This window comes from Triticum dicoccoides, chromosome 2B (genome assembly GCF_002162155.2).
Source record: "Triticum dicoccoides isolate Atlit2015 ecotype Zavitan chromosome 2B, WEW_v2.0, whole genome shotgun sequence".
Taxonomy (NCBI): domain Eukaryota; kingdom Viridiplantae; phylum Streptophyta; class Magnoliopsida; order Poales; family Poaceae; genus Triticum; species Triticum dicoccoides.
Genome location: NC_041383.1, coordinates 68,866,667 through 68,938,755, shown reverse-complemented (window position 1 = coordinate 68,938,755; position 72,089 = coordinate 68,866,667). Strand labels below are relative to the sequence as shown.

At 45.4% G+C, this 72,089-nt stretch overlaps 2 protein-coding genes and 3 pseudogenes across 3 annotated transcripts; 2 read left to right on the top strand and 3 right to left on the bottom strand.

Moving 5' to 3' along the window:
• Positions 1–26,129: 26,129 nt before the first annotated feature.
• On the bottom strand, positions 26,130–27,458 carry LOC119367168 (annotated as a pseudogene).
• Positions 27,459–37,296: 9,838 nt separating this feature from the next.
• Positions 37,297–37,457, top strand: LOC119266140 (annotated as a pseudogene).
• Positions 37,458–37,521: 64 nt separating this feature from the next.
• On the bottom strand, positions 37,522–41,351 carry LOC119362195 (phosphoinositide phospholipase C 2-like). Of its 2 annotated transcripts, none has more exons than XM_037627398.1 (8): positions 40,665–41,206; positions 40,175–40,310; positions 39,833–40,084; positions 39,500–39,744; positions 39,276–39,393; positions 38,473–38,619; positions 38,306–38,392; positions 37,522–38,050 (listed from the first exon to the last, which is right to left on the bottom strand). In XM_037627398.1, the coding sequence occupies exons 1-8, from the start codon at positions 41,204–41,206 to the stop codon at positions 37,757–37,759; spliced, it is 1,821 nt and encodes a 606-aa protein (XP_037483295.1). In that variant the 3' UTR covers positions 37,522–37,756. The 2 variants fall into 2 exon arrangements, with proteins under 2 accessions (XP_037483295.1, XP_037483296.1); XM_037627399.1 differs by having other exon boundaries at positions 37,757–38,050; positions 39,500–39,741; positions 40,665–41,351.
• Positions 41,352–50,823: 9,472 nt separating this feature from the next.
• Positions 50,824–52,116, top strand: LOC119367167 (peroxidase 21-like). The gene is made up of 2 exons (XM_037632765.1): positions 50,824–50,947; positions 51,063–52,116. Exons 1-2 carry the CDS (start codon positions 50,881–50,883, stop codon positions 52,010–52,012), a joined length of 1,017 nt encoding a protein of 338 aa, XP_037488662.1. The 5' UTR covers positions 50,824–50,880; the 3' UTR covers positions 52,013–52,116.
• A 17,396-nt stretch (positions 52,117–69,512) lies between these two features.
• LOC119266141 lies at positions 69,513–69,673 on the bottom strand (annotated as a pseudogene).
• Positions 69,674–72,089: the final 2,416 nt, after the last annotated feature.

Sequence of the window (72,089 nt, the reverse complement as noted above, 5' to 3'; positions counted from 1 at the left end):
GTAGTAATCATGTTTTATAGCTTTTTTCAATAAAGTGCCAAGTAAGACCTTTAGGATAGCTTACGGTGATAGTTGTGTTGATCCTGCTGAAAATCAGAAACTTTTGCACCCAGTAAATTAGTTTTCATAATTCACCGAAACGTGATTTTGATCTGATTCTTTTTGCGATGGATTGGTACATAAATTTCTCAGGTTTTCCTAATTTTGTAGAAGTTTTGGAGTTCTATAAGTATACGTTTGATACATATTACTACAGACTATTCTGTTTTTGACAGATTCTGTTTTCTATGTGTTGTTTGCTTATTTTGATGAATCTATGAGTAGTATCGGAGGGTATGAACCATAGAAAAGTTGGAATACAGTAGATATTACACCAATATGAATTTAGAATGAGTTCACAACAGTACCTAAGTGGTGATTTATTTTCTTATACTAACGGAGCTTACGAGTTTTCTGTTGAGTTTTGTGTTGTGAAGTTCTCAAGTTTTGGGTAAAGATTCGATGGACTATGGAATAAGGAGTGGCAAGAGCCTAAGATTGGGGATGCCCAAGGCAGCCCGAGGTAATATTGAAGGACAACTAAAATCCTAAGCTTGGGGATGCCCCAGATGGCATCCCCTCTTTCGTCTTCGTCCATCGGTAACTTTACTTGGAGCTATATTTTTATTCACCACATGATATGTGTTTTGCTTGGAGCATCATTTTGTTTTATTTTGTTTTGCTTGCTGTTTGAATAAAATACATTAGATCTGAAATTCTTAAATGAGAGAGAGTCTTCACATAGCTACATAATTATTTAACTACTCATTGATCTTCACTTATATCTTTTTGGAGTAGTTTGTCATTTACTCATGTGCTTCACTTATATCCTATGAGTAAATGTTTAAATGAGTTGAATGTCATAAATCTGAAATTATATATGTTTCATTTTCTTATCCCATGGGGAGTAATGACTTCACATCTAAGAAGTAGAGGTAGTAAATTTATTGAAGGTTAGCAAGCATTGTATTGGTCACTTGAACAATTCATGAAAGAATATTGAAGGAAGAGAGATTTCACATATAAATATACTATATTAGACATCTTCTATGATTGTGAGCCCCATTAATTATTTTCAAACCTGAGCAAATTAGTTGAAGTTGGACAAGGAAGACAACGTAATGAGTGATGCTTGGGTGTATTTGTATAGAAGTTATATTGTTATAGATCCTATAACATGTGGTGCTTGCTTTTTAGAATCCTTTGCTAGCCAAAATATCTGTACTAAGAGGGAATACTGCTTGTGCATCCAAATCCCTTGAACCAAGTTTCTTCCATGAGTGTCCACCATAGCTACCTATATGCGGTATTTACCTGCCGTTCCAAGTAAATTTGCATGTGCCAAACTCTAAACCTTCAAATAATAATCTGTTTTGTATGCCCAAATCACTCATGTAGCGACTAGGGGCTGTCAGTATCTTCCATGCTAGGTGGGTTATTCTCAAGATGAGTGGACTACGCTCATCATTCACGAGAAAAATGGCTGATAACTGGGATGCCTAGTCCCATGATCAAAAGATCAAAATCAAATCAAAAATAATTGCAAACAAAACTCCCCCAGGATTGATGTTAGTTGGAGGCACCCGTTGTTTCGGGCAAGCCATGGATTGATGATTGTTGGTGGAGGGGGAGTAAAAGCTTTACCATTCTGTTTGGGAACCGCCTATAATGTATGTAGTATGGAAGATATTGGGAACTCTTGGTTATTATGTTGACAATGAAAGCTTACCTCTCAAAATTATTTTCATCTCTATTTCAAAATCAAGCTCTGGCACCTCTGCAAATGCATGCATCCCTCTGCGAAGGGCCTATCTTTTACTTTTATGCAAGAGTCAGTAGTATTCCTTCTCATTCCTACCTACTCTTTAGTTGGCAAGCATCATGTGATGGGGAAAGATCTAAGCATATATGGCCATTCAAATATATATGATAAGTAAGTTGGGAGGCGAAACACTAAGCCCCTATCTTTCTCTGTGTTTGATGGATGCTATTTGTTCTAAGAATATGCTTTGAGTGGTAGCAATCATGGAAGACTATATGATGTTTGAGTATGTGGAGTTTGCTAAATCAAAGCTCTGACATAGACCCTTCCTGAAAATAGGATGAATTGTAATTGTTTGATGATTGAGAATGAAGTTTGCTAGTTTTCAAGAAAGTTTATGGTCTATGCTTTAACATGTGAATAGCTTGTTACTTGATCTTGAGAAGTTTTATGAGATGAACTACTGTTATGACATGTAATCATGCTAGAAAAGGTGATTGAAATTATCATTGATCAAACTTGTGCACCTGCTCGCATTCACACTTCATAAATTCTTTCTTTTATCATTTACCTACTCGAGGACGAGCAGGAATTAAGCTTGGGGATGCTGATACGTCTCCAATGTATCTATAATTTATGAAGCATTCATGCTATAATATTATCTATTTTGGATGTATATGGGCTTTACTAAGCACTTTTATATTATTTTTGGGACTAACCTATTAACCGGAGGCCCAACCCAAATTGTTGTTTTCTTGCCTATTTCAGTGTTTCAAAGAAAAGGAATATCAAACGGAGTCCAAACGGAATGAAACCTTCGGGAAAGTTATTTTTGGAATGGAAGCAATCCAACGGACTTGTAGTGCATGTAAGGGAAGCTTCGAGGTGGCCATGAGGCAGGGAGGCATGCCCACCTCCCCTGGGCACGCCCCAACCCTCACAGGCCCCTCATGGCTCCCCTGACCGACTTCTTTTGCCTATATATCTCCATATACCCTAAAAACATCGGGGAGCAGAATAGATCGGGAGTTCCGCCGCTGCAATCCTTTGTAGCCACCAAAAACCTCTTGGGAGCCCGTTCCGGCACCCTGCCGGAGGGGGAATCCATCACCGGTGTCCATCTTCATCATCCTGGCGCTCTCCATGACGAGGAGGGAGTAGTTCACCCTCGGGGCTGAGGGTATGTACCAGTAGCTATGTGTTTGATCTCTCTCTCTCTCATGTTCTTGAGGTGATACGATCTTGATGTATCGTGAGCTTTGCTATTATAGTTGGATCTTATGATTTTTCTCCCCCTCTACTCTCTTGTGATGAATTGAGTTTTCCCTTTGAAGTTATCTTATTGGATTGAGTCTTTAAGGATTTGAGAACAATTGATGTATGTCTTGCCGTGCTTATCTGTGGTGACAATGGGATATTCACGTGATCTACTTGATGTATGTTTTGGTGATCAACTTGCGGGTTCAATGAACTTATGCATAGGGGTTGGCACACGTTTTCGTCTTGACTCTCCGGTAGAAACTTTGGGGCACTCTTTGAAGTTCTTTGTGTTGGTTGAATAGATGAATCTGAGATTGTGTGATGCATATCGTATAATCATGCCCACGGATACCTGAGGTAACATTTGAGTATCTAGGTGACATTAGGGTTTTGGTTGATTTGTGTCTTAAGGTGTTATTCTAGTACAAACTCTATGATAGATCGAACGGAAAGGATAGCTTCGTGTTATTTTACTACGGACTCTTGAATAGATCGAGCAGAAAGGATAACTTTGAGGTGGTTTCGTACCCTACCATAATCTCTTCGTTTGTTCTCCGCTATTAGTGACTTTGAAGTGACTCTTTGTTGCATGTTGAGGGATAGTTATATGATCCAAGTATGTTATTATTGTTGGGAGGACTTGCACTAGTGAAAGTATGAACCTTAGGCCTTGTTTCCTACCATTGCAATACCATTTACGCTCACTTTTTATCATTAGTTACCTTGCTGTTTTTATATTTTCAGATTACAAAAACCTATATCTACCATCCATATTGCACTTGTATCACCATCTCTTCGCCGAACTAGTGCACCTATACAATTCACCATTGTATTGGGTGTGTTGGGGACACAAGATACTCTCTGTTATTTGGTTGCAGGGTTGCTTGAGAGAGACCATCTTCATCCTACGCCTCCCACGGATTGATAAACCTTAGGTCATCCACTTGAGGGAAATTTGCTACTGTCCTACAAACCTCTGCACTTGGATGCCAAACAACGTCTACAAGAAGAAGGTTGTGTAGTAGACATCAGGTTCTCTCGCTACAAGAATTTGATTTGCATATTATTGATAGAAAGGGAGCTGAGAACCCCGTTGTAGACAACTTGTCTAGGTTAGAGAATGTTCTTGATGACCCACTACCTATTGATGATAGCTTCCTTGATGTACAATTAGCTGTCATAAATGCTTCTCGTACTGCTCCATGGTATGCTGATTATGCTAATTACATTATTGCTAAATTTATACCACCTAGTTTCACATACCAGCAAAAGAAAAAGATTTTCTATGATTTAAGACATTAATTCTGGGATGACCCGCACCTTTATAAAGAAGGAGTAGATGGTGTTATTATACGTTGTATACCTGAGCATGAACATGAACAGATCCTACACAAGTGTCACTCTAAGGCTTATGGAGGACACCACGCTGGAGATAGAACTGCACATAAGGTATTGCAATCCGGTTTTTATTGGCCTACTCTCTTTAAGGATGCTCGTAAGTTTATCTTGTCTTGTGATGAATGTCAAAGAATTGGTAATATCAGTAGACATCAAGAAATGCCTATGAATTATTCACTTGTTATTGAACCATTTGATGTTTGGGGCTTTGATTATATGGGACAGTTTCCTTCCTCTAATGGGTATACACATATTTTAGTTGTTGTTGATTACGTTACTAAGTGGGTAGAAGCTATTCCAACTAGTAGTGCTGATCATAACACCTCTATTAAGATGCTTAAAGAAGTTATTTTTCCGAGGTTTGGAGTCCCTAGATATTTAATGACTAATGGTGGTTCACATTTTATTCATGGTGCTTTTCGTAAAATGCTTGCCAAGTATGATGTTAATCATAGAATTGCATCTCCATATCACCCACAGTCCAGTGGTCAAGTAGAATTGAGTAATAGAGAGCTCAAATTAATTTTGCAAAAGACTGTTAATAGATCTAGAAAGAATTGGTCCAAGAAACTTGATGATGCATTATGGGCCTATAGAATTGCAATGAAAAATCATATGGGTATGTCTCCATATAAGATGGTTTATGGAAAAGCATGTCACTTACCTCTCGAACTAGAACATAAGGCATATTGGGCTATTAAAGAACTCAATTATGATTTCAAACTTGCCGGTGAGAAGAGGCTATTTGACATAAACTCACTTGATGAATGGAGAACCCCAGCCTATGAGAATGCCAAATTGTTTAAGGAAAAGGTTAAAAGATGGCATGACAAAAGGATACAAAAGCATGAGTTTAATTTAGGTGATTATGTGTTGCTATTCAACTCTTGTTTAAGATTTTTTGCAGGAAAACTTCTCTCTAAATGGGAAGGTCCTTATGTTATCGAGGAGGCCTATCGTTCCGGTGCCATAAAAATCAACAACTTCGAAGGCACAAATCCGAAGGTGGTAAACGGTCAAAGAATCAAACATTATATCTCAGGTAATCCCATAAATGTTGAAACTAATGTTATTGAAACAGTAACCCCGGAGGAATACATAAGGGACACTTTCCAGAACGTTTCAGACTCCGAAAAGGAATAGGTACGTGGTACGGTAAGTAAACCGACTCCAAAACAGTTCTAATGGCATTTTTCTCCATTTTGGAATATTTAAGAAAATAGGAAAATAAGAAGTAGTCCGGGAAGGACACGAGGCTTCCACAAGGGTGGGAGGCACGCCCTACCCCCTGGGTGCGCCCCCTTCCTTGTGGGCACCTCGTGTGCTCTTCGTTCTCCGTTTTCTTGCACGATACTTCTTTTGGTCGGTAAAAATTCATTATATAATCTCCCAAAGGTTTTGACCACCGTACCACGCAAATATCCTCTGTTTTTGTTTCGAGCTGTTTTTCTGACAGATCAAGGTCACCATGACGTATCCAAACGCCCCCAAGGACAAGTTCTTCGAGAAGGTCATCAACCCCTACTCGCAGAGGTGTTGCAAGACCCTCAAACCATTGAGATGCGTGATGGGTTGCTGCATATCCGTGATGTTGAGGGACCGAGAAGGACCGGAAGCGTGGAGACGAGGCTCGAAACAATGGAGCAACAAGTTTTCAAGTGCCAGGGGATGGTGGAACGAGGAGTCAATGCCAACCACATGATGATCGCGGAGTTCACCAGCAACCACAAGCTTGATGCCAAGAACATTGGGGAGACCATCTTCAAGCTTCACGAGAAGATCGAGCATATCTAAGCCCAAATCTATGACCTGCAAAACCAAAACTGTGAGTATGAATATAGATTCAAGAGGATGAGTTTGGCTGCAGATTTGAGGATCCCGGAGACTCGATCATCCTTCTATGATGGTGAGCCTATGCCTTGGAAGATGGACGGCAAGCCCACATCATCAACAACTCCATCATCACCACCTCCGAAGAAAGAGATATAATCACATGGGTATGGGCACTCCCCTTGGCAACTGCCAAGCTTGGGGGAGGTGCCCCGGTATCGTATCACCATCACACTCCTATCTTTACCGTTTTTCTTAGTTCAATCCTTTTAGTAGTATCTTGATCTAGTAGAATATGTTTAGTATGATCTAGTTGTGAGTTTTGCTTTATGATCCCTCTGTGTAACCGAGTCTGTGAGCTATATAATAAAGATTAGTGTTGAGTCAAGGGCTTGATTATCTTGCTATGATCTTGAGTGAATAAAAGATAAAGAAAGAATAAAAAGAAATAAAGAGATCATATTGATCTTATGAAGAGTAATGACTTCACATATAAAGAGTATGATGCATAAAAGTCGTTGAAAGTTGACAAACATAGCTTTGCTCATCGTTGCAATTAATAGGAAGTAATAAAGAAAGAGAGGTTCCACATATAAATATACTATCCTGGACATCTTTTATGATTGTGAGCACTCATTAAAATATGACATGCTAAAGAGTTGATGTTGGACAAGGAAGACAACGTAATGGGTTATGTTTTCTTATATCCGAGATAAAGTATATTGTCATGGATCATCCAACATGTTGAGCTTGCCTTTTCCTCTCATGCTAGCCAAATTCTTTGCACCAAGTAGAGATACTACTTGTGCTTCCGAATATCCTTAAACCCAGTTTTTCCATGAGAGTCCACCATACCTACCTATGGATTGAGTAAGATCTTTCAAGTAAGTTGTCATCGTTGCATGCAATAAAATTGCTCTCCTAAATATGTATGACTTATTAGTGTGGAGAAAATAAGCTTTATACGATCTTGTGATGTGGAAGGAATAAAAGCAACGGACTGCATAATAAAGGTCCATATCACAAGTGGAAATATAAAGTGACGTGCTTTCGCATTAAGATTTTGTGCATCCAACCATAAAAGCACATGACAACCTCTGCTTCCCTCCGCGAAGGGCCTATCTTTCACTTTTATCCTCTACCTTATGCAAGAGTCATGGTGATCTTCACCTTTCCTTTTTACATTTTATCCTTTGGCAAGCACCTTGTGTTGGAAAGATCCTGATATATATATCCAATTGGATGTAAGTTAGCATGAATTATTATTATTTACACTACCCTTGAGGTAAAGGTTGGGAGGCAACACTATAAGCCCCTATCTTTCTCTTTGTCCAATTAAAACTCCATAACCATAAGTATTGCATGAGTGTTAGCAATTGTGAAAGACTAAATGATAGTTGAGTATGTGGACTTGCTGAAAAGCTCTTATATTGACTCTTTCCGATGTTATGATAAATTGCAATTGCTTCAATGACTGAGATTATAGTTTGTTGGTTTTCAATGAAGTTTCTGATTCATACTTGACATTGTGAATAGATTATTACTTGAGCATAAGAAGTCATATGACAATATCCATATATGTTGCTGTTATAAGAATGATCATGATGCCTTCATGTCCGTATTTTTATTTTATCGACACCTATATCTCTAAACATGTGGACATATTTATCGTTATCGGCTTCCGCTTGAGGACAAGCGAGGTCTAAGCTTGGGGGAGTTGATACGTCCATTTTGCATCATGCTTTTATATCGATATTTATAGCATTATGGGCTATTATTACACATTATGTTACAATGTTTATGCATATTCTCTCTTATTTTACAAGGTTTACACGAAGAGGGAGAATGCCGACAGCTGGAATTCTTGGCTGGAAAAGGAGCAATTATTAGAGACCTATTCTGCACAACTCCAAAAGTCCTGAAACTCCATGGAAGTCATTTTTGGAATTAATAAAAAATATTGAGTGAAGAAAATACCAGAGGGGGCTCACACCCTGGCCACGAGGGTGGGGGCGCGCGCCCTACCCCCCTGGGCATGCCCCCCTACCTCGTGGTCCACTTCGGTGCCCATCTTTGACTATATGGTGTCTTCTACCCTGGAAAAAATCAGAAGCAAGCTTTCAGGAAGAAACTCCGCCGCCACGAGGTGGAACCTTGACGGAACCAATCTAGGGCTCCAGCAGAGCTGTTCTGTCGGGGGAACTTCCCTCCAGGAGGGGGAAATCATCGCCATCATCATCATCAATGATCCTCTCATCGGGAGGGGGTCAATCTCCATCAACATCTTCACCAGCACCATCTCCTCCAAAACCCTAGTTCATCTCTTGTATCCAATCTTTGTCCCAAAGCCTCAAATTGGTACCTGTGGGTTGCTAGTAGTGTTGATTACTCCTTGTAGTTGATGCTAGTTGGTTTATTTGGTGGAAGATCATATGTTCAGATCCATTATGCATATTAATACCCCTATGATTATGAACATGAATATGCTTTGTGAGTAGTTATGTTTGTTCCTGAGGACATGGGAGAAGTCTTGCTATAAGTAGTCATGTGAATTTGGTATTCGTTCGATATTTTGATGAGATGTATGTTGTCTTTCCTCTAGTGGTGTTATGTGAACGTCGACTACATGACACTTCACCATTATTTGGGCCTAGGGGAAGGCATTGGGAAGTAATAAGTAGATGATGGGTTGCTAGAGTGACAGAAGCTTAAACCCTAGTTTATGTTTGCTTCGTAAGGGGCTGATTTGGATCCATATGTCTCATGTTGTGGTTAGGTTTACCTTAATACTTCTTCTGTAGTTGCGTATGCTTGCAATAGGAGTTAATCATAAGTGGGATACTTGTCCAAGTAAGGACAACACCCAAGCACCGGTCCACGCACATACCAAATTATCAAAGTAACGAACGCGAATCATATGAGCGTGATGAAAACTAGCTTGACGATAATTCCCATGTGTCCTCGGGAGTGCTTTCCTTTATATAAGAGTTTGTCCAGGCTTGTCCTTTGTTACAAAAAGGATTGGGCCATCTTGTTGCACCTTATTTAATTTCATTACTTCTTACCCGTTACAAATTACCTTATCACAAAACTATCTGTTACCGATAATTTCAGTGCTTGCAGAGAATACTTTAGTGAAAACTGCTTATCATTTCCTTCTGCTCCTCGTAGGGTTCGACACTCTTACTTATCGAAAGGAATACGATAGATCCCCTACACTTGTTGGTCATCAATGAGAGATGAAGGTAAATGGCCGCAGGAATAAAAGGGGGCCGGGCGGCGTGGATTCTCGGCGCGTCCGCATGGCAGTTTTTGCAGCGGGTAACTGCATCATCCCGCCGCGCCCGGCACAACTGCTTGCACACGAACGTGCATGATTGTGCACCGGCCCAAAACACTGGTAGCGCCCGTGGAGGGACGAGGGCAGAGCACGTGGAGGGACGTGAGAGCAGAGCACACGAGGAGGGACGCGAGAGCAGAGCGCACGCGGCGGGACGCGAGCAGCGCGCGCCGCGACCACCTAAACCGCAAGCAACCACACACATAGAGCAGTTGAACACACAGGAAATGGTTGCCTACAAGCTAGCCGACAGTTGCATCGCTGTGTAGAGAGCGGTCGTGTGGTACCACCTTCTTCTAGTCTATAGTCTCCTTTATATTCCGTGCCATACTTTGCCCTCAAATTTAACCAACAAAATGTTAATGCATGTTTTAAAAATTATATAATTGGAAACTATGTTCAAATACAAATCCAACTATATAATCTTAGGCGACATGCATTTGTATTTTATTAGTTAAATCATACTTATAAACCAGGACGGTGATATAGTAGGTAATTAAATCGCAAACATTTTTTTATTAACCGTATGTGTACGTGGCCTTTCGTCCTCCTCTCGCATGTCTTGTCATCCTGCTGCCGCAGACGGCTTACAGCGCAAGCTTGCGCAGCGCGCGGGGGCGTTCTTTTTGCCAAACGGTGGCGCCAATGAATCGTCGGTGAGCCCGTTCCCGCGCAACCTCGCAGGTTCCCGCGCAAGCTTCCCGCCCGACTCGATGAAATCCCCAAAACCCCAATGCATACCGGCCTGCTATAAAAACCCTCACGGCCGGCGAGTCCTGCGTCGCATTTTCCCCTCCATCCATGTAGCTTATATTGTCTGCTTCTCCCACATTCGCCAATGGCACTGGTCCATCGTCATCGCTCAGCCACTCTGCCGTCATCAGAGGACAGCTCCAGCTGGAAGGCTACACCGTGGCGGCGGCGCAGTCCCCGGTGTAGTGTAGTGCGCGTGGCGTCCCTGTTGGGTGTGCGCGGAACACCCACCACACGCTCCGTCGCCGCTTTCCGTCGGCAGCTGTTGCAAGCCGTCGTTGCCGCCACACCACCGTCGAAAGCCAGGGCCATCGCCCACTCCGCCACCGCGGCCCGAAGGCAGGAGATGGTCGTCGTGGCCGCCACCCCACTACTGCTTATTGTGGCCATCAACCGCTCCGCCACCACGGCCCGAAGGCGGGAGGTGGTGGTCCTGGCCGCCACCCCTTCATTGGCCGCCGTGGCCGCCAGCCCACCGTTGACCACCGGGGTCATCACCCGCTCTGCCACCGCCGCCCGAAGGCGGGTGGCGGAGGTGGATGCCCGCACGTGCGACAGCGACCTTGCGCGCTACACCGAGTTCCTGCGGGAGAAGGAGGAGCGCCTCGTCGAGCATGCAAAGAGCCTTACCGTCGTAGTGGCCGCGGCACACGCTGCCTCAGAGGCAAGGAATCAGGAGATCTACGAGGAGAACCACCGCTTCGGTAGGGGTCGTCTAGAGCGATAGAGGGCGTTCGAGGCGAGCGTCGCTGAAGCTGCATTACCTGCAGGCACCGCATTGCGGTTGCCCAGCTCGTCGGTAGGCTCCTCCTCCTCCGCCTCTTACTGAGCGCGCTCGGTAGAGGAGAGGCAGCCGGAAGTAGTACAAAGCCCCTCCGCAGTAGTACTAGTATTTACGGGCTATTTTGTTCAATTCATCTGACTATAGATGTGGTGAAACTGTACAATGTACTTAAAATTAGCTAGTATATATAGTTGAACTAGCTATTTCAGTACATGGTTGGAAACAATTGGGGGAAAGTTTGGTCAGTTCAGTTGTCGAGTTGAACTTTTTGTATAAATTAAGAACGACTGCTTAATCTATGAATGAAATCTATGCTTAATTACTGAATTTTAGTTGCAAAAATTAGATACTGCTGGTGATTTTTAGCTTCATATTTTGACAAATTGCAGTGTTACAAGGATTGACAAATCTTACCAAATTGTTTGTACGTGGTTGCACACGGGTCATCCAAAACAACCGTTTGCGTTGAAGGGATGCACAAATCCTGCGCTACTCTCACTTTGCATACGGGTGTTCTATCTAAAATGTTTGCGATCAAGAGCTGCAGAAATCCTGCTTGGCACATTTTCTCTTGGCTTCCTGGGGAAGCTATCGGTTTGCATACGGGTGTTCTAACTAAAACATTTGCGATGGGTGTTTTATATTTAAAAAGAGAATTAAACTGCAGCTTGGGCGCCATTAATGGAGAGGATGCGAGCAAGGCGGGCGGCCATGGAAGTCAAAGGGCTTGCTTCCCAGTGAGCCTGCGCAGCATACAGCTTGCACGCTTCCCGGTGAGCCTGCGCACTGAAGGACAACTTGCACGCCTCTCGGTCAGCCTGCACATCGGACGGTGCTCGCACGCCTCCTGTTCAGTCAAGGTCAAGCAGCTGTCCGCACGACACCTCCTACAGCCATTAAAACCAAGACACGTGGCGTCACGTGAATGGTTAACGGAATTTTGGATTTACTAGAATTTAAAAACCAGGCATCTCAATGTTTTGCTGGCAATCAACAGTGCCCTGGTGTTTGAAATTCATTCCTATTTCTTGCATGGGACCTAAGCATGCACCCAAGGACACATATTTGATTTTTCAACCAATTTATATGCACTGGAGCATGTGCATGTAGTTCAAATTTGAATTATGCACATAAATGCACTGAAAACTCAGTTAATGCATAACATGTCCAAAGGAACCCCAAAAAATCACAAAAATTCACACAACACTCCTGTTGTTCTATGTTGACATGAGAAAAAGAAATTGAAAGCAATAAGAGGCAATGGATATCGTTTCGTCCCCAAAGGTGGGACGTTTCCCTATCAAAAACCATCATGCTTGTTGTGAGAAGCTCCGGTTTGTGAGAAGCATATACCCAAACCTGCCCCAAATGGGACCAGATTCGTACCACGACATGTTGATGCCGCTCCATGATAGCATGCCAAGTTTCATGAATTTCATACGAGTTTGGATTTACTAGAATTTAAAAACCAGGCATCGCAATGTTTTGCCGGCAATTAACGGTGCCCTGGTGTTTAAAATTCATTCCCATTTCTTGCATGGGACCTAAGCATGCACCCAAGGACACATATTTGTTTTTTCAACCAATTTATATGCACTGGAGCATGTTCATGTAGTTCAGATTTGAATTATGCACATAAATGCATTGAAAACTCAGTTAATGCATAAAAATGTCCAAACAAACCCCGGAAAATCACAAAAAATCACACAACACTCCTGTTGTTCTATGTTGACATGAGAAAAAAAATTGAAAGCAATGAGAGGCAATGGATATCATTTCGTCCCCAAAGGTGGGACATTTCCCTACCGAAAACCATCATGCTTATTGTGAGAAGCTCCGGTTTGTGAGAAGCATATACACAAACCTGCCCCAAATGGGACAAAATTTGTACCACGGCATGTTGATGCCGCTCCATGATAGCATGCCAACTTTCATGAATTTCAGACGAGTTTTGGATTTACTGGAATTTAAAAACCAGGCATCTTAATGTTTTGCCTGTAATCAACGGTGCCCCGGTGTTTGAAATTCATTCCCATTTCTTGCATTGGACCTAAGCATGCACCCAAGGACACAGATTTGATTTTTTAACCAATTTATATGCATTGGAGCATGTGCATGTAGTTCGAATTTGAATTATGCACATAAAATGCATTGAAAACTCAGTTAATATATAAAAATGTCCAAATGAACCCCAAAAATCACAAAAAATCACACAACACTCCTGTTGTTCTATGTTGACATGAGAAAAAAAATTGAAAGCAATAAGAGGCAATGAATATCGTTTCGTCCCCAAAGGTGGGACGTTCCCTACCGAAAACCATCATGCTTGTTGTGAGAAGCTCTGGTTTGTGAGAAGTATATACCCAAACCTGCCCCAAATGGGACAAAATTTGTACCACGACATGTTGATGCCGCTCCATGATAGCATGCCAAGTTTCATGAATTTCAGACAAGTTTTGGATTTGCTGGAATTTAAAAACCAGACATCTTAATGTTTTGCCGGTAATCAACGGTGCGCTGGTGTTTGAAATTCATTCTCATTTCTTGCATGGGACCTAAGCATGCATCCAAGGACACATATTTGTTTTTTCAACCAATTTATATGCACCGGAGCATGTGCATGTATTTCAAATTTGAATTGTTCACCTGAAATGGCTAGAAAACCAATTCAATGTATAAAATGTTCAAACGAACCCTGAATAATTCCAATTCTTTTACGACACACATATAGTTGCATGCTCACACCAGATAAAAGGTCTAGCAATTCAAACACCGTCCATTGCCGCTGTGACCCCATTATGTAATTCAAATCAAGATGAAAAATCAAGTAGATCACACACAGTTTACTATCAGCAACCGTGTGAGATGTAGTACAAAATATCTTGGAGCATCGTTGGTGTATAGTACACCTATGGCTTACACGAGAAGGTGCGTCGGCTACAATCCACAGCCGGCGTCTTAGGCACACTAGCTCGCTCCCCGAATATCATTTCACTGTTTAATCGGCGCCGGTGAAAGATGGGCACATGGACCCGCGTCGTGAGGGCAACTTCGGTGGCCCACTCTAGCGAGAGCGCGGCCACAGCCGCCATGCGCGTACTAACAAGGTGCATGAGCGCGGTCGCAATTTGCGACCGGGCGGCAAAGACAGCCCAAACGGCCGCTGTTGCTTCTCAGGTGGCGGCAGCAACATCTGCCTCGGGGATAGCAACTGGCGGGAGCGGCACAGCACCTGTCCGTTCCGCAACGGCGGCCTTAGCCCTGATGGAGGCCACCCACGACCATGTTGAGGCCGCCCACGCCCAGCTCCTGGCGGTCACCGCACAAATCGAACGAAGCTTCTCCGACAACGATCGGCAACCCGCGGCTGAAGAGCTGGCAATCGTCGAGAGCGTTCGAGCAACCGTCCGCTCCTCCGCCGCATACCTTGCGACCTGTCCAAGCCCAAATCGCGTCCGCCCACACCCAGCTCGTGGCGGCCTTTTCCAAAGAGATGGCGAACACGGATGGCGAGATGCTTGCCGAGTATGGTGCGATGGATGCCATGGAGCCCCTTCCCCAGGAGACCGTCGGGCGCGAGCTGGACATGGAGGCGGCGGCGGAGATTGACGAGCACCAGCCGTAGTAGTACTGTTTGTTTTGTTTAATTAAGAGCACCGGTCTTTAATTTGTTAGAGTAATGTTTAGGTTAGCTAGCTCTGTTTAATTGTTGAACTTGCTCGATTAAGAAGTGTGGGTGTGATGTAGTCTCCTTTGTGTACCCAAATTATGCAATGACGTGGATGACCACTTTAACCATGGAAATTCGAACCAAAACTTTTGACATTCAAACTCATCACACATGGGTTAAGCTATCTGAATCGTTTGTGATGTCCACATATTGTACACAGTTCTGAATAACGGGCCGTGTCTGATGACACTTTGCGCGCCAGTTTTTTGGTTGAAGCGATTCCAAATTTTCGACTTCCGCGGAAGTATCTACCTTCCCGCCCCCTCCCCTTACCAAAAGCCACATTTCCCCTCTTTTCACCTTCCTTTCCAAGTTGAAACCTTCACTCCTTGCTTGCAGCGCCGCCGCCTCCTCGCCGGCGACCCTCCTTCATGCTGCTCGGCCTCCTCTATCTATGCGGGTAATCCACACCCGACCCTCATCCTCCTCCTCCTTCCACATCCCGCATGCCCCGACCGCCGGCGCGAGCGCGACACCTTCCACCCAAATCACCAACCCCTCCACCAAATAAGCGCCGGCCTAAGACATGGTGCACACACTATAGCCAGGACCTCAAGGAGCATTTGGCAGCGGAGAAGCAAATCGCGGCCACATGCGCAGATGAGGTCGCGATGTCTGCCATTCGTGCCGACCCCCAGATCTTGAAGGAGCACCTTGCCAATTGCTAGCTACGCCAGTTAAGCATGCTCGGTTTACCCATTGCGTGTGCTGCTCCTGCCTTTCCTTCAAAAATTCTAGTGAATTGTGCTATCTAATTTCACCATGCAATCTATTGCTCTAGTGTATATGTTCTATATGTCATGCAGTGTGGTTCTCACTTATTAACTGTTTTGTTAATTAGTTGTCATTTCAGTTAACTGTTTGGTTCAATTCTGCAAATGTGATGTTTAATTCTTCAGGCTGCAATTTTGTATTGTCTTCCATGTGAGAAATAAATCGAATTTATCTTTATAAAATTGTGGGTGCATTCTGTTATTGTACACCATGTGAGGAATAAATTGAATTTGGCTGTAGTAAATACATGAGAAACAAATACAATTACTACAATTGATTGTAGTTAACTGTTTGGTTAACTCTCTGATCTTCTATTAGGAGTATGTTATATTGTGCAATGTGGTGCTCAGTTAATGTTTGGTTCATTTGTTGTGGTGTTTAGTTAACTGCTTGGTTCAATTCTGCAATGCGATGTCCAACTGTCGTGGGTAGAATTTTGTATTGTTGTGCATGTGAGGAATAAATCAAATTTGGCTGCACTTGATACATGAAAAACATATACAAGTGCTATATTTCCTAGTTCTTAATCATGCTTGGTTTGGGTAAATGGGTTTTCTGTGTGGCTTGAATTAACCTGATGAATCTACAATGTGCTTATTTTTCATCGACATATTTTGCTGAGTAGCATGTGAACCCTTACTTAACCTGATGACTAACTACCTTATATGTGTTGCAGGGAAACAATGGGAAGCACTGAGGTTTACAATCGAGGTTAGCACGTGCATGGTCCGTTGTCTAATAGCACATTATTGTGCAATTGCAGGAACCATTCTAATAGTTCGGTTTTTAACAATTTGTTCTTGCACATGTAGGTCCTGCTATCAGAGGTTTTGACCCACTGTTCGACCCTTTTTGCATATGGGGAAATGAGTTGTCCATGAATATCAATCAAATCAAGAAACTCAGTAAGATTGTTAGGATAACGACAAAAAACAACAAGATCTTTGTCTGCACAATGAAGAAGACATCAGTTCACTACAAGATGGTACTAACTATTATACCTTGCCTTTTTTTATTCCTTTGCCCCATTTTCAATATAGAGAAGATATTTATGCACATCCTTGTTTCCAGGCCTTTCCAAAGGAGTTCACTGATAATTACCTCTCAAACCACCTCTATGGTCAGGAGGCGAGGAAGGTTTTCATACAACACCCACGGTTCAATATTGAAGTGTTCCTGAAGAGGACGAAGGACAGACGGTCAATCATCCACAGGCACTGGCCTAAAGTTGCAAAGACCTTCAACATGAATGAAGGCTCAATATTCGCCTTCCACTTCAGCAGTTTTCCAGATGAGATGCATATGTCTATATACCGTCTATGATGCTAATTATGAAAGGTTCTACATGTTGCATGTGGAACTTGCTGCTGGTGCAGTTGTGTAACGGGGTAGCTGAGTGCTGAAGCTATATCATGTTGTACTCTGGTGTATTTCAATTATGAAATTCTGCTTCCTTAATATGGAAATGAAATATATTGCGTGCTTAATATGAAATGTCAATTAGATTAATAAATGGATTATGAAAAATCAGATAATTAGCCTGCTAATGGCGAATTAGCCTGCCAATTGTGTTTTGCTATTGCAAACGGTTGTTGAAAAAATACCGTGCGCGATGACCTCAGGCAACACACACAGTTTCTAGGAATAAGCCATGTTGGATCAATGAACAATCACACACGACTTTCTCTTGAAAACTGTTTGCATTAGGCCACCTTGCGCAAACGTTTACCACATAAAAACTGTGTGTGATGGACAGCCTTTGTCACACAGTTTCTTCTACGGACCATGTGTGATACATTCAATAACGCAAATGATTTAATGGGAAAAATTATGTGTGATGTACCTGTGAACGGAAACATTTTCCTTGGAGCGACTGTGTGGGATGTGCATACGAACGGAAACGTTTAGTGGAGACTGACTGTGTGGGATGTACTTGCGACCGAAAAAAAAATCGCCATATAACTATATTTTTTTAGCTCTACTATACGTATTTCCGTATTTGAGTGCTCGCCGGTCGCACACGACCTCATTTTGCCGAACGTGTGCGCAAGGAGGGCATATCCCCGACGGTTTCTGGGTCATTAGGGAAGGACCCCCTATCGCCCACACTCATTGGGCGACGGTTCCAAATGTCGTCGCGGAAAGGGGTTAAAAACCGTTTGTTTAGGATCGACGCGCACCAGTGGATGATAGGGTGTGATAAGCTCTACGTTCACATATAACGGGTGCAAGCCAGTTTTGCACATGCAGAATACTCGGGTTAAACCTAACGACCCTACCATATGCAGATATGGCCTCGGAACACTGAGACCGAAAGGTCGAACGTGAATCATATAGTAGATATGATCAACATAGTGATGTTCACCATTGAAAACTACTCCATCTCACGTGATGATCGAACATGGTTTAGTTGATATGGATCACATGATCATTTAGATGACTAGAGGGATTTCTATCTAAGTGGGAGTTCTTAAGTAATATGATTAATTGAACTTTAATTTATCATGAACTTAGTCCCGATAGTTTTTTTGCATATCTATGTTGTAGATCAATAGCTCACGTATAGCTTCCCCATTTTATTTATGATATGTTCTTAGAGAAAACTAAGTTGAAAGTGGATAGTATCAATGATGCGGACTAGGTCCGTGATCTGAGGATTATCCTCATTGCTGCACAGAAGAATTATGTCCTTAATGCACCGCTAGGTGACAGAACTATTGCAGGAGCAAATGCAGACGTTATCGACGTTTGACAAGCTCGGTATGATGACTACTTGATAGTTTAGTGCATCATGCTTTATGGCTTAGAACCGGGACTTCAAAAATGTTTTGAAATGCCATGGAGCATATGAGATGTTCCAAGAGTTGAAATTGGTATTTCAGACTCATGCCCGAGTCAAGAGGTATGAGACCTCTGACAAGTATTTTTGCCTACAAGATGGAGGAGAATAGCTCAACCAGTGAGCATGTGCTCAGAATGTCTGAGTACTACAATTGCTTGAATCAAGTGGGAGTTAATCTTCCAGATAAGATAGTGATTGACAGAGTTCTCTAGTCACTATCACCAAGTTACTAGAACTTCGTTATGAATTATAATATGCAAGGGATGACGAAAACGATTCCCCGAGCTCTTCGCGATGTTGAAATCGGCGAAGGTAGAAATCAAGAAAAGCATCAAGTATTGATGGTTGACAAGACCACTAGTTTCAAGTAAAAGGGCAAGGGAAAGAAAGGGAACTTTAAGAAGAATGGAAAGCAAGTTGCCACTCCCATGAAGAAGCCCAAAGCTAGACCCAAGCCTGAAATTGAGTGCTTCTACTGCAAAGGAAATGGTCACTAGAAGTGGAACTACCTTAAATACTTGGCGGATAAAGAGGATGGAAAAAGTGAACAAAGGTATATTTGATATACATGTTATTGATGTGTACTTTACTAGTGTTTATAGCAACCCCTCGGTATTTGATACTGGCTCAGTTGCTAAAAGTAGTAACTCGAAACAGGAGTTGCAAAATGAACAGAGACTAGTTAAGAGCAAGGTGACGATGTGTGTTGGAAGTGATTCCAAGGTTGATAAGATCACCATCGCATACTCCCTCTACCTTCGGGATTAGTATTGGAACTAAATAAATGTTATTTGGTGTTTGCATTGAGCATAAATATGATTGGATCATGTTTATTGTGATACGATTATTCATTTAAGTCAGAGAATAATTGTTGTTCTGTTTACATGAATAAAACCTTCTATGGTCTTACATCTAATGTAAATGGTTTACTGAATCTCGATCACAGTGATACACATAATATTGATGCCAAAATATGCAAAGTTAATAATGATAGTGCAACTTATTTGTGCACTGCCGTTTAGGTCATATTGGTGTAAAGCGCATGAAGAAACTCCATGCTAATGGGCTTTTGGAATCACTTGATTATGAATCACTTGATGCTTGCGAACCATGCCTCATGGGCAAGATGACTAAGACTCCGTTCTCCAGAACAATGGAGCGAGCAACTGACTTATTGGAAATAATACATACTGATGTATGCGGTCCGATGAGTGTTGAGGCTCGCGGTGGGTATCGTTATTTTCTGACCTTCACAGATGATTTGAGCAGATATGGGTATATCTACTTAATGAAACATAAGTCTGAAACATTTGAAAAGTTCAAAGAATTTCAGAGTGAAGTGGAAAATCATCGTAACAAGAAATAAAGTTTCTACGATCTGATCGTGGAGGTGAATATTTGAGTTATGAGTTTGGTCTTCATTTGAAACAATGTGGAATAGTTTCGCAACTCAAGCCACCCGGAACACCACCGAGTAATGGTGTGTCCAAATGTCATAACCATACTTTATTAGATATGGTGCGATGTATGATGTCTCTTACCGATTTACCACTATTTTTTTGGGGTTATGCATCAAAGACAATTGCATTCACATTAAATAGGGCACCATCTAAATCCGTTGAGACGACACCATATGTACGTGGTTTAGCAAGAAACCTAAGCCGTCATTTCTTAAACGTTTGGGGATGTGATGCTTATGTGAAAAAGCTTCAACCTGATAAGCTCGAATCCAAATCGGAGAAGTGCGTCTTCATAGGATACCCAAAAGAAACTGTTGGGTACACCTTTTATCACAGATCCAAAGGCAAGATCTTTATTGCTAAGAATGGATCCTTTCTAGAGAAGGATTTTCTCTCGAAAGAAGTGAGTGGGAGGAAAGTAGAACTTGATGAGGTAATTGTACCTTCTCTCGAATTGGAAAGTAGTTCATCACAGAAATCAGTTCCAGTGATTCCTACACCAATTAGTGAGGAAGCTAATGATGATGATCATGAAACTTCTGATCAAGTTACTACCAAACCTCGTAGGTCAACCAGAGTATGGTCCGCACTAGAGTGATATGGTAGTCCTTTCTAGAAGTCATGTTACTAGACCATGACAAACCTACGAACTATGAGGAAGCGATGATGAGCCCAGATTCCGCAAAATTGCTTGAGGCCATGAAATCTGAGATGGGATCCATGTATGAGAACAAAGTATGGACTTTGGTTGACTTGCTCGATGATTAGCAAGCCATTGAGAATAAATGGATCTCCAAGAGGAAGACAGACGCTGATAGTAGTGTTACTATCTATAAAGCTCGAATTGTCACAAAAGGTTTTTGACAAGTTCAAGGTGTTCACTACAATGAGATTTTCTCACTCGTATCGATGCTTAAGTCTGTCCGAATCATGTTAGCAATTGCCACGTTTCATGAAATCTGGCAAACGGAAGTCAAAAATTGCATCCCTCAATGGATTTCCTAAAGAAGAGTTGTATATGATGCAACCAGAAGGTTTTGTCAATCCTAAAGGTGCTAAGAAAATGTGCAAGCTCCAGCGATCCATCTATGGACTGGTGCAAGCATCTCGAAGTTGGAATATACGCTTTGATAGTGTGATCAAAGCATATGATTTTATACAGACTTTTGGAAAAAGCCTGTATTTACAAGAAAGTGAGTGGAGCACTACAACCTTTCTGATAGGTATATGTGAATGACATATTGTTGATCGGAAATGATGTAGAATTTTCTGGAAAGCATAAAGGAGTGTTTGAAAGGACTTTTTCAAAGAAAGACCTCGGTGAAGCTGCTTACATATTGGGCATCAAGATCTATAGAGATAGATCAAGACGCTTGATAAGATTTTTCAATGAGTACATGCATTGACAAGATTTTGAAGTATTTCAAAATGGAACAGTCAATGAAGGAGTTCTTGCCTCTATTGCAAGGTGTAAAGTTGAGTAAGACTCAAAACACGACCACGGCAGAAAATAGAAAGGGAATGAAAGCCATTCCCTATGCCTCAGCTATAGGTTCTATAAAGTATGCTATGTTGTGTACCAAACCTATTGTGTACCTTGCCATGAGTTTGGCAAGGGGGTACGATATTGATCTAGGAGTGGATCACTTGACAATGGTCAAAATTATCCTTAGAAGACTAAGGAGATATTTCTCAATTATGAAGGTGACAAAGAGTTCGTCGTAAAGAGTTACGCCGATGCAAGCTTTTACACCGATCCGGATGACTCTTAGTCTCAATCTGGATACATATTGAAAGTGGGAGAAATTAGCTGGAGTAGCTCCATGCAGAGCATTGTAGACATAGAAAATTTGCAAAATACATACGGCTCTGAATGTGACAAACCCATTGACTAAGCTTCTCTCACAAGCAAAACATGATCGCACCTTAGTACTCTTTGGGTATTAATCACATAGTGATGTGAACTAGATTATTGACTCTAGTAAAACCCTTTGGGTATTAGTCAGATGGCGATGTGAACCAATCACATGGTGATGTGAACTATTGGTGTTAAATCACATGGCGATGTGAACTAGATTATTGACTCTAGTGCAAGTGGGAGACTGAAGGAAATATGCCCTAGAGACAATAATAAAGTTGTTATTTATATTTCTTATTTCATGATAAATGTTTATTATTCATGCTAGAACTGTATTAACCGGAAACTTAGTACATGTGTGAATACATAGACAAAACATAGTGTCCCTAGTATGCCTCTACTAGACTAGCTCGTTAATCAAAGATGGTTATGTTTCCTGACCATAAACATGTGTTGTCATTTGATGAACGGGATCACATCATTAGAGAATGATGTGATGGACAAGACCCATCCGTTAGCTTAGCATAATGATCGTTTAGTTTTATTGTTATTGCTTTCATCATGACTCATACATGTTCCTCTGACTATGAGATTATGCAACTCCCGAATACCGAGGAACACCTTGTGTGCTATCAAACATCACAACGTAACTGGGTGATTATAAAGATGCTCTACAAATGTCTCTGAATGTATTTTTTGGGTTGGCATAGAACGAGATTAGGATTTGTCACTCCGTGTATTGGAGAGGTATCTGTGGGCCCTCTCGGTAATGCTCATCACTATAAGCCTTGCAAGCAATGTGACTAATGAGTTAGTTGCGGGATGATGCATTACAAAATGAGTAAAGAGACTTGCCGGTAACGAGATTGAACTAGGTATGATGATACCGACAATCGAATCTCGGGCAAGTAACATACCGATGACAAAGGGAACAACGTATGCTGTTATGCGGTTTGACCGATAAAGATCTTCATAGAATATGTAGGAGCCAATATGAGCATCCTGGTTACGCTATTGGTTATCGATCGAAGATGTGTCTCGGTCATGTCTACATAGTTCTTGAACCCGTAGGGTCCGCACGCTTAACGTTCGACGACGATTTGTATTATGAGTTATGTGATTTGATGACCGAAGTTTGTTCGGAGTCCCAGATGAGATCATGGATATGACAAGGAGTCTCGAAATGGTAGAGAGGTAAAGATTGATATATTGAAAGGTAGTATTCGGACACCGGAAGGGTTCTGGAGTGTATCGGGTACATACCGGAGTACCCAGGGAAAGATATGGTCATATGGGCCTTATGGGCCATATGAGGGAGGCTAACCAGCCCACAAGGGGCTAGTGCGCCCCCACTAGGGAGGAGGACGAATTGGACTTGGGAAGGGGGCGCCACCCCCTTTCCTTCTCCTACTCCCTCTCCTTCCCCTTTTCCCCCTCCGGTAGAAGGAAAAAAGGCTGGGGCCAAATCCTACTAGGACTGGAGTCCTAGTAGGACTCCGCTCTCCCTGGCGCGCCCCTTGTTGGCCGGCCTTCTCCTCCCCTCCTTTATATACAGGGGCAGGGGGCACCTCAAAGGCACAACAGACAATCTCTTAGCCGTGTGCGGTGCCCCCCTCCACAGTTACACACCTCAGTCATATCATCGTAGTGCTTAGGCCAAGCCCTGCGTCGATAATTTCATCATCGTCGTCGCCACGCCGTCGTGCTAGCGGAACTCTCCCTCGGCCTCAACTGGATCAAGAGTTCTAGGGACATCACCGAGTTGAACGTGTGCAGATCGCGGAGGTGCCGTACGTTCGGTACTTGCATCGGTTGGATCGCGAAGACGTTCGACTACCTCAACCGCGTTACTAAACGCTTCCACTTTCGGTCTACGAGGGTACGTAGACACACTCTCCCCGCTTGTTGCTTTGGATCTCCTAGATAGATCTTGTGTGATCGTAGGTAAATTTTCTGAAATACTGCGTTCCCTAATAGGCGGTGGTGCATCGAGTGCTACAACCATGGAGCTTCGACGATGTAAGTTGTAACTTGTCGGCGACGAGATTTACAACCTGTCTGCGGCTGAGCTCCAACCGGAATTGACCACCCTCGTCCACCGCATGTTGATTGCCATTGAAATTGGAAACCGCTCGAATTGCCTGATTAGGGGGAGTGGGTTGGCTCGTAATCCCCATGGGCGGCTTTTTTTTAACGAATAGCCCCACAAACTAATGGCTCCTAACCGGATGTTGAGAGCGATTCAACGTAAAATTACGATGCCAAGGGAAAATCTTACGTCGGTAGGGTGAGCGGTGGCCGGTGGGGTGCGGTAGAGACACTGGAAAATTTTAGCTCGCTCGGTCGACCGGGGTGAAATTACTTATTATTTACCCATTGATTATTTTAAATGTGGGTTCCAGCACAACTTATTATAAAATTTGCTTTAATAAAAATTCAAATATAAATCAATACAACCAAATGTTATTATAGTTTACATGGAGCTCTTATAATAGATAGAAGAACATCTCAAAAAGAAAACAGAGAAGGTAACATATCAGCCCCTATTATAAAAAGATTCTCTGAATTCATAATAACTAGTGTTTCTCTATATTTAGTAAACATTTTTACGTAATATGTGGGTCATGTGTCCCTGGATTTATAGAAATGCGATGTACTCAAGACTTGAGGGAGTGAGACGGTTTTCAGTTATAATAACTCTAATATAATTTTTATTAAACTTTTATACTTTTGTATAAAAAAATTTATTATGTTCATTTCAAAACAAAAAAAATGTTACATAATTAAGGATTATTATTTCATCAGTTAGCGTAATAGACCAAGTATTGTGTTTTTTGTTATACAATTGTAGTGTGTATCATTGCAAAAGAAAAATAGATTTGAATTGTGCTAAATTTAAATTATATTTTGTAATAAAATCCGCTTGAATTATTTTCAACAATCGCATAAAGTATATAGCATGAATGTTTATGTATATTTTAATATTTTAAAACATTATGGTAGAGACCTGCAAAGCATATGATCTAACAAATATCTTAATAGTGATTTCTAGTGTAAGATTAGTAGGCATATTTCTATAAACTTCTGGTGTATAAGTTGAGTCGTTTGTATTGTTAAATGTTCAGGCACTATCTGATACGCACTGAGAATCTTATAACTAACTGTGAGACCGGAAGAAATGAGTGAACAAACGCATTTAAACGACTCTATGTAAAGTCGATTTAGGAAAGAGTAGTTGGAACGTCTTATAGTCAATTTAAAACGGAGGGAGTACAGCATTGGCGTGAAGCATGTGATGCCTGAACACAAATCCATTCTTGGCATTTCAGATTTTCAGCAGTGGTCCGTGGTGTTCTGAATGCCTGCTGTACAACTATGTCATTTCAACGCACAAGCATACTGCTACTGTCTCCATGGTCACATGCTCTTGATATCAAGCTTTCCAATACTCGGTGACCTATGACCGCTCCGCTATTTTAACAGAAACTGTAAAGTGATCACACTCAAGTAAGTTTGGGACACGGACCAGATCAGGCACAACGTGATACATGTGTCATCGAAGACCAAACTGAAGATTTTCTGAAACTTGGGGTACCCGTCCACACACAGTCCACTTGCTTCTGACCGAACTTGACCATATGAATGGCTTTGTCGCGTGCGTTGGTTCTTTTCGTCGGTCTGCTAATAATGTTCATCGTTCATGATTAATGCCCCGAGAGTCTAACAGATGACACGGTGTTGTACCCAGGTGGATATGGGTTTGCAGTTAGAATATGCTAACATTATAATGGTATTATGTTAGCAGTGCCACGTAGGAGGTGGAAGAGAGAACTTATAAAAAAAGGTTTGTCTTCTCTTATTTAAGGGGGAGCCATCCCTCCCACCTCCCACCTCCCACCCATCATCATTTGTCAGGATAATCAGTAGACCCTAACGAAGACCACGCTAAGGAAATCCAAAGCAAACTAGACTCCAGGATAACTGCTAGTTATTACATAAGATAAGGTTTCATCAGAGGCTGCACGCGGCCACAAGTGCAGGGGCATACATCCCAGAATGAGAATAAAATGTTAATGTATTTAAAAAATAATAATATCATTGAAACTATGTTCAAATATGAATCCAACGACATAGTTTTTTGATGGCATGCATTATCATTTTCTTGGGTAAATCTACGGTCAAAGTTTGACACAAAAACAGGACGGAATGTGGTAGCACGCAACGCTGGAACAGACGAGTTTACTTCATCAATGCCTGCCATACTATCGTGCTAGTTGTTTGTAGGTAGGTCGGCAGAATTCCATTTCGACGTTGAATTCGGATAACGCATATCCATCAGGTACAGGCAGGCATCATGCATATGCTCATACAGCAAGCATGCTCGCACACATGATACATGGCCCCTTCATCACTCTGAACTATTAGTGCCCCATGCCACGAGCACATACATACACACACGTGACACGCTTACGTTTACGTCTTGCCAGGGTGCCACTGATCACTAGCTCCATCTTACTTGGCGTTGACGAACCTGCAGTCCTTCCTGACCTCCCCCTGCCCGCCGGTGAGCGGCCCGTTCTCCGACATCCTCACCAGCGCCGCCGCGAACGTCTCGCGGAAGTACCCGTTGTCAGCCGCCATCCTCCTCACGAACGGCGCGGTGCGCGGGTCGGACGCCAGCCGCTGGTCCACGAGCAGCAGCCCCCTGCCCTTGAGCAGGTTCTTGTGGTACATGTTGTCGAGCACCATGGGCGTGGCGCGGTCGTTGCGCGCGTACGCCACGTCGCGGGTGTCCTCCCTCGCCTCCGCCGTCGGGCACCGGCCCCGCATGTACGCGCCGTACGCCAGCTCGATGCCGCCGTCCACCGCCGGGTACAGCCTCGCCACCAGGTTGCTGCAGTGGACGCGGCCCACGGAGTGCGCGCCCAGCAGCGCCACCACGGCCTCGGCGTCCAGCCCCATGGCCGCGAACCGGGCCAGCACCGCCGACACCGTGTCGTTGTGGTTCGGGATGTACCGTTCCACCTCGCCGTCCGCATCGCGATGGCCGCCGGCCCGCCCAGCATGGCCGCGCCGTCCCGGGCGGCCAGCGCGAGGAGGTCCGCGCAGGAGACCGTGCCCGGGCACTCGCGCTCCAGCGCCGACTTGATGGCGCCCACGTACTTGAAGTTGCGCATGCCGAAGCTCCTCGGGGAGGCCTGCTCGGAGACGAGGCCCCTGGCGGTGTTGGTCTCCAGGAGCAGCGACGCGTCGCAGGACTTGACGGTGCAGTCGTGGAAGAGGGCCCGGAGCCACGACACGGCCGTGTTGCCGTGCTCCTCGTACAGGCTCCTCACCTGCTCCTTCACGATCTCCTCCGCCCTCGGGCAGCTCTCAGAGTAGTAGTTCAGCCTCAGGCCACCGCCACTCGCAGCAGCGGCGGCAGCATTCCCTGCCATGGCCGCAGATTAAGCAAACCATCGGAAAAATGTACTCTACTTTAGATCGACGTCGACGATGTCGATGCATTTTGACACGGAAATGAAGGAAGGGAAATTCGCAGTTTGTTACCAGCAGTGAGGCAGCAGAAGAGGAGCAGTGCAGATGTCACCGGCACTAGGCTTGAGCTGAGACCCATCTTCAGTTCACTCTGCCTTACAAATATCCAAGGTGCTCAACCCACTATCATCTCATCTCGTTCTTATAGCCTAGGCGCCAAGTGGGAGAGAAGTGGGGTTCAGTCTTGAGTGAGTGGTTGACTGAAAGTGACACCATTGGAGATGGCCTCAAGTTTCAAGTACTCCATCCATGAAAATGCAGTTACTTCCTGGCTGACCGACACATGCAAAGGTGCTTGCAAGTGCAGTCGTAACAGAAACCCAAGTCATAAACTTGGTTGAATGCGATTAAATCAAGTTTCTGCAAGAGGGGCCTTACTTGACAGTTGCTGAAACAAGAACAGCTTTCAGTTCAACACCTTCGCTGCCATAGGTCGGAAAGGGGGGACGAGCACGCATGCGCGCATTAGATGAATCTGACATGCACCACCACCTTACTCCATTTTCAGTCAAGAGATCTGCAGTGCACATGTTGTTGAATGAAACCGCTGAAATGAATGCATGCATCGGTTACCTGACTTGGTTTCTTCCACCTCAATTTACTCCCTGCAACTTGGACCGAATATGGCACTACACATAAATTCCGCAGCAGAGTTCCCCATTAAAAACCTCTGGGAACTGGCTACCAAGAACAAGCAAGGTAGTATGGGGCGAATTTGATAATTAAAATCCTTTGTTTCGGCGTTGCGTGACCATCTTAAACATCTGAAACTCGGACAGCAATCAAGCTTGATGCTGCACGTTTCCAAGTGCCTCGCTATTGCAAAGCAGTGCATGAGCCATTATTGCAAACCACCGCCAAGAACAAATTATGTGAATGCTGAAAAATATCTCAAATAATACGGACAAACTCTATGAATGGTGTTCTGGGATATTTATTTTTCAAATATATATATGATGGCATGTCGCATCGTCGACCCTATATCTCAGTTATTGCGACCGTTCTTACTATGCATGGCCGTGGCCTAATAATGCGGATCATTTCTTTTTGTGGTGTTTTATTTGCACCACCACCTTACACTATTTCACTCAAAAGATCTACAAGTGCATACATCAGTTACACGGCTTGGGCCTTGGGCCTCGATTTACACCGTGTCGCTTCAAAATGTTCATTCTGTATAAAAAATAATATCCCGGGAGTGTTAAATTGTGTTCTTGCGCTATTAGAAAAGGTTATCCATTTAAAAAAAATTGTTGTAAAATTTTATAAAATGTTCATGATATTATTAAGAAATGTTCGTTCAATGTTTAAAAAACATATATTCATACCATACAAAAACAAATGTTCACATGTTTCAAAAATATGTTCTTAACTTCAGGAAAGTGTTTCGTACAATTCATAAAGAGGTTCATGACAGTTAACAAAATACCATACTTTTCAAAAACATGTCCATGATATTCTATGAAAATGTAGAATTTGTATGCGTAATTTGGAAAAGGTACAGTCAAAAAATGTTCATAAACATAAAATAATGTTTTAACACTTGAGAAATGTTTTTCTCATTAATAAAAATGTTCAATGTGCGTTACAAAATGTTCATCAAGTATTAAAAAATATCCAATGCCTATTTGAAATAAGGTAAAAGGGGGAAATGGAGAAATAAATAAAGTAGATAAAATAGTGACAAATAGAAACACAGAAAATAAAAACATAAAAAAACACTACGACGCCTTCCGAAAACCGTGCGAAAGGCTACTAAAATCAATTCCCACCGTAGAAACCGCCTGCACCACATGTGTTGTTGTGTCGGCCCATCAGGACGATTACATAGGCGATGTTGTACCATCTCCCCAAACTATCAAGCACGAAGACTATGGGTTAGTTTGGTTTGTGACCTGGTCTTCATGCATGGGAGTTCAGCGCTGCCTGGTGTGCACGTCTAAGTTGGATTTTTTCTGCTTGGCCCGACCAATATGGCGATGGTGCGTTTGGTTTGGTTTCTGGCCTGGTAGAGCATCAACATCCCGTCGGTACATCTAATGAGACTGTTGTTTATTCAAACGTCCCATCCAGGCCGCTCTTTGCTCGTGGCAGCATGCCCAGGCGTCCGAACCCGGTGGCCTGGCCCAGGCTAATTACAATGCCTGGAGACTACCCCAGGCTAATCACAACACAAGGAGTCTCTTTTGCACTGGGCATCAACCAAACAACCACACGTCAAACTCAGGCGCAACTCCAGGCCAGGCAAAAAATGATGAGGATACAAACCAAACAGGCCATATATCTCGCTGACAGCAAGTATAGCGTCCGTGTCGCCTGAAGTATTCCTTCCATGTGTAGCTACTGGTTCGGCCCATTTTTCGTGTGTGTTTTTCGTTGTTCACTAGGATTCAATAGAGACGCTTGTGGTTTCGCTTGGTCATTGTATTGGTTTTGGCGAGTTTTTTGTAGGCTGTCGGCATTCTGGGAACGAGCGTACTCAAACTTGCCTGCCTGCGGCCTGCGGCGTGGCTCAAAGAGTGGCCCGGTACGGCCTATCTTCATCAACACAAGCTCAAGATCCTCACGAGGGGCCAAGCCTCGCGGGGCGGACAACAGGAAGCTTCCTCAGGCACAGCCTCATCAGGCTGGCTCGCGAGGAGGCGGAGAGATCAAGGTGGGGTACCTCACAAGGTGCCCGTGACGCAAGCCATGACGACCAAAGCCAGGCGGGCGCCAGGCCAGGCGCCAAGCGCCAGGCAGGCGCCGGCCTGCGCAGAGTCCTTGTTTCCTCTTGGTGCAAAGGGAGCAAGCGCAGGCAAGAGTATCAAGCAAAGGCAACCATTTCGGTGCAACAAGACCAAGACCAACAGAACGGCAGGATGGAGGTCATCGTGGAGCCCAAGCCGGCGTCACCGCCAGAGTCTTTGGCAGGCGAGGACCGACTTTAGTCAGGATAAGTATACTAAATGTTCCCCTTCAAAATGGCCAATTGTTGGCGCCCTTCCCGCTCAATATTTGGGAAGAGGCCCAGGGCCTCGCTCTATAAATAGGACTAGCCACTGTCAAGGCAGAAAAAAGCGGTGGAACCCTAGCCAGAACCACCAACGCAAGAACACCCCTCGCGAGGCAGTTCTTCCTTGTATTGTTCATCATCAGCCCCTGAGGCAATCCACCACACCACAAACTAGAGTAGGGTATTACACCACAATGGTGGCAAGAACTAGTATAAACCTCGTGTCCCCTGTGTCGTTCTTCGTGTAGTTTAGATCCTTGCGAGGCGACGAGACATAGGTAGGTAGTAGGTGCGATCTCCGCGTGCACCCCAGAGTTCGAACCTAGAGGGTCTGCCGGAACCCGAAATCCGACATTTGGCACGCCAGGTAGGGGTGCACCGGAGTTTTCCCTTCCACCGACCCGCTCTCCGCCAACACCACGACTCGCCCTCATGATGGACAACGCGCCGCCCGCTCCGGTCACCAGCGCCAGCGCAGGGGCCGGGGGGCTCCGAGCCTTGGCCCCCACCTTGCGGCAGGTGCTGTGGCCGAACAAGTTCAAGCCGGAGATGTCGCCGCGCTACAACGGCACGACCGATCCGCTGGCCTTCCTGCTGGCGTACGAGGAGGCCGTCCTCGAGGCCGGGGGCGAGACAGGGTCATGGCTAACTGGTTTCCCGTGTCCCTCATCGGTGTCCCGCGCATGTGGCTGCTCCACTTGCCCGCGGCCTCCGTGGCCTCTTGGGGGAGCTGCGTGGCCTTTTCCTCGCCTAGTACGCTGCACCGGTGCCCCCAGTCGTCGCCGCTCTCCTGGGTGGTTCGCAGGCGCCACCTTCAGGGCCATCCCATCAAGGTCGTCTCAGCGTACCCGCTGGAAAGGGTGCTTAGGAGCCCCAACTCGGCTGGGAGAGTCGCTGAGTGGAACATTGAGCTGCAAGCATTTCAACTGGAATTCAGCACAACCAGAGTCATCAAGGGGGCCGCGCTTGCAAACTTTATGGCGGAATGGGCAGAGGCGCCAGGCCTAAAGGCTGGTGAGGATCGATCCCTCTCCCCCGGAAGCGAGGCACCGGACGGTTGAGTCATGTACTTCGACGGGGTGTTCTCCCGACACGGCGCGGGGGCTGGCGCAGTGCTCATATCCCCCACTCAAGACAAGATTTATTACGCCGTGCAACTCTGTTTCCAGCACGGAGAAAAGGTCTCCAACAACATAGCAGAATACGAAGGCCTGATAGCGGGCCTGAAAGTTACAGTCGCCCTGGGGGTGAAGCGCCTCACCATCAAGGGTGATTTGCAGCTCCTCGTCAACTTCTCCAACAAAGTGTACAAGCCAAAGGACGAGCACATGGAAGCCTACCTCGCGGAGGTCCGCAGGATGGAGAAGCAGTTCTGGGGACTGGAGTTGCAGCATGTGCCTCGCGGCACCAACCAAGAGGCCGATGACATCGCCAAAAGGGCATCCAGGCGACTACCTCGGGAATCTGGCGTCTCCGGAGAGCGGCTCTTCAAGCCCTCGGCGCCGCCATCGCTGTCAAGCACGGTACAGCCTCGGGAGGAGCTCCCCCAGCCACCTGCCTCAGGAGCCCGGGTCTGCGGCCCGGTCTCAGGAGCGCGTCTGCTCCTGGCGCTGGAGCCTCACGAAGGATGCTGGATCACAGAGCTCGGGAGTTACCTGACGCAGGGGACCCTGCCTGAAAAGGAGGAGGAAGCAGAGTGTGTGGCGCGGCAGGCCACTGCATACTGCATCAAGGATGGAGAGCTCTACCGGAGACGACCAAATGATGTGTCACTACGTTGCATTTCTAGGGAGCAAGGGAAGGAGCTGCTGGCAGACATACACGGTAGAGACTGTGGGCATCACTCGTCGTCACGGACCCTCATTGGCAAGGCGTTCCGCAGCGGGTTCTATTGGCCCACGGCACTCAGTGACGCCGTGGAACTGGTGAAAGCTTGCGAGGCCTGCCAATTCCATGCCAAGCAGATCCATCAGCCAGCAGGAGGCCTGCAGACTATACCCCTCTCATGGCCATTCGCGGTCTGGGGGCTGGATATCCTGGGCCCGTTCCCTCGGGCGCCAGGAGGCTATCACTACCTCTATGTCGCCGTGGACAAATTCACCAAGTGGGCTGAGGTGGAAGCTGTCCGCACCATCCCCGCAGGTTCCGCGGTCAAGTTCATCAAGGGCACCGTGAGCCGGTTCGGGGTGCCGAACCGCATCATCACCGACAACGGTTCGCAGTTCACCAGTAACCTCTTCAAAACATACTGTGCTAACCTCGGAACACAGATATGCTACGCTTCGGTAGCACACCCGCGGAGCAACGGTCAGGACGAACGAGCCAACGTGGAGGTCCTGAGGGGCCTCAAAACCAGGACCTTCAAGAAGAAGCTGGAAGCCTGCGACAGGGGCTGGTACGATGAGCTTCAGTCTGTACTATGTTCCATTCGCACGACCGCGACCAAGCCGACCGGCGAGACCCCGTTCTTCCTGGTTTATGGAGCTGAAGATGTTCTCCCTCACGAGGTCAGGCATCATTCCGCACGGGTCCTGGCGTTCGACGAGGCGCAGCAGGACGCCATGCGGGGCACGGATCTCGCGCTAGGGGAGGAGCATCGTCGAGAGGCCGCGCTACGAGCAGCAAGGTACCAACAGGCACTGCGACGATACCACTGCTGCAACATCCGCCCCAGGACCCTTGAGGTAGGGGACCTCGTGCTCAGGCGGGTTCTCTCCAGGGAGGGACTGCATAAGCTCTCTCCCATGTGGGAGGGCCCGTTCAAAGTTGTTCATGTTTCCAGGCCCGGCTCCGCGCGCTTGGAGACCCAGGAGGGGGAGCCCGTCCAGAACGCGTGGAACATTCAACATCTCCGAAGGTTTTACCCCTAAAAAGGCCCGGTGCCTGTGAAGAAGGAGAATGCCTGTGAAGTTGTTGCGTTTGGAAAAGGCCCAGTGCCTGTGAAGAAGGCGAATGCCTGTGAAGTTGTTGCGTTTGGAAAAGGCCCGGTGCCTGTGAAGAAGGCGAATGCCTGTGAAGTTGTTGCGTTTGGAAAAGGCCCGGTGCCTGTGAAGAAGGCAAACGCCTGTGAAGCTCGCCGCCCATGACACTCTCACGTAATAATGAGTGGGGCTGTACACGTCCCGAAGTCTCCGGAGTGCCGCCCTTGGGCCTCGGGGGCTCCTGCCCACGCCCAGTGGCAGCACTTAGCTCTGCGCTGGTGAGAAGATGTCGAAGACTAGATTAGGTGCCGGGCGTGAAGGAAATATGCCCTAGAGGCAATAATAAAGTTATTATTTATTTCCTTATATCACGATAAATGTTTATTATTTATGCTAGAATTGTATTAACCAGAAACATAATACATGTGTGAATACATAGACAAACAGATTGTCACTAGTATGCCTCTACTTGACTAGCTCGTTGATCAAAGATGGTTATGTTTCCTAGCCATTGACATAAGTTGTCATTTGATTAACGGGATCACATCATTAGGAGAATGATGTGATTGACATGACCCATTCCGTTAGCTTAGCACACGATCGTTTAGTATGTTGCTTTTGCTTTCTTCATGACTTATACATGTTCCTATGACTATGAGATTATGCAACTCCCGTTTACCGGAGGAACACTTTGTGTGCTACCAAACGTCACAACGTAACTGGGTGATTATAAAGGTGCTCTACAGGTGTCTCCGAAGGTACATGTTGGGTTGGCGTATTTCGAGATTAGGATTTGTCACTCCAATTGTCAGAGAGGTATCTCTGGGCCCTCTCGGTAATACACATCACTTAAGCCTTGCAAGCATTGCAACTAATGAGTTAGTTGCGGGATGATGTATTACGGAATGAGTAAAGAGACTTGCCGGTAACGAGATTGAACTAGGTATTGAGATACCGACGATCGAATCTCGGGTAAGTAACATACCGATGACAAAGGGAACAACGTATGTTGTTATGCGGTCTGACCGATAAAGATCTTCGTAGAATATGTGGGAGCCAATATGAGCATCCAGGTTCCGCTATTGTTTATTGATCGGAAATAGTTCTAGGTCATGTCTACATAGTTCTCGAACCCGTAGGGTCCGCACGCTTAACGTTACGATGACAGTTTTATTATGAGTTTATAAGTTTTGATGTACCGAAGGTTGTTCGGAGTCCCGGATATGATCACAGACATGACGAGGAGTCTCGAAATGGTCGAGACATAAAGATTGATATATTGGAAGCCTATATTTGGTTATCGGAATCATTCCGGATGAAATCGGGATTTTACCAGAGTACCGGGGGTTACCGGACCCCCCTGGGGTTAATGGGCCTACATGGTCCCTAAGGGAGAAGAGGAAGGCCGGCCAGGCAGGCTGCGCGCCCCCTTCCCCCTAGTCCGAATAGGACAAGGAAGGGGGGCGGCGCCCCCTTTCCTCTTTCCCCTTCCCCCTTTCCTTCTCCTACAAGGCAAGAGGGGGGAGTCCTACTCCCGGTGGCCCGAACTAGTATAAACCTCGTGTCCCATGTGTTGTTCTTCGTGTAGTTTAGATCCTTGCGAGGCGACGAGACATAGATAGGTAGGAGGTGCGATCTCCGCGTGCACCCCAGAGTTCGAACCTAGAGGGTCTGCCGGAACCCGAAATCTGACATAGGCCTTTACCTTTTTTTTATTTTTCTTTGGTTTTCTTTTTTCACTGGGTTTCTTCATTTCTTGATCTGTTGTCACTTTCTTTTTCAACAGTTTTGTTTTTCTTTGTCGGTTTTCATTAGGTTTTTTCTTTTGATTTTTTTTGGTTTTATTTTTTATTTTTGTAGGTTTTTATTGGTTTTCTTTTTACAACACATGCAAAAAAAGGTCAGTACACACTATACATTTTGGGTGTACACATGATTTTTTTTTTTGATAAACCTTGAACATTTCAAATACATGATGTACATGTTTCTCTTAATATGGTTTTTAAGACTTTTCAAATACATTGTCAAACTTTTAAAATACAGATTGAACATTTTATTAATGGCAATAAACTACATGAACATCTTTTAACATAGTAAAAACATTTTGAAAATTTCATCAACATTTTTTGGAAAAATGTCAATATTTTCTTTAAAATGCCAAGTAAATTGGTTTATGGCAATAAACATTTTTTAAAATTGTATAAACATTTTTGGTGTAGACCTTGAACATTTTTTTGAAACCAATGGGAACTTCGACCGAATATAGCATTATATATCACAGCCGAGATCCACATTAAAAACCTATGGGAACTGGCTACCCGGAACAAGCAAGGTAGTATTGGTGCAATTGGATAATTAAAACCTGTTGTTTCAGCCTTGCGTGACTATATTAAACGTCCGAAACTCGGACAGCAATGCATTATTCTCAGTCAGGCTAGATGCTGCAAGTTTCCAAGTAGTACTCCGCTATTGCAAAGCAGTGCTTGAACCATTATTGCAAACCACCGCTAAGAACAAATTATTTGAATGCCAAAAAAAATCGCAGATAATACGGGTAAACTCTGTAACTGTTGTTAGGAGATATTTATATTTCAAATATATGCGGACTAGAAAACAGAGTGGAATGATGGCCCGTCGCATCGACGACCCTATATATCAGTTATTGCGAAGGGTATTGGGCAGGACCGTTCTTATGCATGGCCGTGGCCTAATAATGCGGGTCGTTTCTTTTTGTAGTGTTTTATTTGCACTCCCACCTTACACTATTTCAGTCAAAAGATCTGCAGGTGCATCCATCAGTTAAAATGGCTTGGTTCTTGGGCCTCAATTTACACCGTGCCATTTTGAAATGTTCATTGTGTATAAAAAATAATATCTGGGGAGTGTTAAAATTTTGTTCTTGAGGTATTAGAAAAAGGTGTCCATTTTAAAAAAAACGTAGTGACATTTTTCAAAATGTTCATGATATTATTAAGAAATGATTGTGCAATGTTGAAAAAATGTTCATAGCATACAAAAACAAATGTTCATGCATTTTAAAAATATGTTCTTAACTTTCGAGAATATCCCCGAGTCAGCGACGACCACGTTTCTAGACCACCATCTTCGTTGCAAAATTTTCTGCAATATCGTCTGTGTTGCAAAAGTTCCTTCCGCAACAGTGCCTATGTTGCAAAAAAGCGAAGACAAAAACAAATTCTGCAACATAACCTATGTTTAAAAAAAATGCAAATGTTTCCGCAACACGAGCTTTGTTGCAAAGGGTTATGTAACACTGTCTTTGCTGCAATAGTGACGATGAGACAGGGCCGCTAGATGTAGCCAGATCTAAGGGCCGCCGAGGCGGACGCGTAGCACGTCCCATAGATTAATGTATGGTTTTCTTGTAGATTAACCTGTCCAGTGTTGGAAGCAGAGTAGCAACTCCCATATTCAGACTAACTCATAGAAAATATGGAAAACAACTTGAATACTAGGAACAGCTTTCAACTTCAGAGCTATCAACAATCATAAAAAAGATTCAAACTGAATATCCCCAGGAAAAGTAGGGTTATATCTAAAAGACTAAAACTGCATCTTTGTTGATCAAGATTTATGTATCTATAGAGACCGATGGACAGACCTCGATTACCCAATGTACGCACTAAACACTACTCCCTCCGTCCCGTAATGTAAGACGTCCTATATTATGGGATGGAGGGAGTACAATACATTAGAATCTATCATTTGTTTTTCAAAAAAGAAATAGTGGAATGCCGTTTACAGAAATATTTCAGTTCAGCAAACTGAACTGCAACTATACGCAGGGCCTTGAGAGCTTAACTGATATCGCTGCCCGCCATCAGGACAGCTTCAGTGATGCAGCGTGGGAAAGAAAAGGCCTGGTCGATGCTGAACCGACGCGAGAGAAACCTGGCGACTGAGAACGTTTTTAGTCCCACCTCGGCTAGCTACGAGGGGCTGGGTGCAGAGCGCGGCTATAAGAGGGAGGGGGGCGCGGGCGTTGAGAGGCATCTTTGCGCTTGGGGCAATGACGCAGCTAGTGAGGTAATACCGAGGCGCGTCAATTGCTGGTTGAAAACTATTTCCAAACCCCCTCTTTGGCTCTCCCTTTGTGGAGGGCCACTGAGAATTTCTGAAAGGGCTCCTTCTCCTTCGGGACTGGGTAAAGCCCTACAATACCTTCAATTCAAATTTTTTCTGGCTACGGAATATTTCAAAAGAGTTAACACAAAACTAATCACGTACGTACCTTATTTCCACTGACAACAAACGTGATGGTAAAATACCTTATTACGCCACTCACAACAAATACAGGGTTGATGAATTCTCGTGTCTACACAACTGACTCACATATACAACCGTACACTCCGTATTCACACAGACCGCATCACGTATGTACAGGATGAACAAAGAATGCACGAGTTGGTACCAGGCCAACACACCAACATCTCAAACCAAACCAGACCAAATCACACAAACTCAAAGCGCATGAGGAGCTTGACGTTGGGGAGCTTGTTCCCCTTGCGGTCGAACAGCGCCACCGCGCGGATCCCGGGCTGAAGCTCCGACACCGGCAGCACCGTCTGCCCCGCAAAGTCGTCCTTCTCCGACATGTCGTACTCGTGCGCCTCCACCCGCAGCAGCGCCAGCTCCGGCACCGTCAGGTCGAACGAGAACTCCTCCCCCCACACCGGCACCCAGTTGTCCTCCACCGCCTTGGTCTTCTTCATCACCGAGTCCGCCGGGACGCCGGCGATCCCGACCTGTCACCCAACGGATACATGCAGGGTTCAGTCTGACGCTGTTTCAGATAAATGGATACTGTTTTAGGTTCTTGTTACTGAACTCATTCAGCTTTGTAATTGCAGTTCACAGTTGTAAGATATCTATCAGCATTCAGTTTGATGTTTCAGAGATATGGTTATTGCGTTTCGGTTCTTGTTACTGATTTCATCGAGCTTTTGGGTTGCGATGATGGTTGTAAGCTATCGATGTGCCAAATTAGTTTTCATTCATACCCGTGCGTAAAAATCTGGAGGAGAATATTGGTCAAAGTGAGTCTGCTTGAAGTCCATCCGCCAACCATCTCCCATGTACACTTTCACCTGAAAATCAGCACTTCATTCGTCTCCTGAATTTCGAGTGGCACAAACAAAACTGGAGAGATGCCTGAAAAAGCCCATACCTTCAAGGTTTTCTTAACAGGCTGAGGCTTTTTTGGATCGAAAACTTCCGGCTCGGACTGCATCAAGAAATCCGGTTTCTTCACGTAGCCACAGCCACCATTGGCTTTATAAAATCCATGCATTAACCAAAGAGCTCTTCCATATCCCTGCAAGGAATATCATGCAGTTATAACACGCCAGTACGAAAGGGACGACATATGACCAATAAACATTAACTTCTTGCCCAACTTTAGGCAAGTGTATGTCCGAATTGATGACAGATTGTGATCTGCCGAACCTAAAGCATTCCCATGTTAAATATTGCACGCACATAGAGCATCAGAACCTATCTACTCCGTAGCACCTAGTCACAGCAAGTCAATAATGCATGTTATCAACTCCTTGATTTTTTTAGTTAGGGCTTGGGTTTGTACAGGAGACCAGGAACTGCTGCAAAATGTGCCAATCATCAGCAATAGAACCTATCTAGTAACTATCACAGTAAGTCGGTAATGCACGTTATCAGGTCCTTGATTTCTTTAGTAGGGCTTGTCCAGGAACTGCTGCAAAATGTGCTGATCGTCAGCCCTTGCTAGGTGGATTATCTCGATTTTACATATGGCACAGATTGCATCCCACTTGAGTTCATATAAGAAGATAAGGGTTATTTCGCATTGACCTAGTATAACTATAATCATCTATATATTTCTGCCATTTGATATGTGATGTGATTGCAACTCCCACTGGATTTACTTAATTGGATGTTCAGAGCATAAAGCAAGACCATTGCCCTGGGATAGATTACTCGGAAACAGAAACGCACCTGCATATTGAAGGCTACCATCTGAGCACCATGCACCCAACCAATAAATGGATTGTAGTTGGATGAAGTAACCCGAGTGCCCTTTGGGTATATCCTCAGTAGATTCCTCTGTGTAAACCTTGTTAGCAAAATTATTGAAAACTTCAGTAAGATTAAACAAAAGAGGATCTCTGACTATTAAAGATAGAAATAAATGATACGAGCTATTTTATTTAGATATATACCTCACTATTTCGGTGCCATGATTAACTACAGCTTTGGCAAGCTGTTGCTCGCTCAAACTGAGCCGCCTAACTTTGTTCGGGTCACACTTCAAGGCATCAGACGTAGTACCCCCCTTTGGCTTTCCTGCTCTTATAGTAATAAGGCGCTTATACTGTGGAGCTAGATGCTGTTGCATTTTCTGTTCGTCCTCATCGTCGTCGTCCTCATCGCCGTCTCTACGGTTCTCTGAGGCATCATCTTCCTGCTGACAGAGCACAGACAATTGTGTAGGTAAAATCTTGCTGACTGCCAGGACAAAAGAGAGCAGAAATTTGAGAACTCCAAGCACGTACTTTAGCAGATTGGATTTCAGTCTTGAAATCTGGGACTTCTGTTCCCCAAGCCGCATCATCGTCAGTTCCTTTGCCAGGATTCTGCTCCGCATCACCGTCTTTCGCGGCACCACCATCCTTGGCTTCAAGGTACTCCTTTGGGGGCTTTGTTGATAGGAGCACGCGACCCTTGAGGGACTCAGGTGAAGGGAGCTCTTTGGGATGTTCTTCTTCAGGGTAGTACAGTATGGTGCCAAACACTTCAAGGACCATCTATGGAGATTTTCAGAAGCACCTGTTAGCTAGAGAAGTGCAGATCTCCTGGATGGAGATAACAAAAATTTCAGGAGCAAGTACAGCTACCTTGGCAACTTTGTCCTGCAGCTCGGGTGTAAGGTGGTCTTCGAGTGTGATGATAACCGGGTAGGGAGACGCGACGAAAGCATAGTCTTTGATGGATTTCAAGCATTTCAGCAGCGAAACCGGGGTGGTCAAAGTCCTGTTCAGAATTGGCAAGACAGCAGCACACGGTGTAAGATTCAGCCCCCCTTATTTTATCGGCAGCGTGAGCGAGTCACCTATGAAATGTTCGTTTTCTGCAAACTGAATTTGTTTTATTTTCCTGTAAAACTAAGAACTGAGTGCTGCACTCTGCATCCTTGTTTCATTCGAGCAATGGAGCAGGGGAGCTTTCTGTTTGTCTAAAAATATACACCTACGAAATCGAGGCGCGCAATCTTTTCCTCCATCGATTGCATCGAAGAGGAAAGACTAAGCTAGTGGACGGTGGATTCGATGTGGGGAATAGCATCCTAATGGAGTATGTAGGAAGCAGCAAAGTAGTCGTGGCAACCTGCCATGGAGGATGCTGATGTCGTCCTTGGCGGAGTTGGGCCACATGTCGAGCTCGATGACCCGGACGCCGCGCTGCAGGGCCTTGATGATGGGGACGTCGCTGCAGTCGCTGCTGAGCTGGTTGCCGGTGAGGTACGAGTTGTGGCCCGTGTAGACGTAGTAGTGGGAGAGGGGCTGGGACATGTCGTGGTGGACCTGGGGCCGGCGGACGGGCGGGTTGAGGTCGGCGGAGAAGAGGAAGCGGTGGAAGTCGTCGAGGCCGAGCAGCTGGCCGCGGCCGAGGCGCGGGAGGCGCGGGCCGGCGCGCTGGTGCTGGTATCCCTGCAGGCGGATCTGGTCCAGCAGGCGGTCCGCCTCGCCCTCGGCGTCGTCGGCGGCGTCGGGGTCGGAGGACTCGAGGTAGCGGCGCAGGCCGTCGGCGCCCATGGTGGCCGCCCCGCCGGAGTGCACGGCGAAGAGCGCCCGCACGTCGTCCGGCGGCGGCGCGTCCGTCCAGCGGTACCGGCGCTTGAAGACGAGGCAGCACTTGTAGGTGCCCATGGCTTTGGAAGTTTGGAGTTTGGCCGGCAGGGATTGGGTTGGGTTGGTTTGTTGCTGCTGGCGGCTTGCTTGCTTGGGTCGTCGGCGATGTATCCGTAGGGGAGACTGGTAGAGGGAGAAACAGGGGAGGGGGAGAGAGGGGAAGGCGAAAGGGATGGAGGGAAGGAGACGGATGGAGGTGGGGTGTTAATTAACTGTCGGCACACAAATGGCACTCAACTGCACTCCATCTCCTAGATCAATTTTGCTCAATAATAATAATAATAATAATAATCTATTAGATCAAAATTCCAATTTCGTCTAAGAAAAACTTCAAATTTTTAAATAAAATGTTAACCATATACCCCCTTCGATTCATATGAATTGTCGATATCTCCTTTTCATATTTTTTTTGGAAAAACAAATACTAACACTACAAATACATGCACTAAAAAACACAGACGCGCATCCGTGAAGTGAGGGTGCTCAGTTGGTTAGGTATTTTGTGGTGGAACCAACCCAGAAGAAAAGTCTAGACTTAGCGTTGATGTTCGCATTTTCTTGAATTTATTCCAGGTCTTCTCGTGATGTGCATTTAGTGTGAGCAGACGTTTTCATCAACTACAATGACGTTTGTGAAGACTTCATCAATCTCAACATGTTGTGTCGGCTTATTATCTTCTAGGTCTTCACATAAATAGGGTGTATGCAAGATGCCAACTATACTAGGCAATTCCATACATGCAATCGCCTTCTCCTCCCGCCTGCCGCCTTGTCTCTAGTGGCATTAGGGCCATGGCAACAAGGTGGATCCCGGTCCTTGTTGGCAGGAGGGTTTTGTTTTTAGATATTTCTTGGAGTTTTGTTAGGTTTGTGTCATGCTCAGAAAGACGAGACGGTGGCGACTCCCTGAAGATGGAATAAGGTACTCCCAACATAGCTGAAAGATCGTGGATGTCGCCTAGAGAGGGGGTGAATAGGCGCTACCATTTAGGCTTGAGCAAATGCGGAATAAACCTAGCGGTTGATTTGTCAAGCACAAAACCTACAACAACTATGTTCACCTATGTGCACCAACAACTTATGCTAAGCAAGATAAACTACTAAGTGATAGCAAGATATATGACAAGAAACAATATGGTTATCACAAAAAAGTGCATAAGTAAAGAGCTCGGGTAAGAGATAATCGAGGCACGCCGAGACGACGATGTATGCCGAAGTTCAACCCTTGCGGATGCAAATCTTCGTTTGGAGCGGTGTGGAGGCACAATGCACCCCAAGAAGCCACTAAGGCCACCATAATCTCCTCATGCCCTCGCACAATGCAAGATGCCGTGATTCCACTAAGGGACCCTTGAGCGCGGCCACCTAACCCGTACAAATGGCAACCCGTGGGGGCGGTCACTGAACCCGTACACTTTGGTAACCCTTGGGGGCGGTCGCTGAAACCCGTTAGAATGCTTGGGGCGATCTCCACAACCTAATTAGAGACCCCACACTTGCCCAGAGCTTTACACCATAATGATTGGGCTCCAAACACCACCAACCGTCTAGGGCACCAAGGCACCCAAGAGGAACAAGCTCAAGGGTACCAAGCACCCAAGAGTAATAAGCTTCTCAACTTGTAACTTCCATGTATCACCGTGAAGAACTCAAACCGATGCACCAAATGCAATGATAAGGGCACACGGAGTGCCCAAGTCCTTCTCTCCCAAATCCTGCCAAAGCAACTAATGCTAGGGAGGAGAATGAGAGAAAGAACAAGAAGGAGAGCACCTAAGAACTCCAAGATCTAGATCCAAGGGGTTCCCCTCACATAGAGGAGAACTGGTTGGTGAAAACATAGATCTAGATCTCCTCTCTCTCTTTTCCCTCAAGAACTAGCAAGAATCATCGGAGGGATTGAGAGATAGCAAGATCAAGAAGGTCAACAATGGGGAAGAACAAAAGCTAGAAGGATAAGGTTCAATGGGGAAGAAGACTCTCTTTTATAGGTGGGAAAAATCCAACCGTTATGTGCTCAGCCCGCACACGAGCGGGAATACCGCTCCATCGGGCGATAACAAGAAAATAGAGCAGCGGCAAAGAACCTTGGGGCGGTAGTGCCGCCGGAGCGGTACCACCGCTCATCCCAGCGGTACTACCGCGGGAGAAGCAGAACACAGGAACAGAGCGGGCAGGGCAGAGCATAGCGCAGCGGTAGTAGCGGTACTACCGCCCAACAAGGGCAGTACTACCGCTTATAGGCGGTACTGTCACACCTCACTTCTGCCCTACTACAGTTGAACCCGACACGAAAAACAGAACCCCAAGAAAGCAGCGGTGGTAGCCATAGAACTGGACAACAGAAGTACCGCTTACAAGCAGTACTACCGCTGCCCAGAGCGGTACTACCGCAGGGGTGCATCAAGCAAGCCCCAAGCAAAACAGATGCAACAAGAAAAACAGAGCTGCCATAACTTCTGGATATGAGCTCCGAATTGAGCAAACTCAACCTTGTTGGATAGATGACGACGAGTAGCATCCAAATAGCTAACCTCCAACAGAGAAGAACCGACATAACCTCTAACATCGAAAACATCATAGAAGATGCATATGTGAACTTCATTTTCGATGAACTCGAGCTTGTCATGAAGATGACCAAAAGCTCTAAAACTCACACAGAGAAAAAACAAACAAGAACCAAGAAAGATGATGCAAGGATGCAATGGTTTGAGCTCTCTACGAACGATATGATCAAGCTACTCACTTGAGAGCCCCCTTGATAGTACGACAATCGATCCTATAACCCGGTCTCCAAATACCACCATGAGACCGGTAAAATAGAAAACTTGTCAAGGGAAAACCTTTGCCTTGCGCATATTCCACTTGAGCTAGATGATGGCGATCTTGTCCTCCTCAAGATGGACCACCTTTCTTGATTGCGTTGGGTCGATGAAGACTAGTTGATTGCTCGAGCATACTCCATTATGGGTGAGCTACTCTTCGGCACATCTTTAAAAGTCCATTGTCATCACAATGAACGACAAGCTTCAAGCACAATCTATTCGTGATGCTCCACTTGAACTTGCACACTGCAACCTTGATGACGATCACCACTTGATGTCATCCTCCGTGGGTTATATGATATCGTCCTTTTGATGCACGACCATGAAAACATACCTAAACCCACAAACAACTCTCGCGTAGACCATGGGTTAGTACACAAAGTGTAATGGACAATGCTTACCCCACCATGAGATCACTTGATCCCTCTCGGTACATCTTGTATGCTTTGTGTGTTGATCAACTTGATTCACTCTTTGACTTGTCTTGATCAACCTTTCACATGACCAATCTTTAGATAATTCCTTAAATAGCACGTTGGTCATCACATACTCTCCTTGAAACCAACAAATGGATTTTAAGAAAAGCCTATGGACAAATTCTTCAAATACAACTCAAGGCAACAATTAGTCCATATAGATTGTCATCAATCACCAAAACCAAACATGGTTGCACCACATATTCTTTCAACAACCCCCGTCCTGGTGGTGCGTATAATATCGTTGGTGGGTGTGTGTCTCCGGCGGATCTGTCCTTGATGGATTTGCTCGAATCCAGTCGTAATTCGTCTATGTTTGTGTATCTGTAGGTTGGATCTTTCCGATCCATGCTATTCTTCAACGGCAACGGTTGCTGTTCTGGTGCGCTGGTCCTATGGAGTCTTAGCACGACGACTTTCCGACTGTCTACTACAACAAGTTTTGCCCGGTTTTAGTGAGGGAGAGGCGATGACAACGACGCGTCTTTGGCTCGCTTTAGTAATTGTAGTCATCGCTAGGTGATCTATGCATCTGGTTGTAATTTTTATTATTTTTGATATTCGTTGTACTACCATAATTAAAGATTAATGCATTGAATGTTTAAGAAAAAAACAGTGTGTGCGTTTGCGTTCATACATTGAGTTATTTTTTCGGTGGAAGGGAATTCCCCCACCTGAATGTGGAGTGTGATATGTATGTATGATCATGCCAAAGAAACACGCGCGTACAAAAAAATATCCGTGGAGACTTTTTCATTCCTTGCCTCATGCATAATAAACACCGTCGAAAAACAATAGTAATAATTTAGGATTAGTTTGTATTTGGCGGTTTAAGTGAATCCGGGATTCGGTTGAGAGACAAGGACGCAGGCATGAATATGACAAAGACATGCTGTGCTAGCCTGCTAGGTGGCTGTGCTCGACTGGAGTGTTGCTGAGTCAACCCTTATATTGTACCGGCCACGTGTGGCATATCTTCTATATTTAAATAGCTAGCCCCCATTGACTATTTTTCTCAACATGCAAGCGTACCACATCATCGCACAACATGCACGAGAAAAACCCCACACTCATTATCATATGTCTCGCAACATGCAAGCATGCCACTTCATCATGAAACTTGCATGAAAAAAGACCTATCTCAACATGCGAATTTCTATTCTATTATTCTATTTATTTTTAATAAACATTTTACAACTATATAGTGATCAAACATAATAAAGTATATGTAGTTTCAGTTTTATCCTTTTATATATGTTTCATACAATGAATCACATTGAGATATATTACAAGATATTTCCGTAACAACGTGCGGGGTATCATCTAGTTTTACCAGAAACGCCGGCGTTCGGCCTACGTGTGCAATGCGTGTGGGGCCCACCCTCCCCCGACATGCATTATGGAGTCACCATCTTCCATGGATAACGCTCGGTGGACATAAATATCCGTTGTGTGCCTTAGCCACGGTACACGTGTCTTGGCCTGGTATGAGCTCACGGTCGCATTGGAGGTGCTGGGATAGGGACAGAAGGAGGGATAGTTGTGCCACCGCAGTTCAACAATGCCAATTGCGGTAGGAAACGACGATTTTTTTTTTAGGCAAAGAAAAAGAAAAGGAAATGAAGCCGGACATAGCTTTGGCAAGCAAGAGCAAGGCATCCAGTGCTTTCCTTTGCGATTTTCTGTTCGGGGTCGGAATTTATTATGTGGAGGCCCCGGACGGGCCCATTTGTGTCTGTCGGCACCTTTGCTTTGCTTTTTCTTTGATTGAAGTGGAAAATATGCCGGTACGTGCGTTGCGTACTATTTTTAGCGAGTGAGCGGAATACGAAAAGAATTGGCATATCCTTCTTCTCGTCACGCGCTTCAGCCAGCTGCCACGGGCCTGTCATTTCCAAGCTGTAAAGACTTCTCTTTTTCAAGACTTGAAACTGCGGAGGGAGCGAGGGAGAACTAACACCTGCTTGCTTTAGAGCCACTCTAGTAGATCCCGTAAAACCTCATTAGAATGCTTTTTTCAAGTGGATCCACGGGACGGTTAGAAAAAACCGGTCCGAACAGGTCTGATAAAAACGATCCGGCCTGTAAGATCTTTACGGGAGGCCGGTAAACCGCCCCTGATACCTCTATATATGCCGCCGAGACGTTTTAGGATTCTCATCCTCCTCCGCCACATTTTTTTTACTCTAGCGATAAATCGAGAGAGCTCCGACATCGTTTTCCGGCGAGTTGAGCCACCCGAGGTGAGAGGAGATGCTGTGCTCGGGCGGCGGGAGGGGTGGCGGAGGAAGGCTTGGCAAGGAGTCGTCTTGCAAGCGCCGCAACGACGCAGAGGCCGTGAGACCCACCATCCGCCCGCCGATGGAGGAATGGCGCAAGGGGCAGGCGCGCACGTGCGGCGCCCGCTCGCACAGCGCCAGAGCACGGGCGTAGAGGAACTTCTACCGCCTCGACTGCATCTTCTCCCCGGGATCAAGCGTCGCCGGGAGGCGGAGAAGGTGTGATTCGAGGCCAAGGAGGCCACCCCGGAGATGAAGCTGCAGCGGCACGGGTGGAGGCGTTGTTCGCAAGTCCTCTCTAGCACCCTCATGGAGTATCACCGCCACGGTAACCCACCCGGCGATGACAGCGGCGACGATGATGAGTAGATCTAGTAGTATGCTAGTATGCACACCGTTTAAGTATGAACTATGTTTAATTTCCGTTTTTATTAAGTATGAACTCGGGTATGTAGTATGAACTATGTTTTTATGTATGAACTCTGGTGATGTTTTCAGTGGCGCAGATTGCGAGTTTGAATATGCGCTATACGTTTACTGGATCTATTCTGTCTCAGTGTCCGTCATCCTGCTTTGAGATACCGTAAACAATTTTCCCAGGATGGGTGTTTACCGGATCTGCTAGAGATGCTCTTAGGGCAAGCTATCGGGTTGGCCTCTGATTTCACTACTGGGTCAGACTGAGGTTAAGGGTTTGTTTGGATCACAGCCGGGACTAGCCTTACCGATTTTCTAGACGTTGACTGGTTGATTGGCTCACGTTTGGTTGAAAGCCAATATTTCGGATCTACGGCAAATGGTTGGTCGGGTGTTCAGTTTTTGAGCCGAATCGGTGAACTGTGCGCCAAAAAATTGGCAGCCCCCGATTTTTGGCTGGGCAGGTATGAGCGGCATCCAAACAGCCCCTAAGACTTGAGTTAGGGAATCCAAAACTTGAAAGTGGGCACAACTATGTCTTGCTTGATACGAGACAATATCACGTCTCACCTAATGCAGACGTCAGAATGGTCGGACCAGCGCGGGACACAAGCCTTCGGTGCTCTTTTTTCATAGTTTTCCTTCCATTTTTTTACACTTGCTTATATTTCGAAATATTTTCAATATATCTATTATAAAACTCACTCTACATACAATTTAAAATGTTAATACTGCATTTAAAAAAATGGTAAACATCAATAGAAAAATATTTCTAATGCATATGAAAATAGTACAATGTGTATGCAAAAAAGTAGAATTCAAAACAAGAATATGAGAAAATGTTAATCGTGTATTTGAAAAATCTTAAACGTCTATATCTAAAATATTATTGATGTATACAAAAAAAATATAAAACGTGTATGTAAAAAGGAAGGCATAGAAAAATATAAGTTTTCAAATATGTTAATCATGTATATGAACAATGTTAATCGTGTATATAAAAAATGTTCCTGGTGTTTACATAAAATGTAGAATGTGTATGAAAATGAGTCAACATAAAAAATATGTTTGATAAAAATATTAATCATGATTTTTTTAAATCTTCAAGATCTACACCATTTTTTATTCAATTAAAAAACATTCGCAGGTTAAAAAATGTTTATCGGCATAAAATAATTACGTGAACTTTTAAAGAAATTATTCACGTATTTTTGAAAAATGTACATGAAATATTAAAAATGTTTATACTATGTTAAAAATGTCGCGTAGTTTCGAACAAATGTTTATTGCCATTAATAAAATATTCAACCTGTATTTGAAAAATGTTCACCATGTTTTCGAAAAAGTCTTCCAAACCATATATCAAAAGAAAACTGTACATCTTGTATTTGAAATGTTGAAGGTGTATTAAAAAGATGTTTCATGGATACACTCAAAATGTATATCGTGTATTGACTTTTTTAGATGCGTTAAAAAAAGAATACAATTAAAAACCGACAAAAACAAAAGCAAAACCAAAGAAAACAAAAAAAGATAAGAAAAATCCAAATGAAAACTGATAAAGAGACAACAAAACTGTTGAAAAAGAAAGTGACAACAGAGCAAGAAATGAAGAAATCCGATGAAAAAGAAAACAGAAAAAGCAGACAAAAACAAGTGAGGAAACAAAGAAAACCAAAGATAAAACAAAAAATCAAAAAAGGAAAAGGCCTACAAAAAACCGAGCCAAAACCAGTACAACGCTGAACAAAACCACAAGCGTGCCTATCGAAACCCAGTGGGGGAGTAAGGGAGATGGTACAACGTCGCCTCATGCGATCGTCCTGATGGGCCGCCGCAACACCACATGTGGTGCCGACGTTTTGTACTGTGGGAAATGATTTTAGTAGCCTTTCGCCCGGTTTTTGGAAGGTGTCATAGTGTATTTTATGTCTTTTTCTGCGTTTCTCTTTATCATTATTTTATATATTTTATTTATTTATCCATTCCCCCTTTCCCTTTTTCAAATGTGCATTGAATATTTTATAATAAAATAATTTTGTAACACATATTTAACATTTTATAAATGCCATGAATATAATTTTATAATGACAAAAACATTTGTCAAGTGTTAGGACATGTTTTGACTGTACCTTTTCAAATTATGCATAAAATTCTACATTTTCAAAAAATGTCACGGAAATATTTTTGAAAAGTGTGGTACTTTGTTAACTCTCTTGAACCTCTTTATGAATTGTACGAAACACTTTTCTAAAGTTAAGAACATATTTTTGAAACATGTTTGTTTTTGTATGGTATGAATATATATTTTTAACAATGCATGAACATTTCTTAATAATATCATGAACATTTTCTAAAATGTCACAACATTTTTTTTAAACGGACAGTATTGTCCTAATACAGCAAGAACACAATTTTAACACTCCCTGGATATTATTTTGTATACACAGTGACCATTTGAAAGCGGCATGGTGTAAACGAGGCCCAAGAATCATGGCATGTAACTGATGGATGCACCTGCAGATATTTTGACTGAAATAGCGTAAGGTAACTTAGATATAGGTAGACATATTTGGTTGGGCTTGCCTCATGACCCAACTCATGTATCTATGAACATTATCAACCAATAAAGTCGGGCGAGATTTCTCAAAAAAAAAATGTAACTGATGGATGCACCTGCAGATATTTTGACTGAAATAGCGTAAGGTGGTGGTGCAAATAAAACACTAGCACAAAAAGAAATGATCCGCATTATTAGGCCACGGCCATGCATAATAAGAACGGTCCCAATACCCCTCACAATAACTGAGATATAGGGTCGTCGATGCGACATGTTATCATTCCACTCTGTTTTCTAGTCCATATATATATATATATATTTCAAAAAATAAACATCCCAGAACATCATTCATAGAGTTTGTCGTATTATTTGCGATATTTTTCAGCATTCTCATACTCTATAATTTGTTCTTAGCGGTGGTTCGCGATAATGGTTCAAGCACTGATTTGCAATAGCGGAGCACCACCTGGAAACTTGCAGCGTCAAGCCTGATTGAGACCAATGCATTGCTGTCCAAGTTTCTTCAGGCAACGCTGAAACAGAAGATGTTAATTATCCAATTCCCCCCATACCACCTTGCTTGTTCCGGGTAGCCAGTACACAGAGGTTTTTAATGTGGATCTCTGTTGCGAAGTTTATTGGGTCGAAGTTGCAGGGTGTAAGTTGAGGTGGAAGAAACCAAGTCAGGTAACCGATGGATGCATTCATTTCGGCGGTTTCATTCAACCACATATACACTGCAGATCTCTTGACTGAAAATGGAGTAAGATGGTGGTGCATGTCAAATTCAGGACCGTGGTAGGGACGGCATCGAACTGGCCGCTGTTTTTGTTTCAGCAACTGACAAGTAAGGCCCCTCTTGCAGAAACTTGATTAATCGCATTCAACCAAGTTTATGACTTGGGTTTCTGTTACGACTGCACTTCCAACCTTAATTTGTGTCGGTCAGCCAGGAAGTAACTGCGTTTTCATGGATGGAGTACTTGAAACTTGAGGCCATCTCCAATGGTGTCACTTTCAGTCAACCACTCACTTATGCCCACTTCCCTCCCACTTGGCGCCTAGGCTATAAGAACGATATGATATGAGAGCGGGTTGAGCACCTTGGATATTTGCAAGGCAGGGTGAACTGAAGATGGGTCTCAGCTCAAGCCTAGTGCCGGTGGCATCTGCACTGCTCCTCTTGTGCTGCTTCACTGCTCGTAAGCTACCATCTGCATATTTCCTACCTCAATTTCCGTCTGAAATGCACGATTATCAATCTCGACTCGAGTAGTAGAACTTCCAGACGGTTTGCCTAATCTGCTGCCATGGCAGGGAATGCTGCCGCTAATGGCAATGGCGGCGGTGGTCTGAGGCTGAACTACTACTCCGAGATCTGCCCGAGGGCGGAGCAGATCGTGAAGGAGCAGGTGAGGAGCCTGTACGAGGAGCACGGCAACACGGCCGTGTCGTGGCTCCGGGCCCTCTTCCACGACTGCACCGTCAAGTCCTGCGACGCCTCGCTGCTCCTGGAGACCGACGCCGCCACGGGCCTCGTCTCCGAGCAGGCCTCCCCGAGGAGCTTCGGCATGCGCAACTTCAAGTACGTGGGCGCCATCAAGTCGGCGCTGGAGCGCGAGTGCCCGGGCACCGTCTCCTGCGCGGACCTCCTCGCGCTGGCCGCCCGGGACGGCGCGGCCATGCTGGGCGGGCCGGCCGCGATCCCGATGCGGACGGGGCGGCGGGACGCCATGGAGAGCCAGTACGGCGAGGTGGAGCGGTACATCCCGAACCACAACGACACGGTGTCGGCGGTGCTGGCCCGGTTCGCGGCCATGGGGCTGGACGCGGAGGCCGTGGTGGCGCTGCTGGGCGCGCATTCGGTGGGCCGCGTCCACTGCAACAACCTGGTGGCCAGGCTGTACCCGGCGGTGGACGGCGGCATCGAGCCGGCGTACGGCGCGTACCTGCGGGGCCGGTGCCCGACGGCGGACGCGAGGGAGGACACCCGCGACGTGGCGTACGCGCGCAACGACCGCGCCACGCCCATGGTGCTCGACAACATGTACCACAAGAACCTGCTGAAAGGCCGGGGGCTGCTGCTCGTGGACCAGCGGCTCGCGTCCGACCCGCGCACCGCGCCGTTCGTGAAGAAGATGGCGGCTGATAACGGGTACTTTGGTGAGACGTTCGCGGCGGCGCTGGTGAGGATGTCGGAGAACGGGCCGCTCACCGGCGGGCAGGGGGAGGTCAGGAAGGACTGCAGGTTCGTCAACGCCAAGTAAGGGCTAGTGATCAGTGGTTCCCTCGTGGCAAGACGTGATCGTGTGTGTATGTATGCGCTCGTGGCGTGGGGCGCTAATAATTCAGAAGTGATGAAGGGGCCATGTATCATGTGTGGCTGTGTGCATGCTTGGCTTGCTGTATGAGCATGCATACCTTGCCTCCCTGCTATGCTGATGGGTATGCGTTATCCGAATTCGCTGTAGTATTCAACGTCTGGAACACTGAAAAATCTTTTTTTTTCAAGGATACGTCAAAGCTTGACGTATCGAGATTATAGATAGAAAAAGCCTAGAAAGGCAAAAAGTTTTACAACTTATCCACGGCTAGCATAGCCAAAACTCGACATGCGAATTACTCACTACTGGCCCACTCATCTACTCTAACCGGGAGCGATTTTGCCTCGCGCAGAAGGCCAGCCGCCCTCCAATCTTGCCCTTCCAACTCGATCTTCCTGAGAAGCTCACTCGTGGAAGGAGTGGCTCCATCAAACACGACCTCATTCCTATGCTTTCACAACATCCATGCAACCAGAGCAATTACAGTCCAGGTCTCCTTCCTGAGCTTTGGTTGTGGGTGTACGGAGGACCACCATTCCATCAGACTAGCATCCACGCTTGGTAGCCAGATATGTTTGTCCTAGTGATCAAGGATGGTCAGCCACACTTGCCTCGCAAAGACGCAGCCAAGCAAGATGTGATTGATTGTTTCTGGCGCTTGGTCACAGAATGGACAAGCAGGGGGATGTGGTAGTTGTCGTCGCGCAAGCCTGTCTGCCGTCCAGCACCTCTCCCTAGCTGCCAACCATGCGAACAGCTTGCAGGTCGCCGGCGCCCTCGATCGCCAGATTTGCATGGCTCCATTGGCCTCCTCTCTCCCTGCAAAGAACGCTCGGTAAGCCGATCTTACCGAGAAGCAGCCGTTAGCCTCCCAAGCCCAGACCAGCTTGTCTTCAATATTATCCAGGAGCTGAATGTGTTGGGTCCTGTCTACAAGCTGTAGGAACTCGCTCAGTGCTTGAGGGCACATGTTAGGTGACACGTCTTGCCACCATCCGTCCACCATGGCTTGCTTCACCGTTCTTTTCCGTGCTCTGTGTTGGGGAACGTTGCAGAAAATTAAAATTTTTCCTACGGTTTCACCAAGATCCATCTATGAGTTCATCTAAGCAACGAGTCAAGGGAGTGAGTTTGCATCTACATACCACTTGTAGATCGCGTACGGAAGCGTTAGAGGGAGCGGTGATGATGGAGTCGTACTCGCCGTGATTCAGATCACCGGAGATCCTAGCGCCGAACGGACGGCACCTCCGCGTTCAACACACGTACGGAGCGTGTGACGTCTCCTCCTTCTTGATCCAGCAAAGGGGAAGGAGAGGTTGATGATGATGGCTCCAGCAGCAGCACAACGGCGTGGTGGTGGTGGAACAGCAGCACTCCGGCAGGGCTTCGCCAAGCACGTGACGGAGGAGGAAGAGGTGTAGCAGGGGGAGGGGGCGCCAGGACTTCAGGGTGCGGCTGTCCCTCTCCCCCCTCCCTTTATATAGGCCCCCAGGGGGGGGGGGCGCCGGCCCTGGGAGATTCAATCTCCCAAGGGGGCGGCGGCCAAGGGGGAAGGAGTGCCCCCCAAGGCATGTGGTGCGCCCCCCACCCTAGGGTTTCAACCCTAGGCGCAGCGGGTGGGCCTAGGGGGGCGCACCAGCCCACTATGGGCTGGCTCCCCTCCCACTTCAGCCCATGGGGCCCTCCGGGATGGGTGGCCCCACCCGGTGGACCCCCGGGACCCTTCCGGTGGTCCCGGTACAATACCGGGTGACCCCGAAACTTTCTCGATGGCCGAAATACCACTTCCTATATATAATTCTTTACCTCCGGACCATTCCGAAACTCCTCGTGACGTCCGGGATCTCATCCGGGACTCCGAACAACATTCGGTATACTGCATACTCATATTCATACAACCCTAGCGTCACCGAACCTTAAGTGTGTAGACCCTACGGGTTCGGGAGACACGTAGACATGACCGAGACGGCTCTCGGGCAATAACCAACAGCGGGATCTGGATACCCATGTTGGCTCCCACATGCTCCTCGATGATCTCATCGGATGAACCACGATGTCGAGGATTCGAACAACCCTGTATACAATTCCCTTTGTCATTCGGTACGTTACATGCCCGAGACTCGATCGTCGGTATCCCAATACCTCGTTCAGTCTTGTTACCGGCAAGTCACTTTACTCGTACCGTAATGCATGATCCCGTGACCAAACACTTGGTCACTTTGAGCTCATTGTGATGATGCATTACCGAGTGGGCCCAGAGATACCTCTCCGTCATACGAAGTGACAAATCCCAGTCTCGATCCGTGTCAACCCAACAGACACTTTCGGAGATACCTGTAGTGCACCTTTATAGTCACCCAGTTACGTTGTGACGTTTGGTACACCCAAAGCACTCTTACGGTATCCGGGAGTTACACGATCTCATGGTCTAAGGAAGAGATACTTGACATTGGAAAAGCTCTAGCAAAACGAACTACACGATCTTGTGCTATGCTTAGGATTGGGTCTCATCCATCACATCATTCTCCTAATGATGTGATCCCGTTGTCAATGACATCTAATGTCCATAGTCAGGAAACCATGACTATCTGTCGACCAACGAGCTAGTCAACTAGAGGCTCACTAGGGACATGTTATGGTCTATGTATTCACACGTGTATTACGATTTCCGGATAATACAGTTATAGCATGAATAAAAGACAATTATCATGAATAAGGAAATATAATAATAACCCTTTTATTATTGCCTCTAGGGCATATTTCCAACAGTCTCCCACTTGCACTAGAGTCAATAATCTAGTTACATTGTGATGAATCGAACACCCATAGATTTCTGGTGTTGATCATGTTTTTGCTCGTGAGAGAGGTTTAGTCAACGGATCTGCGACATTCAGATTCATATGTACTTTGCAAATATCTATGTCTCCATCTTGAACATTTTTGCGGATGGAGTTGAAACGACACTTGATGTGCCTGGTCTTCTTGTGAAACCTTGGCTCCTTGGCAAGGGCAATAGCTCCAGTGTTGTCACAGAAGAGTTTGATCGGCCCTGACGCATTGGGTATGACTCCTAGGTCGGTGATGAACTCCTTCACCCAAATAGCTTCATGCGCTGCCTCCGAGGCTGCCATGTACTCCGCTTCACATGTAGATCCCGCCACGACGCTCTGCTTGCAGCTGCACCAGCTTATTGCTCCACCATTCAACATATACACGTATCCGGTTTGTGACTTAGAGTCATCCAGATCTGTGTCGAAGCTAGCGTCGACGTAACCCTTTACGACGAGCTCTTCGTCACCTTCATAAACGAGAAACATGTCCTTTGTCCTTTTCAGGTACTTCAGGATATTCTTGACCGCTGTCCAGTGTTCCTTGCCGGGATTACTTTGGTACCTTCCTACCAAACTTACGGCAAGGTTTACATCAGGTCTGGTACACAGCATGGCATACATAATAGATCCTATGGCTGAGGCATAGGGGATGACGCTCATCTCTTCTTTATCTTTTGCCGTGGTCGGGAATTGAGCCGAGCTCAATCTCACACCTTGCAGTACAGGAAAGAACCCTTTCTTGGACTGATCCATTTTGAACTTCTTCAAAATTTTATCAAGGTATGTGCTTTGTGAAAGACCTATGAGGCGTCTTGATCTATCCCTATAGATCTTGATGCCTAATATGTAAGCAGCTTCTCCAAGATCCTTCATTGAAAAACACTTATTCAAGTAGCCTTAATACTGTCCAAGAATTCTATATTATTTCCCATCAAAAGTATGTCATCTACATATAATATGAGAAATGCTACAGAGCTCCCACTCACTTTCTTGTAAACGCAGGCTTCTCCATAAGTCTGCATAAACCCAAACGCTTTGATCATCTCATCAAAGCGAATGTTCCAACTCCGAGATGCTTGCACCAGCCCATAAATGGATCGCTGGAGCTTGCATACTTTGTCAGTGTTCTTAGGATCGACAAAACCTTCCGGCTGCATCATATACAGTTCTTCCTTAAGATGCCCGTTAAGGAATGCCGTTTTGACGTCCATCTGCCATATCTCATAATCATAGTATGCGGCAATTGCTAACATGATTCGGACGGACTTAAGCTTCGCTACGGGAGAGAAAGTCTCATCGTAGTCAATCCCTTGAACTTGCCGATAACCCTTAGCGACAAGTCGAGCTTTATAGATGGTGACATTACCATCCGCGTCCGTCTTCTTCTTAAAGATCCATTTGTTTTCTATTGCTCGCCGATCATCGGGCAAGTCAGTCAAAGTCCATACTTTGTTTTCATACATGGATTCTATCTCGGATTTCATGGCTTCTAGCCATTTGTTGGAATCTGGGCCCGCCATTGCTTCTTCATAGTTCGAAGGTTCACCGTTGTCCAACAACATGATTTCCAGGACAGGGTTGCCGTACCACTCTGGTGCGGAACGTGTCCTTGTGGACCTATGTAGTTCAGTAGTAACTTGATCAGAAGTACCTTGATCATCATCATTATTTTCCTCTTCAGTTGGTGTAGGCATCACAGGAACATTTTCCTGAGCTGCACTACTATCCCGTTCAAGAGGTAGTACTTCATCGAGTTCTACTTTCCTCCCACGTACTTCTTTTGAGAGAAACTCTTTTTCCAGAAAGGATCCGTTCTTGGCAACAAAGATCTTGCCCTCGGATCATAAGTAGAAGGTATACCCAATGGTTTCCTTAGGGTATCCTATGAAGACGCATTTTTCCGACTTGGGTTCGAGCTTTTCAGGTTGAAGTTTCTTGACATAAGCATCGCATCCCCAAACTTTTAGAAACGACAGCTTAGGTTTCTTCCCAAACCATAATTCATACGGTGTCGTCTCAACGGATTTAGACGGTGCCCTATTTAAAGTGAATGTAGCTATCTCTAGAGCGTATCCCCAAAATGATAGCGGTAAATCGGTAAGAGACATCATAGACCGCACCATATCCAATAGAGTGCGATTACGACGTTCGGACACACCGTTACGCTGAGGTGTTCCAGGCGGCGTGAGTTGTGAAACGATTCCACATTTTTTTAAGTGTGTACCAAATTCGTGACTTAAATATTCTCCTCCACGATCCGATCGTAAGAATTTTATCTTTCGGTCACGTTGATTCTCTACCTCATTCTGAAATTCCTTGAACTTTTCAAAGGTCTCAGACTTGTGTTTCATCAAGTAGACATACCCATATCTACTCAAGTCATCAGTGAGAGTGAGAACATAACGATATCCTCCGCGAGCCTCAATGCTCATTGGACCGCACACATCGGTATGTATGATTTCCAACAAGTTGGTTGCTCGCTCCATTGTTCCGGAGAACGGAGTCTTGGTCATCTTGCCCATGAGGCATGGTTCGCATGTGTCAAATGATTCATAATCGAGAGACTCCAAAAGTCCATCAGAATGGAGCTTCTTCATGCGCTTGACACCAATGTGACCAAGGCGGCAGTGCCACAAGTATGTGGGACTATCGTTATCAACTTTACATCTTTTGGTATTCACGCTATGAATATGTGTAACATTACGCTCGAGATTCATTAAGAATAAACCATTGACCATAGGGGCATGACCATAAAACATATCTCTCATATAAATAGAACAACCATTATTCTCGGATTTAAATGAGTAGCCATCTCGTATCAAACGAGATCCAGATACAATGTTCATGCTCAAACTTGGCACCAAATAACAATTATTAAGGTTTATAACTAATCCCGTAGGTAAATGTAGAGGTAGCGTGCCGACGGCGATCACATCGACCTTGGAACCATTCCCGATGCGCATCGTCACCTCGTCCTTCGCCAGTCTCCGCTTATTCCGCAGCTCCTGCTGTGAGTTACAAATATGAGCAACGGCACCGGTATCAAATACCCAGGAGTTACTACGAGTACTGGTAAGGTACACATCAATTACATGTATATCAAATATACCTTTAGTGTTACCGGCCTTCTTATCCGCTAAGTATTTGGGGCAGTTCCGCTTCCAGTGATCCTTCCCCTTGCAATAAAAGCACTCAGTCTCAGGCTTGGGTCCATTCTTTGACTTCTTCCCGGCAACTGGCTTACCGGGCGCGGCAACATCTTTGCCATCCTTCTTGAAGTTCTTCTTACCCTTGCCCTTCTTGAACTTAGTGGTCTTATTGACCATCAACACTTGATATTCTTTCTTGATTTCAACCTCTGCCGACTTCAGCATTGAAAATACTTCAGGAATGGTCTTCACCATCCCCTGCATATTATAGTTCATCACAAAGCTCTTGTAGCTTGGTGGGAGCGACTGAAGGATTCTGTCAATGACCGCCTCATCCGGGAGGTTAATGTCCAGCTGGGACAGGCGGCTGTGCAACCCAGATATTTTGAGTATATGCTCACTGACAGAACTGTTTTCCTCCATCTTACAACTATAGAACTTGTCGGAGACTTCATATCTCTCGATCCGGGCATGAGCTTGGAAAACTAGTTTCAGCTCCTCGAACATCTCATATGCTCCGTGTTGCTCAAAACGCTTTTGGAGCCCCGGTTCTAAGCTATAAAGCATGCCACACTGAACGAGGGAGTAATCATCAGCACGTGTCTGCCAAACGTTCAAATCGTCTTGCAGTGCTGGGAGAGCAGGTGGGTCACCTAACGGTGCTTCAAGGACATATGCTTTCTTGGCAGCTATGAGGATGATCCTAAGGTTCCGGACCCAGTCCGTATAGTTGCTGCCATCATCTTTCAGCTTGGTTTTCTCTAGGAACGCGTTGAAGTTCATGTTGACATGAGCGTTGGCCATTTGATCTACAAGACATATTTTGCAAAGATTTTAGACTAAGGTCATGATAATTAAGTTCATCTAATCAAATTATTTAATGAACTCCCACTCAGATTTGACATCCCCTTAGTCATCTAAGTGTTACACGATCCGAGTCGACTAGGCCGTGTCCGATCATCATGTGAGACGGATTAGTCATCGTCGGTGAACATTCTCATGTTGATCGTATCTTCCATACGACTCGTGTTCGACCTTTCGGTCTCCGTGTTCCGAGGCCATGTCTGTACATGGTAGGCTCGTCAAGTTAACCCTAAGTGTTTTGCATGTGTAAAACTGTCTTACATCCGTTGTATGTGAACGTAAGGATCTATCACGTGGTGCTTCGAAACGACGAACTTTAGCAACGGTGCACAGTTAGGGGAGAACACTTCTTGAAATTGTTGTAAGGGATCATCTTATTTACTACCGTCGTTCTAAGTAAACAAGATGCGTAAAACACAATAAACATCACATGCAATTATATAAAGTAGTGACATGATATGGCCAATATCATATAGCTCCTTTGATCTTCATCTTCGGGGCTCCATGATCATCTTGTCACCGGCATGACACCATGATCTCCATCATCATGATCTCCATCATCGTGTCTTCATGAAGTTGTCACGCCAACGACTACTTCTACTTCTATGACTAACGCGTTTAGCAATAAAGTAAATAGTTTACATGGCGTTCTTCAATGACACGCAGGTCATACAAAAAATAAAGACAACTCCTATGGCTCCTGCCGGTTGTCATACTCATCGACATGCAAGTCGTGATTCCTATTACAAGAACATGATCTCATACATCACAATATATCATTCATCATTCATCACAACTTCTGGCCATATCACATCACATGACAATTGCTGCAAAAACAAGTTAGACGTCCTCTAATTGTTGTTGCATCTTTTACGTGGCTGCAATTGGGTTCTAGCAAGAACGTTTTCTTACCTACGAATAACCACAACGTGATTTTGTCAACTTCTATTTACCCTTCATAAGGACCCTTTTCATCGAATCCGCTCCAACTAAAGTGGGAGAGACAGACACCCGCTAGCCACCTTATGCAACTAGTGCATGTTAGTCGGTGGAACCGGTCTCACGTAAGCGTACGTGTAAGGTTGATCCGGACCGCTTCATCCCACAATACCGCTGAAGCAAGATAAGACTAGTAGCGGCAAGCAAGTTGATAAGATCTACGCCCACAACAAAGTTGTGTTCTACTCGTGCAATAGAGAACTACGTATAGACCTAGCTCATGATGCCACTGTTGGGGAACGTTGCAGAAAATTAAAATTTTTCCTACGGTTTCACCAAGATCCATCTATGAGTTCATCTAAGCAACGAGTCAAGGGAGTGATTTTGCATCTACATACCACTTGTAGATCGCGTACGGAAGCGTTAGAGGGAGCGGTGATGATGGAGTCGTACTCGCCGTGATTCAGATCACCGAAGATCCTAGCGCCGAACGGACGGCACCTCCGCGTTCAACACACGTACGGAGCGTGTGACGTCTCCTCCTTCTTGATCCAGCAAGGGGGAAGGAGAGGTTGATGATGATGGCTCCAGCAGCAGCACAACGGCGTGATGGTGGTGGAACAGCAGCACTCCGGCAGGGCTTCGCCAAGCACGTGACGGAGGAGGAAGAGGTGTAGCAGGGGGAGGGGGCGCCAGGACTTCAGGGTGCGGCTACCCCTCTCCCCCCTCCCTTTATATAGGCCCCCAGGGGGGGGGCGCCGGCCCTGGGAGATTCAATCTCCCAAGGGGGCGGCGGCCAAGGGGGGAGGAGTGCCCCCCAAGGCATGTGGTGCGCCCCCCCACCCTAGGGTTTCAACCCTAGGCGCAGGGGGTGGGCCTAGGGGGGCGCACCAGCCCACTATGGGCTGGCTCCCCTCCCACTTCAGCCCATGGGGCCCTCCGGGATGGGTGGCCCCACCCGGTGGACCCCCGGGACCCTTCCGGTGGTCCCGGTACAATACCGGGTGACCCCGAAACTTTCCCGATGGCCGAAATACCACTTCCTATATATAATTCTTTACCTCCGGACCATTCCGAAACTCCTCGTGACGTCCGGGATCTCATCCGGGACTCCTAACAACATTCAGTATACTGCATACTCATATTCATACAACCCTAGCGTCACCGAACCTTAAGTGTGTAGACCCTACGGGTTCGGGAGACACGTAGACATGACCGAGACGGCTCTCGGGCAATAACCAACAGCGGGATCTGGATACCCATGTTGGCTCCCACATGCTCCTCGATGATCTCATCGGATGAACCACGATGTCGAGGATTCGAACAACACCGTATACAATTCCTTTTGTCATTCGGTACGTTACATGCCCGAGACTCGATCGTCGGTATCCCAATACCTCGTCCAGTCTCGTTACCGGCAAGTCACTTTACTCGTACCGTAATGCATGATCCCGTGACCAAACACTTGGTCATTTTGAGCTCATTGTGATGATGCATTACCGAGTGGGCCCAGAGATACCTCTCCGTCATACGGAGTGAAAAATCCCAGTCTCGATCCATGTCAACCCAACAAACACTTTCGGAGATACCTGTAGTGCACCTTTATAGTCACCCAGTTACCTTGTGACGTTTGGTACACCCAAATCACTCTTATGGTATCCGGGAGTTACACGATCTCATGGTCTAAGGAAGAGATACTTGACATTGGAAAAGCTCTAGCAAAACGAACTACACGATCTTGTGCTATGCTTAGGATTGGGTCTCGTCCATCACATCATTCTTCTAATGATGTGATCCCGTTGTCAATGACATCTAATGTCCATAGTCAGGAAACCATGACTATCTGTCGACCAACGAGCTAGTCAACTAGAGGCTCACTAGGGACATGTTATGGTTTATGTATTCATACATGTATTACGATTTCCGGATAATACAGTTATAGCATGAATAAAAGACAATTATCATTAACAAGGAAATATAATAATAACCCTTTTATTATTGCCTCTAGGGCATATTTCCAACACTCTGCTCCTCACAACCGCGAATAAGTTAGGCATGAGGTCTTCAATCCGCCCGTCCCACAGCCACCAATCTGTCCAGAAGAGCGCGACCTCACCATTTCCTAGCGTGCACTTGGTCGCCGCCTTGTAGATGCTCAAGGAATCCGATGAGACTTGCAGGTTGAACTCAATCCATGATCGATCATGCTCCTTTCTCATCAGCCAAGGCCATCGAGCTCTGAGTGCCGCATTGAGAAGACGCAAATTTGGAATGCCAAGGCCGCCGTATTCCTTAGGCATGCAAACTTGGTCCCACGCCATCTAACAGTGGCCTCCATGTATATCGCGGCGTCCCTTCCACAGAAACCCGCGACAAATCTTGTTCGTTGCTTCAATAGTTTTCACCGGCAGGTCGAGTGCCACCATTGCGTGAATGGGCATAGACGCTAGTGTAGTCTTGACTAGCTCTAGACGCCCAACCCTGAAGAGCATCCTAGCTTGCCATGCAGGAAACCGATCAGCCATTCTATCCACCAAGTACTATAGTTGTGTTGCCGAGATTTTGCGCAAACCCAAAGGTAGCCCCAGGTAGCGGCATGGCCATCCCGAGACTTGGCATCCCAGCTCATCGGCTATCAACTGCACTTGCTCCACCGAACAATGAATAGGGTGCGCGGAGCACTTGGCCATGTTCGTACGAAGCCCTGAAGCCATGCCAAAATCAGCTAGCAGTGTTGCACACGCCCTTAAGCTTTGGAGATCCGGTCTGAGAAATGTAACTGCGTCGTCGACATATATAGAGGTTCTATGACGCAGTCCAGTGGGCGCCAGCAGAGTGAACACACCCGCCGTTGCCGCATGCTGCAGCAAGTGATGGAGGCCCTCCATGAGCAGAACAAATAGCAGGGGAGACATTAAGTCCCCCTGCCGAAGACCTTGCCTGTTATATATAACTTCCCCAGGGATTCCGTTGAGCAGAACTCCCGTTGAGGAGGAGGCAAGAAGGCCGTCCACCCAGGCCATCCACTTGGGGCCAAAACCAAGCTGTTGCAAGACTTCCATCAAGAACGCCTAGTCCATAGTGTCAAATGCTTTGGTGATGTCAAGCTTGAGCATGACCGAGGATGTCCAAAGAAAGTAGCCCGTAATTTTCAAGTCACAAGATGGGATTCGAACAGGGACACCATTGCGGCGGCGGTTGCTCTAACTTGAACCAAAGTCGATTGAATTTTTTTTAGGGAACTCGATTGATTTTTTAGGGGATCAAACTCGATTGATCTCTATCTCACGGGCGAATTCCCAAGGTGGGCTATCGATTCTTCTAGAGGCCAGCAAGCGCTCGTTACACCAACTTTCCGGGCCCAACAGCACGTCGCTCTTTTTTCTCTTCCTTGTGCACGAAAAGAGGAAGGGAAAAGATTTCCGTCATCCGGCCGATTACAGCGCAGCGTCCACCGCCTCCCACACGTGCCACGCGTCTCATGTGGGCTGAGGCTATCACCGCTTAGAACTACTGGTTCCTTTATTTAGTCATTCATCTTCTACACCTAGCTTGAATCCTGATGCACATGTGCCACTTTATCCAAGCATTGACCTCGTCCTTGACATGGCAGGTGGCCGGTGCAGCGGCCTGCTACCAGGCGTAGATGCTGGAAGCCGCCTCCCGCGGTGCTGTGAATTGGCCGTGCGTGCGCTTGAAGCTGCCGAACTGCACCGCTCACATCTGCTCCCTCCGTAAACTAATGTAAGAGTGTTTAGAATACTAAAGTAGTAATCTAAACGCTTTTATATTAGTTTACAGAGGGAGTACAAGGCATGCCGCCCTGTCCGCCGTCGTTCGTCGTTGTTCCATGTCGCTGACGTCCTGGAGGAGCACCGGCGTCCATAGGTGCGGCCTCCCTGGGCTGAGATGCAACAACAGATCCTGTAATATGATTCTTGTTACAAAAAATTTCCGCAACATGATCTCTACTGCAAAAAATTCTACGGACGTTTCTGCAGCATGACCTCTATTCAAAATATTATATAGACATTTCCGCAACATGGTCTATGTTGCAAAAGAAAAAATCTGCAACATGATCTTTTTTGTAAAAACAATCTGCAGCATGACCTTTGTTGGAGATGTTTCTGCAACATTATCCCTGTTGCAATAGTTGAGGGTGCAATCCGATGACGCCAGATCTAACGGCTCGCGGCCCGGCCGATCTTTTAAAAAGATCAGCCGGCGGACGCGTAGCAGCCCCCGAAGAGGAAGCGGTTGTTCTAAAACAGAGAAAGAAGAAGGAGCGGTTCCAAGAAAAGAGCACTCCAGTCCCACGAGCGAGAGCGGGAGCCAGGCGCCAACCGCCAATGACCTGCCGCCGTCGCCGACGCCGCGGCTCGCTACCGGCGCCTCCGCCGCCGCTCGAGGATGACGATATCCTCCGCGAGGTCCTGCTCCGCATCCCGCCGCAGCCCTCCTCCCTTCCCCGCGCCTCCGCCGTCTGCAAGCGGTGGCGCTGCGCCGCCGTCGACCCCAAGTTCACCGCCCGCTTCCGCGCCCACCACGGGAAGCCGCCCCTCCTCGGCTTCTTCCAGTGCCGTGATGACGACATCGTGTTCGCCCCCGTCCTGGCCGCTCCCGACCGCGTCCCTCCCGAGCGCTTGGACCTGCGAATCCGCGTCGCCGACTCTGAGGCCCATCTCCTCGGGTGCCGCCACGACCGCGTCCTCGTCTTCGACGTGTCGCGGGCAGAGGTCCTCATGTGCGATCCCATCACGGGCGAGCAGCGCCGCGTGGCCATCCCGCCGGAGTTCAAGACGGGCCACATCAACGGGGCGGTGCTCTGCGCCGACCGCGGCCAGGGACACGTGCACGGCGGCTGTCGCTCCAGCCCGTTCAAGGTGGTCTTGGTGTTCATGCGCAGCCCCGATCATCGGCCCCTCGCCTGCTTCTACTCCTCCGAGACCGACACATGGGGCCATCTCATCCCGACAGAGGCTCCACACCCAGGTTCGGCTTGTTGCGGTGGTGCTCAGAGCATCCTCATTGGCAATGTTCTTTACTGGCCGAGTAAATAGCATAAAACTACTACTTTACAGGCTAAGGTTCCAAAAAAACTACTAAATATTTTTTTTCTCTGATAACTACCAAGTCAGAGGTCGGCTGTTTCAAAAAACTCTAATCGTCCAGTGCTTTACCGTTGATCGTGATTATGACAGCTAGGGCCCACATGTAAGACAACGGATTGTCTAACCGTTTGTTTGACCGTTAGCTGACATGTGGGGCCCATATGTCAGTGTCTCTTTATCATAATTTAATAAAAAATATCAATAAAGCAATTGGGTCCCTGTAAAATTTGAAAAAAGCAATCGGGTCCCTGCAAAGTTAAAGAAAAAGCAACGGGTCCCTCCCGTGCTCAAGCTCGAGAGGAGCTGCGCCACCGCAGACTTCCCTCACGCGCTCGTCGACGTGCAGCAAGGGCCGCCGCTGAGCTCCTTCGGTCGCTGCCTCCTCCTGCCGGCAAGCTGCACCTCGAGCCGCGTGAAGTCCCAGCCATGCGGCCTCTCTCTCTCCTCCCTCTTCCTTGGCGCGGCGGCCCGAGCCCGAGCCCCTGGCCATGGCGCTCGGCTCGCTGCAGCGCGTGCTCTGGGCGCGTCGGCCTGAACCCTGGCCATGGCACGCGCGGCCGTTGCTCCTTGCTCCTAGGCGCAGCTCCCGGCACTCCTGAGCGCGGTAGCCCGTGCTCCTGGGCGCGTCTTGCGGTGGCCCCTACTCGGGGCGCGGCTCGCGGCGGGCGCGGCCGTCGGTGAGTGGTGGAGGTGGTCGTCGATGAGTGGTGGAGGTGGCCGTCGATGAGTGGTGGAGGTAGCCATCGGTGAGTGGCGGAGGACCTGGAGGAGCTGCAGCTCGGGAAGGAGGAGAGAAGAAAAAGACAGGAGGAGAGAAGAAAAGGTAGGAGGAAGAAGAAACATCTTCCATATGGGTCCCACAGTAAGCTAACGGTCAAACAAAACGGTCAACAAACGGATTGTTTAGGAGCGGGCCCGACCTGTCATAAACCGGTTTAAAATGTTAGCAACGTCAAATTTCGGTTTTTTGAAACAGCCGACCCCTGAGTTGGTAGTTATCAGAAGAAAAAAAATATTCGGTAGTTTTTTGGAATCTTAGCCTGTAAAGTAGTAGTTTTATGCTATTTACGGCATACTTCAGTTTGATTTGGATAGGCAGAGTCTAGATGTGATCGAGGCGCCTCTAGGTATGAATGTTCCCCGCAACCATGATATCGTCCAGGCAGAGGATGGCACTCTTGGTCTCACCATATTGTCTCAGCCATAACATTCAAATGTGGCAGCGGAAGGTCAATTGTCAAGGTGTTGCCACATGGGTGCTATGGAAGACCACTGAAATGCATGGCATTCTTGGTCTCTCTCCTCCGACTGAGGTAGTGAAAAGGGGGGCAGAACTGATACTTGGATACGATCAGGATGTTAATGAAATGTTATTACATCTGGACGGCACTGTCTATATTGTTCAACTGAAGTCGATGCAATCAAGAAAACTTTGGGAAAGCGATCATGTTACCGCTTGTAATTCCTTCAACAGTCTCTACACGCCAGGTGATTGTTCATCTTTAGTCCTCATATTGTAGGAGTAACCTAATCTTGTTATGTCTTGTACATGGTTGCTTGAATATCTTTGTTTCAGTTTGTAGATGTTCAATTGTTCACTAACAACTTAAACTTAGCTACAGATTGTCCCTTTCCTAGATAGATGAACTTATAGCTGTACTGTTGCTTAAAATGTATGTTATCGGTCAATATAGACAAGCTTATGGCCTTTTTTGTGTCATTATATGATGTAGTTGTCATCAACCTTGGGAGATAGTAAATCAAATATCAAGTGAGTAATAATGTAAAAGCAAATGTCAAATGATCAACACCTTTTTTCCCCGAAGTTGTTTTCTCTAACCAGGCTTCATTTATTTAAATCTCAATATTCAAGATCACTTCTGGTGGTAGTGTTGCATTTTTGCATGTATTTATTTATTTTGTCTTGTTGACATGATGAGAGATGAGTTTGCATGAGATAAATCTTAGAGACCATGTCTTACAACATTCTAATTCCCCACCCCAATAAACTAGAGTGTCAGAATGCACCAAAGATTTATTTTGTGTTGCAGGTATTTCTATGAGATATAACCAGGAATAGGATATTTGATATCTACTCCCTCCATTCCTAAATATAAGACGTTTTGGCAGTTGCCAAAACGTCTTATATTTAGGAACAGAGGGAGTATTACTTAGCTCTTCCTTGTGTTGCCGAGCTGGTCCTGAATTTGTATTCATTTGTTTATACACTATGTTACAGTAGGTTCTACTATTACGTTCTGCCTATGTGTATCTGGTTAGTAACAGATGGGCAATTTGGTTTTCTCTAGGTGAATGAAGGGCTGCTGCAGTTCTCATTGAGCTTGTCACATCATATCAATGTGGTCGGCGGTATTTACATGTTACCTGAAAAAGGCCTTAGTCGGTGTGTGCCTTAGTATAGCCTTAAGCCAGTTGTATGTTTATATTTATGTTTTGCTAGTTTCTTGCTTGTCCAAGTATTTGGCAGATATGTAAGATGCCTAACTATTTGTGTCTTGACTATACTTTACAAGTTCTCTTTTGTCAAGTATTTCTGTTTTCATCTTACGTTGTGTGTGAAGTATCTCTATTTGAATTTCTAACCCGTAACTTGTGCTGCATGAAGCATTCTGCCAACACACACACTCATGTTGCCGTCATGTTTCTTTCTTAACGGTTTATTAACGTCTGGGGGTAAAAGAAAAGCTGAACATGTACTCCTTCTGATCCTTGAGCTGGACGATGCCATTTGGAGAAGGAGCTGCACGTTGGGTACATATTCCTACAGTTTCAGACTGGTGAACATAGCAAACTGATGAAGTTTGTGGCTCCAAAACTGCGCAAGCTTCTCTCCAAAAAACAACAGCAGCAGCAAAACCACAAGATTATAGACGTGATTTGACCGCCATTTCTTCACTGATCTGGCCATGTAAAGTGCTAGGATGGGTACCACATCCATAAAAAAAAGGGTTTAGGGTTTAGGGTTTAGATTTAATAAGAAATCACAGCTTAATAAAAAAAAAGGGGAGGGGGGGGGGGACGTTTAATAAGAAATCTCAGCTTAACTAGTTTGAACAAGTGAACAATGAAGCAAATGTTTCCAGGTTGTAGAAGTAAGGAAATATTAGCGAGAATGATGGATTATCCCGAACTACCACGAAGTTAAACTAAATACCTTTCAGATTGTGTGTTCATTTATTTTGAGAGTAAATTAGGACTAGTTTGGTGGCCGGCAGAAAGCTGCACTTTCAGATTTTGAGTGTGCATTTGAGAGTAAATTAGGATTAGTTTGGACAGTGGTTCTATTTCATAAGGAATTGCAGTGTGCAACAGAGCGTACTAGCTATGGTAGTGTACTTTAGCTCGCAAATGTGTGCTGTTGGTGCTTGGGGTGACTAGAGAGTTTGAGCGTATAGACTGAATATATTTCACCAAAGACCTGCTTACTGAATATATTTCAAGACAGTTTGGGTTGAGAGGTAACAATAATGAAAATAGATTAAAGAATTAAAATGCACAATAATTGCCTACTTATATTTTTTGTATTTTTTGATGGAAAAATTTACATATAAAAACTAAACAGGAACTAAAAAATAAAAAAACATGTGAAGGAAGTGCAGAAAGATCCACGGACTAGGTGTATGTATATGAGTACTAGCTAATATTAGAACGCATCATTTTCTGCCCGATGGTCTGTTCATGCCCGCACTAAGCAGTAGGTCTACCTGTAATTTATTTTAGCGATTTCTCTCTCTGTCATGTTGACATACGAGACCTATATTTCTAATTCGAATAAAACATGAATCACTCGCCCACTGACAAGTGGGCCAGCCGCCAGCTCGCATTTCACGCGGACAGTCCATACGGCCGCATACAGCCAGAGGCACCATATATGCACGGGAGGACAAGTTATAACACCACTTTTATGTACTCCCTCCGTAAACTAATATAAAAGCGTTTAAATCACTACTTTAGTGATCTAAACGCTCTTATATTAGTTTATAGAGGGAGTATTGTGCAAATTTAGGTATCAAACTGACCGTGATGGATAAGTTAAGGCACCAGTGATGTATTTAACTCAAAACTAAATCTACTCCTTGCCGCCGTCGCCCATTGGCCTCAGAGGTCTTCAGTTTTGTTTGTGCCACTCAAAATTCAGCAGAGAAATTAAGTGCCGCTTTTCAGGTAAAAGTGTACATGGGAAACGGTTGGCGGATGGACTTCAAGCAGACACACTTTGACCAATATTCTCCTCAAGATTTGAATGAAAACTAATTTGGCACATCAATAGCTCGATGAAATCGGAAACAAGAACCCAAAGCCAGTAAGCATCTCTGAAACATCAAACTGAATGCTGACAGACAGCTTACAACTATGAACTGCATTTGTAAAGCTCTAAAGGAGCATCCTTTGGCTGAAAAAGGTCAGGATTGCCGGCGTTCCGGCAGACTCCCTGATGAAGAAACAGCAGATGAACAACCAAAGTTTATAAATATAAATATAAAAAATTCCATAGCCAAAAAAATTTGAATTTAGGGTATTGTAGGGCTTTACCCTCGCCCGAAGGAGAGGGAGCCCTTTCAGAAATTCTCAGTGGCCCTCCACGGAGGGAGAGCCAAAGAGGGGGTTTGGAAATAGTTTTCAACCAGCAATTGACGCGCCTCGGTATTACCTCACTAGCTGCGTCATTGCCCCAAGCGCAAAGATGCCTCTCAATGTGCGCGCCCCCCTCCCTATTATAGCCGCGGTCTAACACCCAGCCCCTCGTAGCTTAGCCGAGGTGGGACTAATAACGTTCTCAGTCGCCCGGTTTCTCTCACGTCGGTTCAGCATCGACCAGGCCTTTTCTTTCCCACGCTGCATCACTGAAGCTGTCCTGATGTATCACTGAAGCTGTGGGAGGCATTTACATTTACCGGGCTGTTGGGGAGGAAATGTTAACTGGCAGCAGAGGATTCCATTCCTGGGTCACTTCCGTCGTGGTCTCTGCGGCGGAGCTGCTGGTCTCTGCGGTTTGGTTCTGGGCTTCTGGCCGCTCTGCGCCTCGGGGGTGCCGGGCAGCGATATCAGTTAAGCTCTCAAGGCCCCGCGTATAGTTGCAGTTCAGTTTGCTGAACTGAAATATTTCTGTAAACGGCATTCCACTATCTCTTTCTTGAAAAACAAATGATAGATTCTACTGTACATTGGGTAATCGAGGTCTGTCCATCGGTCTCTAGAGATACTTAAATCCTGATCAACAAAGATGCAGTTTTAGATATTACCCTGCTTTTCCTGGGGATATTCAGTTTGAATCGTTTTTATGATTGTTGGTAGCTCTGAAATTGAAAGTTGTTCCTAGTATTCAAGTTGTTTTCCATATTTTCTACGAGTTAATCTGAATATGGGAGTTGCTACTCTGCTTCCAACACTGGACAAGTTAATCTACAAGAAAATCATACATTTTTACCTTCTGGCAACAACAAAAAGCATACTGTACATTAATCTATGGGACGTGCTACACGTCCGCCTGAGCGGCCGTTAGATCTGGCTACATCTAGCGGCCCTGTCTCCTCGTCACTATTGCAACAAAGACGGTGTTACAGAACCCTTTGCAAGAAAGCTTGTGTTGTGGAAATATTTGCAATTTTTTTTTTGAAACATAGGTTATGTTGCAGATATTTTTTTTTCGTCTTCACTTTTTTGCAACATAGGCGCTGTTGCGGAAGGAACTTTTGCAACACAGATGATGTTGCAGAAATTTTTGCAACAGAGATGATGGTGTAAAAACATGGTCGTCGTTGACTCTGGGATATTCTCGAAAGTTAAGAACATATCTTTGAAATGCGTGAACATTTGTTTTTGGATGCCATGACCATTTTTTCAACATTGCACAATCATTTCTTAATAATATCATGAACATTTTTTAAAATGTCACAACAGTTTTAAAAAAAAATGGACAACATTTTCTAATACCGCAAGAAAAAAAATAGCACTCCCCAGATATTAATTTTTATACACAGTGAACATTTCAAAATGACACGGTGTAAATCGAGGCCCAAGAACCAAGCCATTTAATTGATGGATGCACCTTCAGATCTTTTTACTGAAATAGTGTAAGGTGGGGGTGCAAATAAAACACTACAAAAAGAAATGACCCGCATTATTAGGCCACAGCCATGCATAAGAACAGTCCCAATACCCTTTGCAATAACTGATATATAGGGTCGTCGATGCGATGGGCCATCATTCCACTCTGTTTTCTATCCACATATATTTGAAAAAATAAATATATCGTAACAACAGTTACAAAGTTTATCTGTATTATTTGCGATATTTTTTCGGCATTCACATAATTTGTTCTTAGCGGTGGTTTGCAATAATGGTTCAAGCACTGCTTTGCAATAGCGGCGTACTACTTGGAAACTTGCAGCATCTAGCCTGACTGAGAATAATGCATCGTTGTCCGAGTTTCAGATGTTTAATATAGTCACGCAACAATGAAACACCAGGTTTTAATTATCCAATTGCCCCAATACTACCTTGCTTGTTCCGGGTAGCCAGTTCCCATAGGTTTTTAATGTGGATCTCTGTTGTGGTATATACAACATAATTGGTTTGGTGCCAAAAATTGGCATGCTAATATTTGATATTGTGCCAAATATTGGCTACTAATTGGTTGGTTACCGAGTTGCGTTGCCTATCTCATATAAAGTTGTCAATATTTGACAAGTCTTGGTATTGTCAACATTTGGCTAGCCAAATATTGGCAACAAAGCAATCATGCTTATAATGCTATGTTCGGTCATAGTTCCCATTGGTTTCAAATAAAATGTTCAAGGTCTACAGAAAAAATGTTTATACAATTTTTTTAAAATATTGCCATAAAACAATTTACGTGACATTTTAAAGAAAATATTCACGTTTTTCCCAAAACTGTCAATGAAATTTTCAAAATGTTTACTATGTTAAAAAATATCCGTGTAGTTTTTAAAAACCTGTTTATTGCCATTAATAAAATTTGCAATCTTTATTTTTAAAAAATTGACCATGTATTCAAGAAGTCTTGAAACCATACATTAAAATAAAAGTGTGCATCATGTATTTGAAATGTTCAAGGTATCAAAAATGTTTCACGTGTTAC

Excerpts from the sequence above, each read along its gene's own strand:
- LOC119362195 (XM_037627398.1), bottom strand. The coding sequence starts at position 41,206 with ATGGGCACCTACAAGTGCTGCCTCGTCTTCAAGCGCCGGTACCGCTGG. Across the intron at positions 40,085-40,174 it reads TGCAGGACAAAGTTGCCAAG|ATGGTCCTTGAAGTGTTTGG; the intron begins GTAGCTGTACTT and ends AAATCTCCATAG. Across the intron at positions 39,745-39,832 it reads CTGAAATCCAATCTGCTAAA|CAGGAAGATGATGCCTCAGA; the intron begins GTACGTGCTTGG and ends GTGCTCTGTCAG.
- LOC119367167 (XM_037632765.1), top strand. The coding sequence starts at position 50,881 with ATGGGTCTCAGCTCAAGCCTAGTGCCGGTGGCATCTGCACTGCTCCTC. Across the intron at positions 50,948-51,062 it reads CTTGTGCTGCTTCACTGCTC|GGAATGCTGCCGCTAATGGC; the intron begins GTAAGCTACCAT and ends CTGCCATGGCAG.